Raw genomic sequence first — 72089 nt, 5'->3', positions numbered from 1 at the left:
AAAACTAAAAATTTGAAAATGCATAAGAAAAACAAGAAAAGACACAAAACAAGACAAACTAAAGATCAAACAAGAAAAATTGACGAACAATTTGAAGATCAAGGAAAAACAAAGAACATGCAATTCGAAAATTGAAAGACAAAGAAAAGCATGTAATTGACACCAAACTTAGAACATGACACTAAACTCACAGAAAAACTAAAAATCAATAAAGAAACATAATATTTTTGAAAATTTTTTGAAAAGAAAATAAAAGACTCTGACCCAAAAGACAAAAATTTCTTAATCTAAGCAACAAGATTCACCGTTAGTTGTTCAAACTCAAACATTCCCCGGCAACGGCGCCAAAAACTTGGTGCACGAAAATTACACTCACACTATGTAATTCCGCACAACTAACCAGCAAGTGCACCGGGTCATCCAAGTAATACCTTACGTGAGTAAGGGTCGATCCCACGGAGATTGTTGGCTTGAAGCAAGCTATGGTTATCTTATTATTCTTAGTCAGGATACCAATAGGGTTCTTTAGTTTCAATTGTAAACAGTAAAAGAGCATGAAATTAGTAATTGTTACGCAGTAATGGAGAATGTATTGGAGTTTTAGAGATGCTTTGTCTTCTGAATCTATGCTTTCCTACTGTCATCTTCTTCATGCACGCCAGGTTCCTTCTATGGCAAGCTGTGTGTTGGTGGATCACCGTTGTCAATGGCTACCATCCGTCCTCTCAGTAAAAATGGTCCAAATGCGCTGTCACCGCACGGCTAATCATCTGTCGGTTCTCGATCATGTCAGAATAGGATCCATTGATCCTTTTGCATCTGTCACTACGCCCAACACTCGCGAGTTTGAAGCTCATCACAGTCATCCAATCCTTAAATCCTACTCGGAATACCACAGACAAGGTTTAGACTTTCCGGATTCTCAAGGATGCTGCCAATGGATTCTAGCTTATACCACGAAGACTCTGATTAAGGAATCCAAGAGATATTCATTCAATCGAAGGTAGAACGGAGGTGGTTGTCAGGAACGCGTTCATAGATTGAGAAGGGTGATGAGTGTCATGGATCATCACCTTCATCATGGTTAAGAATGAATGAACATCTTAGAGAGAAACAAGCGTGTTTGAATAGAAAACAGAAATAATTGTATTAATTCATCGAGACGCTGCAGAGCTCCTCACCCCCAACAATGGAGTTTAGAGACTCATGCCGTCAGAAAATACAAAGTTCGGATCTAAAATGTCATGAGGTACAAAATAAGTCTCTAAAAGTTGTTTAAATACTAAACTAGTAACCTAGGTTTACAGAAAATGAGTAAACTAAGATAGATAGTGCAGAAATCCACTTCTGGGGCCCACCTGGTGTGTGCTGGGGCTGAGACTTAAGCTTCTCACGTGCCTGGGCTATTTCTGGAGTTAAACGTCAGGTTGTAACCTATTTCTGGCGTTTAACTCCAACTTGCAACCTGTTTCTGGCGTTCAACGCCAGAATGCAACATGGAACTGGCGTTGAACGCCAGTTTATGTCGTTTATCTTCGCGCAAAATATGGACTATTATATATTTCTGGAAAGTCCTGGATGTCTAATTTCCAACCCAATTGAGAGTGCGCCAATTGGACTCATATAGCTCCAAAAAAATTCATTCCGAATGCGGGGAGGTCAGAATCCAACAGCATCAGCAGTCCTTTTTCAGCCTGAATCAGATTTTTGCTTAGCTCCCTCAATTTCAGCCAGAAAATATCTGAAATCATAGAAAAACACACAAACTCATAGTAAAGTCCAGAAATATGAATTTTACCTAAAAACTAATAAAAATATACTAAAAACTAACTAAAACATACTAAAATCTATATGAAATTACCCCCAAAAAGCGTATAAAATATCTGCTTATCAATGATCTTTAATTTTTATTCCTTTAAAGAAAGAGTGAGAATGTTCCATTCCTGTGATACTAATCAGCTATAAATACTCAACTACTTTAAAGGCAAAAACATGTTCACACCACAAAACTATAAACCCATTGTATTTAGTTACTGAAACATGTAGCCACTTGCATTCGTTAATGGATCTCGTGGTTTATATCCTTCTAGAAGTTCATTGCCACCAGCCTTTAATAGATCCATTCTTATGCCAATCCTGAACTCCAAATACTACACCTACTATATTCAGTTAGTTGCACTTGCAAAAGACATAACTTTCACTCTCCACAATGCAAAGTGATCAGAAAGTTCATGACATTGATTAACAATGCCGAGTGTTTTATCTCACCGTAGACCCATTGTCGATACGACTTGATCAGCACCCTAACTTTATATTATTATTTATTTTAGCATTTTTTTTCTCTATTCATATAACATGGAGTTTAAAACTTTGTACACAGATTATGTATATTAGGATCTTTTTCCTGTTTTTGACTATTTTCTCATCTATTTTTAACAGATGATGCATGTTATACCAAGCCTATTCTATAGACAATACTATGGCATCCTAAATGATAAAATGCAAGTGGTTGATCCTAATCGAAACACCATTCAGCTGCAAATCATAAAGGGTTATAACACAGCTTATATTGTAGAAGGTTTGGATAAGTTGGTTTATGTGTATGGACTTTCACATGGAGGAACCATCAAGTTGAGATTTCTCTTTGATGACATAGAAACAAGGTGAAGAATGATAAGATGGAGAACGTACCGATCCATTACCATTATCTGAAAGAACCATTTTCTAAAAAGACTTCTACAAAGGGAAAAGAGGTTGTTCCACATGATCCTTTCTTTGATGAGGTTGAAAGATTTCACAATACAACTTACAAGCCAGACAAAAATAGGAAAATCAGTTCACAAACTAAAAGGAGTACTATGCCAAACCATGGCCGCTTTAATAAACCAAAGATCCTTCATGGGGTTCCAATAGCTGCACACCATCATCCTAGAGACTCTACAACTACTGCTGGTAACAACAACATTCACAACCATCTTTCAAAGCCTCTGGACATTGATCTTAATGTTGTTCCCCAGATTGAGGATTATGACATTCAAATAAAGGAAGATGTGGTCATGAATACCATCCAAAGTTGCAAGGGCACAACGGTTGCCAAAGTTAACAAGGAGACATATCCCATAATACCTTTCAAGGATGATGAGTTTCCATATGCATCCAATGAAGATCAGTTTGTGAACCTACCAAACCAGCCTTTTAATTGTGCGGAATGCAATGGACCATCCTTTGTCCACTTTATGCCCATGCATTGGCCACGAAACTCCCACTATTTCAAACATGTCTACTTGATTGCCATCCGTAATATTCAAGCTTCCTTTGTGGTACCTGTGTTTCCTTAATCTCTAATTTATTTTTGGAGAATAATTAACTTTAATCGGTTTACTAACTTTACGATGTCATTTCTTATCCTTCTAATTTACAGCTCCTATCTCCAAGGTTTGCTAGATCTGCATTTCCTTCTAGGTTGGACTATGTATGTGTTATTCAAGTTGGAGGCATTGAACAAACCATGAAAATTTGCTGGACATTTATCTCTACATTTGTTGAAGCTTTACTCACTAGAGGATGTAAAGCTTTTGTCAGAAACAATCTATTAAGGCCAGGAAGTATTCTGAGGTTCACCGTGATATCCTTAGATGAGACCGTCATGTACGTGGAGCTGTTGAAACTCTAATCACAATGCCCTCCACTCTTTGTTCCCACGTATTAATTTAGATGGGAGAAATCTTTTTGTGGAGTCACTCTAGGAACCATTGGTCCAAGTAATCCTCATATAGTAGAACTCATTCTTATGGTTATAAGAAGTGAATCGAAAGAGGCATATGATGGTTCATGGAGTTACTTTTCAAGGCACACTATAACAGTCCATTTTGTGTAAATGATGTGCATAGTATTTTAGTTTATGCCATGCAATGAATGAGTGGAGTTTATATTTACATGGAATCGAAGAAGTAGTTAATTAAATGAGATGCAAAGTAGTTTAGTAGTTTGTACAAAGTAATTTCACAGAAGATTTCCATTCAAAATTTGGTTTGATCATATTCAAATAGGATCTATATCCCCACTCATTGATGATGATGCATGCTATACCAAGCCTGTTATATAGACCATATACTGTGACATTTTAAATGATAAGATGTAAGTGGTTGATCCTAACCGAAACACTGTTTAACTGCAGATCATAAAGGGGTATAACACAGCTTATATTGTAGAAGGTTTGGATAAGTTGGTTTATGTGTATAGACTTTCAAATGGAGGAACCATTAAGTTCAGGTTTCTCTTCGATTACATATTTTAAGTGATCAAGGTGAAGCATGATAAGATGAAGAACGTACCCATCAATTACCATTATCTAAACGAAACATTTTCTAAAAAGACCTCCATAAAGGAAGAAAAGGTTGTTCCACATGATCCTTTCTTTCATGAAGCTGAAAAATTTCACAATGCAACTTCCAAGCCAGAGAAAAACAAGAAACGCAGTTCACGGTAATTCATTCTTTGTATATTAAATAATTCATTAGCCTTATTAATGCAGCCTTTCCATTCAATAATTTATTCTTTGTATAATCAAATCCTCACTAATTATGATATAAAAGATACACAAATATTCAACACAGCAAATCTTTTTCCATCGACTGATAGAGTCCAATTTTAATCGAAATAGTAGTCATGCTATAAATTAAGTTAGACGTCTATTATCATGTAAATCTGATGGAGTAATTTTTTCATACATACTTGCATGATGTTAATGCCAATGTTATGTTATACATCACTATCTTTCTGCCAGTTTCCCTGCTTGACCCTATTCTCTTATCTTATAAATTATTACACATCATAATTAATAAGAAAAAAAAGTATTTCTGATGTATTAAGTAAAATAATTTTATATGTATCTCAAATTATGTCAAGTTATTCAAAAGTAACTATCTTTTATATTGATAGTATAAATAGTTATCTAAAAATATAAATGTGATTTATTGATTGTATTAAAATAATTTATAATATTGATGCAACAAAATTAAACTTTAATATTAATAATAAATGGAACATATTTTTATAATTGTAGAAGACAATTACTGAAAATATGGTGTTATATATCATGTATATTTATTTATTTATGTCATAAAATTAATTCTCTTAAAAGTTTAAACCAATATAAATAGAAATGTTTCTAAAATTTTTCTCCGTTTAAGTTGCCATTTTACCTTATAAACGTATATAAAATAATAGATATAATAGTCATCAAAATAGTTTAAGATAAAATTAATTTGATTTTTTGTTTATCAAAATTATGCGGCAAAATCATAGAAAATGACACATTAAAATTTATCTATTATTTTTTCTATTTTACTATTTTAAGATTCTCCTAATTTTTGTCTTAACATATTTATTATAAGAATGTCAATGTTATTTTATACAAAATAATACAACAATTCATCACCACCGATATATTTACACATCATGCTCTTTTTGTCTTTACTGGAATGGAGTGATATTGGTGGAAGTATATCATTCAATTATGTAAAATCAAAGCAACCAAACTATGAACAATTTTGTCCTATTATATTAGTTACTCAAATATTAGTACTTCTCTTACCCGCTATAATATACATCCCTCTAATTTATATATATTCTTATTTGATTATGGCTTCGTTGAACATATAGAATATAATGGACCATAATATTTTATTTCAATTACGATACAAAGTAAGCAGCATTATGTAGCATTATATTTGAGCATAAAGATAATATTTATATATATTAATTCGTAATATTAGTTAATAGTTATTTTTATCAGTTCGTGATATTAGTTATGAGTTTATATGTTAGTTAATATTATGAACTTAGAATGGAGCATACAGTTTTCAAGATACAAACTTTTAATTTGTATTTTAATATAGTATTATATTTTCAATTATGATATTGGTTAGTAATTTGATGTCTATCACGAACTCCTCTTATCTCCACCTAATCTCCATGGCTTAAAAATTTTATATATAGATTTTATTACCAAATGAGGCTTTTATAACTCATTCAGCATCACATATGGTTTAACCCATCAATGTGCATCCACAGACTCTCCCAAACATTTAGACCTCTCATATCCCTTTGATCCAAGCCACCAAGACGACTCGACAACTCAATTATGTACACAGGTGAGTGTCCTTCAATAAATACCTCATCATCCGATTGCTACCATCCTCAGAATTCTTACTGGCCAGATTTTTACAATGCTCCAACACACCTTTGAACGAGCAGCTCGCCTGTATTTTCTTGCATGAAGCTTCTCCCATCAAACCAGGTGAACAATAGTATTGTGGTTAGCAAGAAAAGTAGCAATACATGTACAACTCATTCAGCATCAATTATATAGTGTTGTATCATCTGCCCATCTGCAATGGATTATAGTGATTACATACTGAGCCCAAAACTATCTAGATTGCAGAGAAGATTCATCTTAGCCGAGAAGAGAGCACACCAGCGAGGTGTTGCAGTTGAGAGAAAAATTTTACAAGGTAAACTTATTTAGTTCAAAATGAATACATACTTATTAGGATGTAACACTGCTAAATCTATCTATCATATGGTTAATGTAATGCATGCCATGCATTAATCAGGTTCCAATGTGAGTGCTGTACTACCTCTTAAGAGAAGTTCAGCCACTCTCACTCAATTAGCATCACCATCCATTGTTATAAACCCAACGACGAACTCAGAAGCAAACAGAAAAGACTCCTCTAGAAGCGATGATCCTCTATATTCAAATGCCGACAATGCTTCGAAGAAGGCTAAGTCTGCAAAGATAGTTCATCAACAAAGAAGTCCACTTTCAAATATTACGAATGGTATAATTATCTATCTTGCAAAGTTCACCACTCACCAGCTCTAACATACCAAATTGTTTTCATTTATGGTGACGCATTATAGCCTCTAACATGTTTTGTTCCTTTTAATGTACCAAAGTGACCAGGTTGCATCCAGCTCTAAAGATACAAACATTCCTAATAGTGATTGCAATCATCAAAACAAACATCACAGGGATAAAGATCCAGCAACTCAATGCAGTAGCAACAAAACAACAAAGCTCAGTAGCTTGCATTTGAGCTTTGAACAACAACGGTATTCACTAACATACCCTTCTAATTTCACCTATAACATATCAGCATGTAAACACCAAAAAATGCCTCCTGTATAGCTAGCTTCGACCTGACGTCGCATCCATTTAAAATGAAACATTTGCATCGCATCCAATAACAAGACCTTCAATCACACCCAAAAACAGACCCACATTTTATGAAACAGGAACTTCACAACTGAACTACCTACGAGTCAAAACTCATCGCATCCTCGTGGAGAAATAACAACATTAGATCAAGGCCATCATTAACAGAGAAATCATGATCCCAATACAGATTACAATGGTGAGTAGCCAAAGATAAAATCTTGATTAGTTTTATCCCACTAATCTAATAAGTTATAGCTAGAACCATGTAGTAATTGTGTTTCTCCTATAAAATAATGCAGTATTAGATGCCTTTGATGATATTGGAATAGACTCTGAATATGTACATCAACCCCACACAGCCGATTGGCAAGGTAAAAGACACTAACTCTAATGATTTCTATCTCTAACTAGGGGTGAAAATAGGTCGAGCTGAGCGACTTTTGCTTTTTCAAGCCTATCCCATGTTAAAAATAGATGCCTTGAGTCTAGGCATATTACCTTTTATCTGTGTTTTTCCTAGGCTCAATCTCTAACTGTTTAAATTCTGATAACCCGATGAGCTTATTTCAGGTGCCTATTTTGTGAATTATAGGTAAAAAAAAAATCTAAACTAACAGATCTTAAGATTTATAATTCATAGTTTTTTAGGAATAATCCATTTATATATCAATCCTTAGTTATGTATCATAACATTACTTACAGTTCTTAAACTTTTTTTGAACAAAAAAGGTACAATCTGAACTATCTTTACTATTTATTCTTTTTTACTTTTGTTTTTATTTAATAAAAGTGAATATTTCAACCTTTATACTAACAATACTTTTTATTTTAATAGATACATAATTTGACCAGTTGCCAACCAGCTTTGTAGGTTTTAAAATCTTAATTGTAATTAAACCTGCTTTGTATGCTCTTTTTCAAACCCATGGATTGACATTTTTAACTAATTAACTAATAGACTTTACAAAAAGCCAAAGCCTAAACTCTTTTATACAACAAGCCAAGCCACGAGGCTCCATTGGGTAGGCCGACCCTCTTCCACCCCTAAGTCTAACCCAACCCTCAACTAATTTTAAAATATGTTAAGATTCTTAACAGATCAAACAGAAATTTATTTGGATCTGTCCGTGGAATCCATTACAGAAGAAGATATGATAAAAATATTAGTACTCAATGATGGTTAATTGTTACTTTCATAATTCGAGTATCTGTCAAGCATACTAATATTTTAATTCCTAAATGATGAAACTGCAGATACGTGGGATGCTGGAGATTCAGTCCACCGTTGCTTACATTGCAATGCATGCATGTGGGGAAAGGAGAGGCTGTGTAAAAGTAAAAGGAGTGAAATTCCTAAATTTGGACTGTGTTGTATGAATGGAAAAGTTGTCTTACCATTGCTGAAAAGAGTCCCTCGAGTTCTTGAAGATCTTCATTATGGTGACTACGACCAAAGACGACATTTCAGGAAGAATATACGAAAATATAATTCAATGTTTGCATTCACGTCAATGTTTGCAATCACACTTTTGCAACTCCGCACAACTAACCAGCAAGTGCACTGGGTCGTCCAAGTAATACCTTGCGTGAGCAAGGGTCGATCCCACGGAGATTGTCGGCTTGAAGCAAGCTATGGTTATCTTGTAAATCTTAGTCAGGATATCAGAAATTATCAGGATTGATTGTAAAAAGCAAAAGAACATGAAATGGTTACTTGTATTGCAGTAATGGAGAATAGGTTGAGGTTTTGGAGATGCTCCATCTTCTGAATCTCTGCTTTCCTACTGTCTTCTTCATCAAACACGCAAGGCTCCTTCCATGGCAAGCTGTATGTAGGGTTTCACCGTTGTCAATGGCTACCTCCCATCCTCTCAGTGAAAATGTTCCTATGCTCTGTCACAACATGGCTAATCATCTGTCGGTTCTCGGTCAGGCCGGAATAGAATCCAGTGATTCTTTTGCGTCTGTCACTAACGCCCCGCCTGCTAGGAGTTTGAAGCACGTCACAGTCATTCAGTCATTGAATCCTACTCAGAATACCACAGACAAGGTTTAGACCTTCCGGATTCTCTTGAATGCCGCCATCAGTTCTAGCTTATACCACGAAGATTCCGATTAAAGAATCCAAGAGATAACTACTCAATCTAAGGTAGAACGGAGGTGGTTGTCAGGCACACGTTCATAGTTGAGAATGATGATGATTGTCACGGATCATCACATTCATCCGGATTAAGAACAAGTATTATCTTAGAATGGAAGCAAGCATGATTGAATAAGAAACAGTAGTAATTGCATTAATCCATCAAGACACAGCAGAGCTCCTCACCCCCAACCATGGGGTTTAGAGACTCATGCCATGGAAAGTATACAATGAAACGTGTAAAAGTGTCATGAGGTCCAGATACAATGTCAAAAGATCCTATTAATAGTAAACTAGTAACCTAAGGTTTACAGAAATGAGTAAATGACAGAAAAATCCACTTCCGGGCCCACTTGGTGTGTGCTTGGGCTGAGCATTGAAGCTTTCATGTGTAGAGACCTTTTCTGGAGTTAAACGCCAGCTTTCATGCCAGTTTGGGCGTTTAACTCCAAGTTTTATGCCAGTTCCAGCGTTAAACGCTGGAATTTCTGAGGCCGAATTGCTACGCCGGTTTGGGCCATCAAAACTTGGGCAAAGCATGGACTATCATATATTGCTGGAAAGCCCAGGATGTCTACTTTCCAATGCCGTTGAGAGCGCGCCAATTGGGCTTCTGTAGCTCCAGAAAATCCACTTCGAGTGCAGGGAGGTCAGAATCCAACAGCATCTGCAGTCCTTTTCAGTCTCTGAATCAGATTTTTGCTCAGGACCCTCAATTTCAGCCAGAAAATACCTAAAATCATAGAAAAACACACAAACTCATAGTAAAGTTCAGAAAAGTGAATTTTAGCTAAAAACTAATAAAAATATACTAAAAACTAACTAAATCATACTAAAAACATACTAAAAACAATGCCAAAAAGTGTATAAATTATCCGCTCATCACAACACCAAACTTAAATTGTTGCTTGTCCCCAAGCAACTGAAAATCAAAATAGGATAAAAAGAAGAGAATATACTATAGACTCCAAAATATCAAGGAAACATAGCTCCAATTAGATGAGCGGGACTAGTAGCTTCTTGCCTCCGAACAGTTTTGGTATCTCACTCTATTCCTTGAAGTTCAGAATGATTGGCATCTATAAGAACTCAGAACTCAGATAGTGTTATTGATTCTCTTAGTTGAGCATAATGATTCTTGAACATAGCTAGTATATGAGTCTTGGCTGTGGCCCAAAGCACTCTGTCTTCCAGTATTACCACCGGATACATACATGCCACAGACACATAATTGGGTGAACCTTTTTAGATTGTGACTCAGCTTTGCTAGAGTCCCCAATTAGAGGTGTCCAAGGTTCTTAAGCACACTCTTTTTGCCTTGGTTCACAACTTTATTTCTTTCTTTTTCTTTCTTTTCTTTTTTTTTCGAAAAATATTTTTTTTCTGCTTTTTCTTGCTTCAAGAATCAATTTGATGATTTTTCATATCCTCAATAACAGTTCTCTTTCTCCTCATTCTTTCAAGAGCCAACAATTTTAACATTCTCAAAACAACAAATTCAAGAGATACATGCACTGTTCAAGCATTCATTCAGAAAGCAAAAAGTATTGTCACCACATCAAACTAATTCAACTAGTTTCAATGATAAATTTCGAAATCCTGTACTTCTTGTTCTTTTGTGATTAAAGCATTTTTCATTTAAGAGAGGTGATGGATTCATAGGACATTCATAACTTTAAGGCATAAATTTTATTAATTATGAATTAAGAACAAGACTCAAATATAGATATAAGATGAGACTAAAAAAAATAAAAATAGGAATAGAAAACAAAAGAAAAAAAATGCAAAAATAGGCTCCTAATGATAGAGGTTTTCACAGAGTTAGGACTCAACAACCTTGATTTTGAGAAGTGGATGCTCCCTCAGCTTGAGAGGAGAGCTTTTGGCGTTTCATCTCTTGGAGTTCACGCCCCTGCTTCTCTTGTTCCTTCAGCAATTTGCAGAGCATGCAGTTCTGATTCTGCTGTTCTTCCTTCAGTTGCTCCATAGTTTCTTGCAACTTGGTGATAGATGCTTCTAGGCTGGCCCAGTAGCCAATTTCAGGGAATTCAGGGAGGAATTCCTGCGCCCTCCTCTTGATAGAGTTGTCTTGTATTTGTCCTTCCATTGACTTCTTGGTAATTGAGTGTTCAATGGGTATGAACTCATCTACTCCCATCTTCACCCCAGCCTCTTTACAGAGCAAGGAGATCAAGCTTGGGTAAGCCAGTTTGGCTTCAGTGGAATTCTTATTTGCAATTGTGTAGATCTCACAAGCAATCACATGATGGACCTCCACTTCTTTTCCAAGCATAATGCAATGAATCATCACTGCTCTCTTGATGGTGACTTCAGAACGGTTGCTAGTGGGCAATATGGAACGCCCAATAAAGTCTAGCCAACCTCTTGCAATTGGCTTGAGGTCTCCCCTCTTGAGTTGGTTTGGGACACCCTTTGAATTGGTTATCCACTTAGTCCCAGGGAGGCATATGTCCTCTAGGACTTGATCCAACCCTTTATCTGCTCTCACCATCCTCCTATTGAAGGAATCAGGATCATCTTGCAGTTGAGGTAGTTTGAAGATTTCTCTTATTTTGTCCAGATGGAAGTACATAACTTTCCCTCTGACCATGGTTCTGTAGGTATGGTAAGCGATTCCAGTCATTCTCTGCTTATCTGTTAGCCACAGATTTGAGTAGAATTCCTGAACCATGTTCCTTCCAACCTTTATCTCAGGATTGGTTAGAACTTCCCATCCTCTGTTTCAAATTTGCTCTTGGATCCCCGGATATTCATCTTCTTTCAGATCAAACTTCACTTCCGGGATCACTGACCTCAGACCCATTATCTTGTGATAATGGTCTTCATGTTCTTTGGTTAAGAACTTCTCTTGGTTCCAAAGATTCTTTGGATTATTCTCTTTCTTTCCTCTTAAATTGGTTTGTTTTCCTTTAGGAGCCATGATCTTGATGAATCTTGGCTTAGTGATCACGGAAAAGCACACCAAACTTAGAGGTTTGCTTGTCCTCAAGCAAAAGAAAGGAGAGAAGAGAGAGAGAGGAAGAAAAAAATTCGAATGGTGTGGTGGAATGAGGGGGACAAACGTGTATTTATAAGGTGGGGGGGAAGATTTCAAAAAGAAAAGAAAAATTTGAAAGGAGATTTGAGAAGATATGGAAAGAAATTGAAAAAAAAATGAGTTTTTTGAACAAAATTTGGGAATTGATTTGAAATAGATTTGAAGAATAGTTTTGATTTTTGAAGATTTGAAAGTGAATGATGAATGGTTGAAGTGTGATTTTGTAGAAAAATATGGGCAAGAAAAGGAAAGTTTGAAAAAAATTTGGTTTGAAAACAAAATTGTGGTCCCCCCACCTTTCTGGCGTTAAACGCCCAGAATGGCACCCATTCTGGCGTTTAACGCCCATTTGATGCCCCTTTTGGGCGTTTAACGCCCAGCCAGGTGCCCTGGCTGGCGTTAAACGCCAGAATTCCTTTGTCACTGGGCGTTTTTCCAAAACGCCCAGGATGCTGCACACCTGGCGTTAAACGCCCAGAATGGTGCCCATTCTGGCGTTTAACGCCCAAAATGGCACCATTCCTGGCGTTAAATGCCCAGAATGGTACCCATTCTGACGTTTAACGCCCAAAATGCCCCTTATTGGCGTTTTTTCGCCAGTAAGCTCATTTTCTCTGCTTTTTGAGCTGAATCCTTCTGTAACTCTTGTGAATTCCTTCATTTTTGATACTAGCCTCTGTAAGAACAATTCATATAACCTCCTAATGACTGGGTTGCCTCCCAGCAAGCGCTTCTTTACTGTCTTTAGCTGGACCTACACTGGGAATCACTCAAGTCTCAGTTTTGAGCATTCCTGCTCAAAATTTCCTTCAAGATAGTGCTTGATTCTCTGTCCATTAACAATGAACTTTTTGTCAGAATCAATATCCTGAAGCTCAACATATCCATATGGTGACACTCCTGTAATCACATACGGACCCCTCCACCGGGATTTGAGTTTTCCTGGAAACAGTCTGAGCCTAGAGTTGAAGAGCAGAACTTTTTGTCCTGGCTCAAAGACTCTGGTTGACAACTTCTTGTCATGCCGTTTCTTTGCCTTTTCCTTATAAATTTTTGCATTTTCAAAGGCATTGAGTCTGAACTCCTCTAGCTCATTTAGCTGGAGCAATCTTTTTTCACCAGCTGACTGTGCATCCATGTTTAGGAACCTGGTTGCCCAGTAGGCTTTATGTTCCAGTTCCACGGGCAGATGACAGGCCTTCCCATACACCAATTGGTATGGAGAGGTTCCTATAGGAGTCTTGAATGCTGTTCTGTATGCCCACAGAGCATCATCCAAGCTCTTTGCCCAATCCTTTCTTCGGGCTATCACAGTCCGTTCTAGGATTCTTTTTAGCTCTCTGTTAGAGACTTCAGCTTGCCTATTTGTCTGTGGATGATACGGAGTTGCCACTTTATGGCTGATTCCATATCTAACCATAGCAGAGTATAGCTGTCTATTGCAGAAATGAGTGTCCCCATCACTGATTAGTACTCTGGGAACACCAAACCTGCTGAAGATGTGTTTCTGGAGGAATTTTAGCACGGTCTTGGTATCATTAGTGGGTGTAGCAATTGCTTCTACCCACTTAGATACGTAGTCCACTGCCACCAGAATGTAAGTGTTTGAGTATGATGGTGGGAATGGACCCATGAAGTCAATTCCCCATACATCAAACAATTCTATCTCTAATATCCCTTGTTGAGGCATGGCATATCCATGAGGCAGGTTACCAGCTCTTTGGCAACTGTCACAGTTACGCACAAACTCTCGGGAATCTTTATAGAGAGTAGGCCAGTAGAAGCCACATTGGAGGACTTTAGTGGCTGTTCGCTCACTTCCAAAATGTCCTCCATACTGTGATCCATGGCAGTGCCATAGGATCCTTTGTGCTTCTTCTCTGGGTACACATCTGCGGATCACTCCGTCAGCACATCTCTTAAAGAGATATGGTTCATCCCAGAGGTAGTACTTGGCATCTGAAATTAATTTCTTTCTCTGCACGTAGCTGTACTCTTTGGGTATGAACCTCACAGCTTTATAATTTGCAATATCTGCAAACCATGGAGCTTCCTGAATGGCAAAGAGTTGCTCATCTGGGAAAGTCTCAGAAATCTCAGTAGAAGGGAGGGACGCCCCAGCTACTGGTTCTATTCGGGACAGATGATCAGCTACTTGGTTCTCTGTCCCTTTTCTGTCTCTTATTTCTATATCAAACTCTTGCAGAAGCAACACCCATCTTATAAGCCTGGGTTTTGAATCCTGCTTTGTGAGTAAGTATTTAAGAGCAGCATGGTCAGTGTACACAACTACTTTGGATCCCACTAGATAGGATCTAAACTTGTCAATGGCATAGACCACTGCAAGTAACTCTTTTTCTGTGGTTGTGTAGTTCTTCTGTGCGTCATTTAGAACACGGCTGGCATAGTAAATGACGTGCAGAAGCTTGTTATGCCTCTGTCCCAATACTGCACCAATGGCATGGTCACTGGCATCACACATTAGTTCAAATGGCAATGTCCAATCTGGTGCAGAGATAACTGGTGCTGTGACCAACTTAGCTTTCAGGGTCTCAAATGCCTGCAGACACTGTGTGTCAAACACAAATGGTGTGTCAGCAGCTAACAGGTTACTCAAAGGTTTTGCAATTTTCGAAAAATCCTTTATAAACCTTCTGTAGAATCCTGCATGCCCCAGAAAGCTTCTGATTGCCTTAACGTTGGCAGGTGGTGGTAATTTTTCAATTACCTCTACCTTTGCCTTATCCACCTCTATTCCCTTGCTTGAAATTTTGTGCCCAAGGACAATTCCTTCAGTCACCATAAAGTGACATTTCTCCCAGTTTAAAACCAGGTTAGTCTCTTGGCACCTTTTCAAGACAAGTGCTAGGTGATTAAGACAGGAGCTAAATGAGTCTCCATATACTGAAAAGTCATCCATGAAGACTTCCAGAAATTTCTCTACCATATCTGAGAAGATAGAGAGCATGCACCTTTGAAAGGTTGCAGGTGCATTGCACAGACCAAAAGGCATCCTCCTGTAGGCAAACACGCCAGAAGGGCAAGTGAATGCTGTTTTCTCTTGGTCCTGAGGATCTACTGCAATTTGGTTGTAGCCTGAATAGCCATCCAAAAAGCAGTAATAGTCATGCCCAGCCAGTCTTTCTAGCATTTGGTCTATGAATGGTAAAGGAAAATGATCCTTTCTGGTGGCTGTATTGAGTCTTCTGTAGTCAATACACATACGCCACCCTGTGACTGTTCTTGTAGGAACCAGTTCATTTTTTTCATTATGAACCACTGTCATGCCTCCCTTTTTAGGAACAACTTGGACAGGGCTCACCCAGGGGCTATCAGAAATAGGATAAATAATCCCAGCCTCTAGTAATTTAGTGACCTCTTTCTGCACCACCTCCTTCATGGCTGGATTTAGCCTCCTCTGTGGTTGGACCACTGGTTTGGCATTATCCTCCAACAGGATCTTGTGCATGCATCTAGCTGGGCTAATGCCCTTAAGATCACTTATGGACCACCCAAGAGCTGTCTTGTGTGTCCTTAGCACTTGAATCAGTGCTTCCTCTTCCTGTGAATTTAAAGCAGAGCTTATAATCACTGGAAAAGTGTCACCCTCTCCCAGAAATGCATATTTCAGGGATGGTAGTAGTGGTTTGAGTTCAGGCTTAGGAGGCTTATCCTCCTCCTGAGGAATTTTCGAAAATTTCTTTGCCTCCTCTGGTTCTTCTTGATCAGGTTGAGCATCTTTGAAGATGTCCTCAAGCTCTGATTCTAGGCTTTCAGCCATATTGATCTCTTCTACCAGAGAGTCAATAATGTCAGCGCCCATGCAGTCATTTGGTGTGTCTGGATGCTGCATAGCTTTTACAGCATTCAACTTGAAGTCATCCTCATTGACTCTCAAGGTTACTTCCCCTTTTTGTACATCAATAAGAGTTCGCCCAGTTGCTAGGAAAGGTCTTCCTAGAATGAGAGTTGCACTCTTGTGCTCCTCCATTTCCAGCACTACAAAGTCAGTGGGAAAGGCAAATGGCCCAACCTTGATAATCATGTCCTCAATTATGCCTGATGGGTATTTAATGGAGCCATCAGCAAGTTGGAGGCATATCCGGGTTGGTTTGACTTCTCCAGTCAACCCAAGCCTTCTGATAGTGGATGCAGGTATTAGATTGATGCTTGCTCCAAGATCACATAGGGCTGTCTTGGTGCAGGCACCTTCTAATGTGCATGGTATCATAAAGCTCCCTGGATCTTGAAGCTTTTCTGGTAGGCTTTTCAAAATGACTGCACTGCATTCTTCAGTAAGAACCACTTTTTCAGTTTCTCTCCAATCCTTCTTATGACTTAAGATCTCTTTCATAAACTTAGCATAAGAAGGTATTTGCTCAAGTGCCTCTGCAAACGGAATCTTTATTTCAAGAGTCCTTAGATAGTCTGCAAAGCGGGCAAATTGCTTATCCTGTTCCGCTTTGCGGAGTTTCTGAGGATAAGGCATCTTGGCTTGATATTCTTCAACCTTAGATGCTGCAGGTTTATTCCTTACAGAAGTGGTTGAAGAAGCCTTTTTAGAGGGATTACTGTCAGCACTCTCAGGTGTCTGATCTTCCCTTGGCGTTTGAACGCCAGGAATGGGTGAAGTTTGGGCGTTAAACGCCAACTTCTCTCCCTTTTCTGGCGTTTGAACGCCAGAACTGGGCAAGGAATGGGCGTTTAACGCCAACTTTCCTTCCCTTTCTGGCGTTTGAACGCCAATAGCATTCCTCTCTGGGCTCTTACTGTCCTCAGAGGGATTTTGAACAGTGGTTTGGTTATCCTCTGTCAATTGTTCCCTGTTTGGCTTTTTGTTCTTTTGAGCAGTGGTATTCAGTGTCTTCCCATTCCTTAGTTGAACTGCTTGACACTCCTCTGTTATCTGTTTAGATATTTGCTGTTTTGCCTGATTCAACTGTAGTTCTATGCTCTTGTTAGCAACTTTAGTTTCATAGAGCATCTCTTTAAATTCTGCTAACTGTTCTGTCATCAGGAGCAATTGTTGATTAAGCTCAATTATCTGTTCTTGAGGATTAGAGTCAGTGACTACTGTCATGACTTTCTCTTCTGGAGAGAACTCATTGCTAGAATACAAATATTGGTTTCTAGCAACAGTGTCTATAAGCTCTTGAGCTTCTTCAATTGTCTTCCTCATGTGTATAGATCCACCAGCTGAGTGGTCTAAAGACATCTGAGCTTTTTCTGTAAGCCCATAGTAGAAAATGTCTAACTGTACCCACTCTGAAAACATTTCAGAGGGACATTTCCTTAGCATACCTCTATACCTCTCCCATGCATTATAAAGGGATTCATTATCCTCTTGTTTAAAGCCTTGGATGTCCAGCCTTAACTGTGTCATCCTTTTTGGAGGGTAAAAATGATTCAGGAATTTGTCTGACAACTGTTTCCATGTCTTTATGCTTGCTGTAGGTTGGTTATTCAACCACCTTTTAGCTTGATCTTTTACAGCAAATGGAAACAGTAATAGTCTGTAGACATCCTGATCTACCTCTTTATCATGTACTGTGTCAGCAATTTGTAAAAACTGTGCCAGAAACTCAGTAGGTTCTTCCTGTGGAAGACCGGAATACTGGCAATTTTGCTGCACTATGATAATGAGTTGAGGATTTAGCTCAAAGCTGCTTGCTTTGATGGGAGGTGTGCAGATGCTACTCCCATATGCAGCTGTAATGGGGTTAGCATATGACCCCAGAGTCCTTTTGGACTGATCAATCCCTCTTAGGTCCATAATGGACAAAAGGGAAATGATAATGATTGCAAATAGATAAATTTTGTTTTTTTTTTTTTGAATTAACGAAAAAAATAAAATAAAACAAAGGAAAATTAAGATAAAAATTCGAAAATCAAAAAGAAAATAAGATCAAAGTAAATTGAGAACTGAATCAATTAGTCAATTAAAAAGATTTTGAAAATAGCAATTAAAAAGATATGATTGAAAAATGTTTATGAAAAAGATTTGATTTTTGAAAAGAGGAAAGAGAAAAACACAAAGAGACACCAAACTTAAAATTTTTAGAAATCAAACACTAATTTTTTTCGAAAATTTTTAAGGGAAAAACACAAAGAGGACACCAAACTTAGAATTTTTATGAATCAAAAAGGGACTAAGAACATGCAAAAATCGAAAATTAAAAGAAAAACAAAAGCATGCAATTGACACCAAACTTAAAATATGAAGCTAGACTCAACTAAAAGACTCTAAACCAATAAAAACAAAACGGTCCTAATCTAAGCAACAAGATAAGCCGTCAGTTGTCCAAACTCGAACAATCCCCGGCAACGGCGCCAAAAACTTGGTGCAAGAAATTGCAATCACACTTTTGCAACTCCGCACAACTAACCAGCAAGTGCACTGGGTCGTCCAAGTAATACCTTGCGTGAGCAAGGGTCGATCCCACGGAGATTGTCGGCTTGAAGCAAGCTATGGTTATCTTGTAAATCTTAGTCAGGATATCAGAAATTATCAGAATTGATTGTAAAAAGCAAAAGAACATGAAATGATTACTTGTATTGCAGTAATGGAGAATAGGTTGGGGTTTTGGAGATGCTCCATCTTCTGAATCTCTGCTTTCCTACTGTCTTCTTCATCAAACACGCAAGGCTTCTTCCATGGCAAGCTGTATGTAGGGTTTCACCGTTGTCAATGGCTACCTCCCATCCTCTCAGTGAAAATGTTCCTATGCTCTGTCACAGCATGGCTAATCATCTGTCGGTTCTCGGTCAGGCCGGAATAGAATCCAGTGATTCTTTTGCGTCTGTCACTAACGCCCCGCCTGCTAGGAGTTTGAAGCACGTCACAGTCATTCAGTCATTGAATCCTACTCAGAATACCACAGACAAGGTTTAGACCTTCCGGATTCTCTTGAATGCCGCCATCAGTTCTAGCTTATACCACGAAGATTCCGATTAAAGAATCCAAGAGATAACTACTCAATCTAAGGTAGAACGGAGGTGGTTGTCAGGCACACGTTCATAGCTGAGAATGATGATGATTGTCACGGATCATCACATTCATCCGGATTAAGAACAAGTATTATCTTAGAATGGAAGCAAGCATGATTGAATAAGAAACAGTAGTAATTGCATTAATCCATCAAGACACAGCAGAGCTCCTCACCCCCAACCATGGGGTTTAGAGACTCATGCCGTGGAAAGTATACAATGAAACGTGTAAAAGTGTCATGAGGTCCAGATACAATGTCAAAAGATCCTATTAATAGTAAACTAGTAACCTAAGGTTTACAGAAATGAGTAAATGACAGAAAAATCCACTTCCGGGCCCACTTGGTGTGTGCTTGGGCTGAGCATTAAAGCTTTCATGTGTAGAGACCTTTTCTGGAGTTAAACGCCAGCTTTCATGCCAGTTTGGGCGTTTAACTCCAAGTTTTATGCCAGTTCCAGCGTTAAACGCTGGAATTTCTGAGGCCGAATTGCTACGCCGGTTTGGGCCATCAAAACTTGGGCAAAGCATGGACTATCATATATTGCTGGAAAGCCCAGGATGTCTACTTTCCAATGCCGTTGAGAGCGCGCCAATTGGGCTTCTGTAGCTCCAGAAAATCCACTTCGAGTGCAGGGAGGTCAGAATCCAACAGCATCTGCAGTCCTTTTCAGTCTCTGAATCAGATTTTTGCTCAGGACCCTCAATTTCAACCAGAAAATACCTGAAATCACAGAAAAATACACAAACTCATAGTAAAGTTCAGAAAAGTGAATTTTAGCTAAAAACTAATAAAAATATACTAAAAACTAACTAAATCATACTAAAAAAATACTAAAAACAATGCCAAAAAGTGTATAAATTATCCGCTCATCAGACGCTCATCATCATTCTCACTTATGAACAAGTGACTGACAACCACTTCTGTTCTACAAGCAAACAAGGCTCTAATGTTTATCTCTTGGGAACCGGAATCTTCGTGGTATAAGCTAGAATTGATGGCGGCATTCAAGAGAATCCGGAAGGTGTAGACCTTGTCTGTGGTATTCTGAGTAGGATTCAATGATTGAATGACGGTGACGAGCTTCAAACTCGCGATTGTGGGGCGTTAGTGACAGACGCAAAAGAATCACTGGATTCTATTCCGACATGATCGAGAACCGACAGCTGGATAGCCGTGCCGTGACAGGGTGCGTTGAACATTTCCACTGAGAGGACGGGACTGTAGCCATTGACAACGGTGATGCCCAACATACAGCTTGCCATGGAAAGGAGTAAGAAGGATTGGATGAAGACAGTAGGAAAGCAGAGAGACAGAAGGGACAAAGCATCTCCATTCGCTTATCTGAAGTTCTTACCAATGAATTACATAAGTATCTCTATCTTTGACTTTATGTTTTATTCATACATCATCCATAACTATTTGAGTCTGCCTGACTAAGATTTACAAGGTGACCATAGCTTGCTTCATACCAACAATCTCCGTGGGATCGACCCTTACTTGCGTAAGGTTTATTACTTGGACGACCCAGTGCACTTGCTGGTTAGTTGTGCGAAGTTGTGTTTATGCCATGGTATTGAACACCAAGTCTTTGGGGCCATTACTAGGGATTATTTGAGTTGTGAAAAGTAGTGATCACAATTTCGTGCACCAAATAACATGCAATCCTAAGTGGGATGAGATCAAATATTTTTTAAGAGGAACAAGATTTAAGGCAGAAGACTGTCTAGACATTTTAGCATGGATTTTTAGCATCAAGCTTGGTGAGTTGATCACAGACTTTAAGCAGGGTAGATTCTTTGGGAAGATAACCGCATGTAAGTACAGTTTAATTCCCTTTTGTATCAACTGTTAACTTTGAGTGTATAACAAAGATTTCTTATTTATAGATGTTTACACCGTAGAATTTCAAAAGAGGGGGCTTCTACATGCCCACATCCTATTGTTCATGCACCCGTTATACAAGCCTAAGTCACCCGAGGATATTGACAGGCTTATTTCAGCTGAGATTCCAGATAAACTTACAAGGCTGAAATTATATGCAGCTGTTGAGAAGTTCATGGTCCATGGCCCGTATGGTAGGTATAACAATAACAGCCCTTGCATGTCAAATGGACGGTGCTCAAAGTATTACCCCAAGCCCTTTAGAGTAAGGACAATAGTTGATGAAGCTGGATTTCCGAAGTATAGAAGGTCAGACAACGGGATGACAATCGTGAAGAAGAATGTAGTGCTTGATAATTCATACGTTGTTTCGTACAACCCATCCCTCTTGCTAAAGTACGGATGCCACATCAATGTCGAGCACATATGTCAGACGTCTACAATAAAGTATCTGTTCAAGTACGTTAACAAGGGTAATGATTGGGTAACTACTTCTTTCTACCAAACAAATACATAAGGAGAAATTAAACAAGTTGTTGATGAGATATGCAATTACTACGACTACCGATACATCTCATCATGCGAAGTAGCTTGGCAGATATTTGGGTATGATATCCAACAAAAAGAACCTTCCGTTATTCGACTACCGTTCTACCTGCCCAGGACAATGAACACCTTGTTGTGTTTAGAGACTATGAGAACATAGTTGATGTAATTGAAAGGGTTGATAGGAAATGTAACGAAATTCTTGGCGTGGATGCTTGCTAATAAATTATATCATTTTGGTCGTACTCTTACTTATAGCCAATTTCCAAATAAATTTGTGTGGAAGGATGACGTAGGTATGTGGATGCCAAGGAAACATGGATGTTCTATTAGCCGACTAACACATGTTCCACGTGGAAATGGTGAGGATTATTACCTAAGATTTTTGCTAAACATACAAAAGGGATGTCTCAGCTTCGTCGAATTGCGTACAGTGGAGGGTGTTGTGTATGGTACATTCAAGGAAGCATGTTATGCCTTAGGATTGTTGCAGGAAGATAAAGAATTTATTGACGCTATCTTCAAAGCAGGCACATGGGCTTCTGCAAATTACATTCGTGATCTATTTGTGGTGTAACAACCCTGATTTTCGAGTACGTGAGATCTTTTTGAAAGTACGGATTTTTCTGGAAGATCAGTAAAGGAAACACCTCTGATATATCATCAAGTATCTCAATCCTCATTGTCATTATGTCATCTTTAACCTAGAACTTTTTCTAAGGCAAGCTAGATAATGCAGTCACGAAGAACTTAGTTTTTGAACCGTATCGGTTAGGAGTTTTGATTCTAGTTTTCGTAAATAGTCTCTGTTTGACGAACCGGACTCGATTCATGAGAAAAGAGAGATAATAGGATAATATTATCATTATATTAGTATTAGAAGCTTCTTGAATGATATTATAAGGTTACCTGGTCAGTTTTAGTTAAAAATATAAAATTGGTTTAATTGGGTTCACAGTTTACTAGTGCAGCTTAGCACCAACACTCTCTAATGACTCTAGTAATACTAAGGCCTCATTATACATGTTTTATTCTCATAATAAATATGTTACTAGTGTCATTTATACTAGTAGCTCAAAAAATAATTTTTAGAGATGTTTTTACAAGTGTTCCGATACATCTAGTTTTAGTAGTTATACACCTGAAATATTTTAATATTATTTTAATCCACCTCCAAGCCAACCAATCACGACTCACCTTACACCACCAAAACCTCCAAGGCTGTCTCATTTCTTAATTTTGGCTGAAAATAACAAGAGAGAAAATAAAATATCAAGGCTGAAAATAAGGTGAGATGGTTGTCTCCCTCCCTTTTCAATTCGGTTTTCAAGGAAAACCATGCAAAACATGTGTTTTCTTGATGTTCTTCCTTAGGAATCATGCTTAACTTGACTTGAGGGCCAAGAAACGTTAATTTTTAGCAAGTCTAAGGTGAGATATCCCTTCTTAACATGCTAAAAGAGATTTGGTCAGTTGAGGGTTTTTGGATTTAAAGTTGTTCTTGATGTGATTTAGGAGGAAAAAGTGCTTAAGGACCACCTAAAAGTATAACAGAATTTGGAGTAGCAAAACCAGGTAGGGTTTGACAAAATTAATCTTGATTGATTGTGTTTGAGTTGTGTGATTATGATATGCTTTGGCTATGCTTGAAATTGATGGTTTATATTAGTGATTCTTGTTGAAATTTTGGTGAAAATTTGATGAAATTTGATGATATTCAACTTTGAATTTATGTTCTTCATGGCTGCTGGAAACTGAAACCCTAGACCCTAAATTGGGGTTCAATTTGTGTTAAAATCATGTAAAAAAAATGGGGTTTTAGTGGCTGCTAATTTATTTTGAATTATGATAAAAATCGGTTGCTGAAAAGATTAAAAAACGGGTAAAAACAGAGAAAGAATCTGAAGAATTTACGAAGAACACAAAGAGCACTTTAAGTGTGATGAAGAACATTGAAGAACACCTTTTAGATCTTAAAAAGGGCAAGGTTGTAATTATTTTGGTGTTTGAGGGGTTATTTGGTAATTTCTGAAAGTTAGGATGGTTAAAGTAGAAATATTAAAAGTTACCGGGGTAAAAAGTTAATTTTAAAGGTTAAAAGATAAAGGCAAGGTAAATTTCGAAAATTTAATGATAAAATAATAACTAATAATAAAATATTAAATAATAATATTTAATTAAAAATAATATTTTAATAAAAATAATAAAATAATGCAGAAAAGGCAGTTTTCTGTAAAATCTTTAGAAAGACAACTTTAAGCTCAGAATTTCATAATTACCTTCATAAAACACTTAGGGAGTAGTAATAATATGTTAGTGAGGCAAAGATAAAGGAAAGATAAGAAGTTAAAGAAAAGATAAAAACCAAAGAAAATTCTGTAAAGTTTTAATGACAGAATCAAACAGAGATTAGCGAACAAACTAGGGCAACATATTTAGTACTTGAGTTGCGCCTAAGGTTAGGTATTATATGAAAAGTTAAACTGTTTTAGTATAGACTTAATGAACCTATACTTGGGACAGGCTAACTATTCATACCGAAATTTACATAAGCTTTAAATACATACGTTAAGCAGAGAAAAGAGTAACCAGAGTAGAGTAAAGAGATCAAGAGATAGTTTATTTGTTGCGTTACGGTAACTCCAGATATACTTGTATGATCATCTGCTGCATTGAGGCAGTCAGATAGATAGTGGTGGGACTACTGAGAATGCTTTCCTATGGTATAGATCCATATTTTAATTCTGTAAGGCAGAGGGGTTATTTCCTGCTACAGAAGTACCGTGACCACCTGTTCCATTTCTGTAGTGGCAGAGGGGTTATTTTCTGTATACAGAAGGTGTGTCGGCATACATCCCTACAGTAGCAGATGTGTTATTTCCTGCGTGCAGTGGACCCTGTGGTGGCAGAGGGGTTATTTCCTGTACACAGGGGTATAGCCAACTGGAAAGCCATACCCGTTTCAGCTGCTTCGGGTTACGTCGAGAGCGGGTAGAAACCGACAGATGAGCTCATTACCTACACTAGGGCTAGACATGCATCATACTTGGTTGCGTATTTCCTCTGTTATGATTGTTGTTTGAATGTATGCTTTATTTGTTTTCATTCTATTCTGTGTCTGTATTTTGTTTTCTTGTATTCTTTTGTTTGTGCTTTACTTTCTGTTTTCTCTATTTATTTGTTTTTTCTGTTTACTGCTTCTCGGTATTCTGCTATTTATCTGCTAAACAACACGGAATTAATGAACTTAACTAATAACTCCGGTCCTACTAAGAACTCCCCAGTTCTTAGCCCTTCTCTCTCCCTTCCCCTTCAGATGGAAGTAAGAGTACCCTTCTGTAGTTCGCTGATGATCGTTCTGCAAAAAGGTTCTGCTCTGGATAGTCTTCTGAGTCTAGAGTGAACTCCGATATCTGTTTATATGTATATACCATGGGACCAGCCGACATCTATGCCTCGTTTATTTACGAATTTTAACCTAAGTCCTTCGTACGATGTTGCTATTATGCGGCCACTCAATAAAGTACCAGTGATATGCTCTAAGACGATGTATGATCATGCAGGGGAGTAGTAAAAGATGTTTCACCTTTGGATGACGATCCACCTGACTTGAGTTTTAAAGACCTAGAATGTATTTTCCTCTGCTTTAGTAGTTTAGAGAGACTAGGTAAGTATAGAGTCTAGGCTAGCCTGGGTGCCAGCGTAGGGACTTCTTGAACAGGTTAGGGCCTGGGATGTTGTAATATATATATATATATATATATATATATATATATATATATATATATATATATATGTATAAAGTTATTACCTAGCTATATCTAGGGGTGTTCTAACTAAAAGTCTATACTCTAATAAAGGTCGAATCACCGAATGTTGTCAACTACTTGTGATGTATTTATGTGTGGTTGTTTATAACTGTTTTATCTATTATTATTTGTGAATTGATTATAAATGATTCTGTTTATTAATCCAAACATTTTCAAAAAAAAGTACCTCGCAAACTAACTACGCTTTTAACAACGAATCAGGCTCATATAATAAATAATAGATAATAATTAGGATGACAAATTGGTAGCGCTCAGTTTCCGGTATGTCCTAGGCATAGTGAAAATTGGGTCGTTACATGTGGTGCTGTTATTGTCCAATAACATGGGAAGGCCAGAAATTGTTTAGGAGCAGTGTTATAGTGTATTGTCCAAAGACATATTGTTCACTCACTGAAGAATTTTGCAATGTCTAGGTATCGCAATGACCACTTTTCCTGACAATGTTAACCCCTGAAACATATTCTGGTTTATATTAACCCAAGTTACTAATATTGTTGCCTAATAATTTTGTAGAGCTACATCTTTCTGATGAAGAAATCATGAACATCACACTTTCAAAGATTGAGGACAAACTTCAAGCAAATGGTAGGTCTCTAAAAGAATTTAAAGGCATGCTATACCCAATACTGGTGTTCTTGACGACATACAAGACCGCATTATAATGAATGAATTGAATTTTGACCTTCAAGCTCTCAAAATTTACTTAACCGACAACCTAACTAAGATGAACAGAGATCAAAAGATAGCATTTGAAACCATTCATGCAGTTGATAACAATGCTGGAGGCTTTTTCTTTGTGTATGGTTACGGTGGTACTGGGAAAACATATCTATATAATTGGTGCACGAAATTGTGATCCATTCTTTTCACAACTCAAACAATCCCCGGTAATGGCTCCAAAAACTTGGTGCTCAATACCATGGTCTAAACATAATTTCACAACTTCGCACAACTAACCAGCAAGTGCACTGGGTCGTCCAAGTAATAAACCTTACGCGAGTAAGGGTCGATCCCACGGAGATTGTTGGTATGAAGCAAGCTATGGTCACCTTGTAAATCTCAGTCAGGCAGATTCAAATGGTTATAGATGATATATGAATAAAGCATAAAACAAGGATAGAGATACTTATGTAATTCATTGGTGAGAATTTCATATAAGCGTATGGAGATGCTTTGTCCCTTCCGTCTCTCTACTTTCCTACTGTCTTCATCCAATCATTCTTACTCCTTTCCATGGCAAGCTGTATGTTGGGCATCACCGTTGTCAGTGGCTACAGTCCCGTCCTCTCAGTGAAAATGTTCAACGAACCCTGTCACGGCACGGCTAATCATCTGTCGGTTCTCAATCAGGTTGGAATAGAATCCATCGATTCTTTTGCGTCTATCACTAACGCCCAGCCTTCAGGAGTTTGAAGCTCGTCACAGTCATTCAATCATTGAATCCTACTCAGAATACCACAGACAAGGTTTAGACTTTCCGGATTCTCTTGAATGCCGCCATCAATTCTAGCTTATACCACGAAGATTCCGATTAAGGAATCCAAGAGATAAACATTCAAGCCTTGTTTGCTTGTAGAACGGGAGTGGTTGTCAAGCACGCGTTCATAAGTGAGAATGATGATGAGTGTCACATAATCATCACATTCATCATGTTCTTGGGTACGAATGGATATCTTAGAATAAGAACAAGCTGAATTGAATAGAAGAACAATAGTAATTGCATTAATACTCGAGGTACAGCAGAGCTCCACACCTTAATCTATGGTGTGTAGAAACTCCACTGTTGAAAATACATAAGAACAAGGTCTAGGCATGGCCGAATGGCCAGCCTCCCAATGATCTAAGAACTAGGCGTCCAAAGATGATCCTAAGATCGAAAATGATCCAAAGATCCAAAGATCCAAAGATTAAAAGATGAAAATACAATAGCAAAAGGTCCTATTTGTAGAGAACTAGTAGCCTAGGGTTTACAAAGATGAGTAAATGACATAAAAATCCACTTCCGGGCCCACTTGGTGTGTGCTTGGGCTGAGCATTGAAGCTTTCATGTGTAGAGACTTTTCTTGGAGTTAAACGCCAGCTTTTGTGCCAGTTTGGGCGTTTAACTCCCATTCTTGTGCCAGTTCCGGCGTTTAACGCCGGGCAGTTTTGAGCTGATTTGGAACGCCACTTTGGGCCATCAAATCTCGGGCAAAGTATGGACTATTATACATTGCTGGAAAGCCCAGGATGTCTACTTTCCAACGCCATTGAGAGCGCGCCAATTGGGCTTCTGTAGCTCCAGAAAATCCACTTTGAGTGCAGGGAGGTCAGAATCCAATAGCATCTGCAGTCCTTTTCAGCCTCTGAATCAGATTTTTTCTCAGGTCCCTCAATTTCAGCCAGAAAATACCTGAAATCACAAAAAAACACACAAACTCATAGTAAAGTCCAGAAAAGTGAATTTTAACTAAAAACTAATAAAAATATAATAAAAACTAACTAAAACATACTAAAAACATACTAAAAACAATGCCAAAAAGCGTATAAATTATCCGCTCATCAATAATACCCTATCAGCTGCAATAAGAAGCAACCATGGCATCATTCTTAATGTTGCATCCAGTGGAATTGCCTCGCTGTTGCTTCCAAATGGTCGAACAGCTCATTCAAGGTTCAAGATCCCGCTTGATTTGAACGAGAATTATGTATGTTGTATTAAGCAAGGTACTTCCCTTGCCAAGCTAGTCTGCAAATCAAAGCTTATTATATGAGATGAGGCACCTATGTTGAACAAACTATATTACGAAGCACTCGATAGATGCTTGCGTGACATTCTTAGGGGTGAAGCATACTACAATGCGGAAATGCCATTTGGAGGTAAAGTTATAGTTTTAGGGAGTGACTTTGGGCAAATCCTTCCTGTGATTCCAATGGGATCCCGCCAAGATATTGTTCAAGCATCAGTCAATTCTTCTTACTTGTGGCAACACTGTACTGTGTTAAGGCTGGCAATGAACATGCAACTTACTGTTGGAGTAAGTAACGAAGAACTTGAAGAAATTAGTAAATTTTCAGAACGACTATTAAGTATTGGGGATGGCTTGGCCGGGGATTCCACCGATGGAGAGTCGGAGGTACAAATTGACGAACAGATTTTGATTATTGATGCAGACAATCCATTTGACAACATGGTTGATTTTGTGTACCCAAACCTGTTGTCTAATCTAAACAACATGACATTCTTCAAAGATCGATCAATACTAGGTCCTACATTGGAAGTTATCAACAAGGCAAATGCTACAATAATGGATCGATTAGAAGGAGAAGAAAAGTTGTACCTGAGCTCGGATACTTTGTGTGTGGAGGAAGAAAACATGGAGTCAGATCTTGAGACACTTATACCAGATATTCTTAACGCTATTAATTGCTCAGGATTGCCTCCGCACAAGTTGACTTTGAAAGTAGGTGTACCAGTCATGTTATTACGTAACATTGACCAATCCAACGGGTTATATAACGATACAAGACTACAGGTGAGGAGATTAGGCAGCCACATCATCGAATGTGTTACATTAACAGGGGACAATGTAGGTCAAGTCGTGATAATCCCGCGCATGAACATGATCCCGAATAACCAAGCTTTACCATTTAGATTTCAGCGAAGACAATTCCCAATCATTATTTTATTTGTAATGACGATTAATAAATCTCAAGGGTAAACACTAAGCACAGTTGGTTTGTACCTTCCAAGGCCAATGTTTACCCATGGTCAACTCTATGTCGCGCTATCAAGAATAAAGTCCAAGATTGGACTAAGAGTCTTAATTTAGAATAGTGGTTGCAATTCAGCAAATAAAACTTTAAATGTTGTATAGAGATAAGTCTTCCAAAACATAACATGACTAAAATTCGTATTGACTGGTTCTTTTTTTGCCACATCTTAATCGAGAAATTGCATAGCTACAATAGTTTTGACAAACAAAATGTGTTTTCCTCCTCTTTTCGTGTAAGAACAAATTTTTCATACCCTTTATGTGTGTGTAGGGGGATCAACTTTTACTCAGATTGCAATATTTTTATAAATTTTATCATGTCAGATTGTGTCTTATTTTTAAGTCCAAATTTTTAAATTTAACACTCTTTATTATCCTTATGCAAATATTTTTCTATCATTTACTATTTTTGCATTTACATGTGCAATACTTGATGGATGTGTCACATAAAATTGTATATTTGCTTGTGGATTATTGGCCATCTTAATTTTTTTTTCTTTTTTTTTTCTTAGACTTTCCAACTATGGTCTTTGAAATAGTTTCCTCGCTTATCATTTTTTATTCTTCTAATTCATTCTTTATCTGCGTTTTTTTTTAAGTACTCTTATAAATGGTTGGCAATGTTGTCTCTTCATTTTTAAAAAATTATATGTTTGTCAAAATTCATGTAATTATAAAAATATTTTTCAGTTTTTATTTTAATAATCTCTATTCCTAAAGCATTAAAGTATATCTTTCTTCTACTATCTTATTGATGACATTCTATTTTTAACGGTGAGATACCTTCAAAGAACAGACATCACTAAATTGGATCGAGTATAACTAGATTATATTATTAGAGAGATACATTAAGTTTAGATGAAAACTATTGCCTTCATTTTCTTCATCAAGGAATTTTAACAGTCAAATTTTGCCGTTAAGTAACAGATTGAGAGTGACCTTTTTCTTTGTTACGTGGGTCACATTTTCCCCCAAAAGCATTTTTATTTTTCAAGGTGGTTATTAATTATGTACGTTTTATCTATTTAGTTCTTTTCTGAATTGTCTTTAACTTTTGGTTTCAGAATTTATGATTTTCTCCTAGAATAATTCATGGCTTCATTGATAAATCTGCTATTTGGGTGAGTTTTAATTATTTCTTATTTTTAGTGTTTTATTTTTGGAAACATTGCACTAGGTCTAGGAAAAATTAATGCGTTTGCATTGGATTTGAACTGGATTCTGCATTGATTTTTTGCTTTTCTCATTGTGGAAGATGGAGGATATTTGCTTAACTCTTCTACATTTTTAATTGTGGGTTTGAATTCTTTTAAATGGGACCGCTTCTCTTTATCTATTATCTATGACGACGTACTTAATATTATGAAATAGGTTCCATACTCATGCTCTAAAGGTATCTAATCATTTCAGAATATTTTGTATCAGAATTAGTTAGTTTCAAATCATTGCACTTTACTTAATGCATCCTTCTTCTTTTATTTTCTTCAATTTATTTTTCTAAACCATAGTTGTGTTGTTTCTCTTGGTTGATCAAATTCAAAGGTTTTACTATTTCTCTTTTAACATATACTGACCATGAAATTGAAGATGTCAAACGGTACTGAATATCAATGATACAATGAATAGAGGCATTATTAAAGAACGAGCCGCAGATGCACAAGTGGACAACAGATAAGAGAGCAACAGTGGAAAACTCTTAATATTACTCTGTGTGGCAGATTCTTAATGAAATAAATAAGTACGATAGTATATGTGCTAACATAATTTGTGTGATCTAATCATATTAAGCGATAGATGTGACTTGATTTATTATTCCCATGCATTGCACGAGCTATGCACTAGTTCTATCTGAAATATTGTGATGATTTTTTTTTTTGGACAGGACAGGTAATATTGTGATGATTAAGAGAGAAAAAAGAAGAAGATGAAATAAAATGTGTTTTGGATCTAAAAATGCTAAGGAAAAAACGGTTGGGCATGTTGGGCTGGTCTGAAAAGCCCAAAATAGCCCAGGTTCACCCTAATTCCCACACCTTCCCTCACTCAATGCCACCTTGTTTGTTTCCGTTCAGCCTTCAAACCCCAAAAGCCTCGATAAAGATGCATGGTTCTGAAAATCGGACCCTACTGGTCGGTCAAATCAGTTCAACTAAAATTCGATAATACAAGCGGTTCGATCCTCCATTTATAACCGCTCGAAAAAAAAAAAATCGCTAAAAAACTATCGAACCGACCAAGAATTGGCCGGTTGGACCGGACTGGTATCCGGCCGGTTCGGATAAAACGAATCCAGTGATCCACACGTGATCCAAACCCAACACCCCCCTCCCCTTCCTTCCCCCAATCATTCATTCATTCATGTCCTGGAGAACTCTGAATCGAAGAAGCCCTAGCCGGCTAGCCCTCCATCGTCGCTGCCTAACCTAGGTCCTCAGCGCCGCCGCTGCCTCCTCTTTCCCGTGTCGTTTTCATCTTCGCTGGCACGTCGTTTTCATCTTCGCTGGCTTCTCGGCACGGAACCCAGGTTAGTGGCCCTGCTTTCAATTCTTCGCCTCCGCTTCTTCCTTTTAATTTCTGAATGTTCGGTCTTTTTCTTTGTTTGAAGTTCTGAAATTGTTGTTCAATTTTTGTTCCATTTTTTTTGTAATGTTTTGTAAATTGTAATTGTCAACTGCTGATGGATCTGTCTTGTATTTGTTGGTTGCTGATGGCTGTAAATTTTTTTTTCAAATTTACTGATGGCTCGATGGCTCTGTTAGTCTGTTGCTTTCAATTCTTTGCTCTGTTACTGATGGCTCGATGGCTCTATTAGTTGCTGATGGCTCTTAAGTTTTTTGTTCAAATTTACTGATGGCTTTGTTTGTAGTTGCTGGTTTTGCTGGGTGAAGGTTTAGTGTTTTGGAATGTTTTATAATGTGCTAATGTTTGTAATTGCTGGCTTTGTTTGTAATTGCTGGGTGAAGGTTTAGTGTTTTGTGATTATTGGTTAATGTTTTCGTTTAGTGTTCTCTCTTTTCCAGATTTCACTTCTCTCTGTATTTCTGCATGTTGCTGAATTGGTAATCAATAAATTTGCCTTTTTGCTGTAAATCGGAACTTTACTAGGATTTGTTAAATTTGTTGCTGTAACTTAAATTTGTTGCTTCTCAGTGACAAAATCAGAACAGATTGCTCAGTCAGTGCTTGATTGATTGGCTTTGCTCACTGATTATATTTGATGATAAATTTTAAATTGATAACTTTTAAATTTTAAAGTTGCACTGCCTATGTTACTGATTCACTGTTCTTTCCGTGCTTTTTGTTGTTGTTAATCATTGTGATGAGCTTTTTTAAAATTTGCACTGCCTATATTACTAAGTGTTCCTGTAGTGCTTTTTGTTGTTGTTAATCATTGTGATGAACTTTGTTAAAATTTGCACTGCCTATGTTACTGATTCACGGATTCATCCCTCTCGTCATTATCATTGGCATGAACTCCGAACCAAAACCCCAACTCTCTGGATGAAATTGTAACGAAAGCTGATTGGAACTTTTTCTTCTACTTAAGGTATGAATCAGAATGATGAGGCCAAGTTGTGAATACACAAGTGTCAACGGACTATAATATATATTGAGTTTGTGACATTAGAAGGGTGTAATAATAACAATAATGGAGTCATGTTATTTGAATATTGAGGTTTAACATTTAAACTCTCAGCTTCTCAGCCCTGTTTGATTCTTCATCTCAGGCAATTGAATCGAATCAACCAGGCCTTCCTTTTTTTTTTTTTAGTTGATTCTTAATTTTTCTAATATATGTAGCTTTCTGAATCAAGTGGATCAGATTATGTAGTTTTCTTGATTTGGGATATTTTCGGAGACGCATTAGAAGAGCTATTTTATTATTATGTTTGCTATAATAATATTCACATGTTCTGGATGCTTGTGATTGTTTTGGTGTTTACATTTTCTTTTCAAGTTACTTGCTGTGGTTGTTCTTTGAGTTAAGACTTTGTATGTGTGTGTGAGAATATGTGATCATGTTGAATGCTGTTGTATCTAATAGGAGTTCTTGGAGTACCAGTGAACCGGTTGGACTAATGAACCAGTAAACCAATGACTAAAACGGTTTGGGGCTTTCACCGATTTGGGGCTTAAGGAAGCGAAGGATTTGGTCGAGAAGGTTCCTTGCGTCTTGAAGAAGGGTCTCACTAAGGACGAAGCTGATCCCATTCTCCTGAAGCTCAAAGATTTGGGTGCCACTGTTGTATTGGATTGATTCCCAATTCTTTTTTTTTCTTTTTGGTTGTAGAATCATTCATCACTTGCCTCCATAGCTCCATTTTCATTGAAATGTGATGATAATGTGTTTTTTAGTTCTCAAATACAAAAGTTATATGAACATAATAAGGACTTAGAACGATAATGAATAATTTTCACTATAACAGTAAAAAGAAACATGAACCAACCATGGTCTAAGTTTAAGAGAGTTTATTAGTTTATAACTTATTGTTATTATTTTCTGAAACATATCAGAAATTGTTTTTCAATATTAAATCTGTGGTGAATTCAGATACGGCCTAACAAAGCAAGAAGAAAATTCTTGTAATCTCCATCTGCTGATATGTTGTTAGTTACAAAATCTTCAAGGGTGACATTGTTCCTCTTAAAATAGAGATCCTTGATTTCTTTTAGATCCTCCTCTGCACGGGTGATTATAACTCGGCTAACACCATCATCATCAACTCCCAACTCATTCTTGGCATTGCGTAACACCTAAATAAAAGTCATTGTATCACATCTTAAGTTAAATAAAGGTTATTGAGCCAAAAGTAATTAATTAATGAGTTTAGTAATTACCCTGGCAAAGTATCTTTGGGGGTACTTAATGCAACGAATAGTTGTTCTCAGTGCATCTAAGTATTCATCACTTGGACTGGCTACTAATCCCTACAATTACCAAATGACACACCATTGTATTAACTTCATAATACAAATTCAAATAATAAGGTTATCCAATCACTCATATATAATAATTTATACTGAACCTCAGCATAGTATTTCGATTTGTTAATGATGTTGATTAATGAAATTGCATTTCCATTATATCCTCATTCTATTCTCATTTGAAGCTTTGTCTATTATAACTAAACTAGATATAATTGATTAATTGTGTGGACTGAAAAATTTAGATATGGAAGAGCCATAGTGTATATAGTATATACCATAAAATAGTTCTCACAGTGTGATTTACACATATATGAAAACATGCAATTCAATGAGGATGAAAGTTTTTTTGGGAGAGGGGTAAAAAGTCTTTTCAGTAGGAGTGAAAATCCCTGTGAATTGCAAGGAAATTTTAATGAATTTAAACATTATAACACATAGAGTAACACTTTTGTGAAAAAGAGTTTATCAAAAATTTCTTCACTTTTTATTCCCATCAAAAAGTTTTTTTCACCTCACGGAAATGCCCTAATCTATAATATTAATATTTCACCTTTCTAGTTCACATTTGTACAATACACCAATATAAGATCCATTTTAAAAAATAATGTAATTTTGTGTTGTTGTCCCCATTATTTTTGTGTCAAACCCTACATAATCTAAATTATTTTCCTTGTGCTATATTTGAAGAACAGAGTAACAACTAAAGCTAACATTACCTTGGTGATTGTTGAGCCATAAATGTTCCTAAAGGAATTGAAAGTGACACACAGCTGCTTCTTACTTCTTGTGCTTAAGATTCTAATGATTTCATCATTGCTAAAATCCTTCTTTTCAATTATTTGATGAATAATATTTGCTTCTGAAATAGCCACACTCTCATCAATTACATGTCCCTCATACCTGTAAGTGCTTACTATTGCAACCAACAACTGCATGAAAAAATCATAATTGTTAGTGTAAAAAAAGAACACAAAAAGGTGAATGACTTTAAATATTCATATTCATATTCAAGATAAAGAATAGTAGTCCACATACTCTCCTAATGTCACTAAATGTGTGAGAGGCCACATCTTCTTCAAGAGAGTGTTTGTATAGAAACTGGTATGAACGCTTTATAGCCAAAAGCTCTTCTGAAGTTCTAGTGCAACCAATTTCAATAATTATTTTATAATAATTTGGTGTTGCTTTCTCCAATGCTTCTTTAGCATATGCAGCATCTCTTTCAGCTGGTTCCATTGTCCAATAGCATAAACTTCTCTGCTTACAAACTTTGAACTCAGCTCAAATGACCATATGATAAATTCTTTTAGTGTGTGTTTGGATTAAAGATTGCAAATGAGAGTTTGTATAACGGGTGTTAACGTAATTTATGTTTAATAATTTTGTATCAAAGTAGATTATAGTAAAATGAATATTGTTTGGATTACATTATTCAAAATTACCTTTAGATAAAAATTATTAAAAATAGACATGAATTTATATCATTTAAAATCATATTATTTTAACATTGTTTCACTATATTTTTTTTGTTTGAAAACAACTTAAATTTATATGTTGAAATTTACTACTTTTTAAGTCATAATTTTTTTAGTACTCTTCTTTAATACTCTTTTTTTATTTAATTAATTTTTCTACCGAAATCAATAACTTATATTATAAAAAATAATAATAGTAAATAAAATATATATTAATTTAAGAATGCATAGTAAAAATTGTATAAAGTTCTATAAAAAAATATATATCAATAAAAATGATTAAAAAATTTATATGAACAATAAATACTAAAAATTTTATTAAAAATACAATAACATAAATTGATGTTTGCTTTAGAGAAAAAAAAGTTTGCCAAACAAAAAATCCTGATGTTTTAAAAGATTGAATATGCTTCTTGTGTTTTTAATACTAAACCAAACACACCCTTATTTATTATCTGATATAGTTTATTTTTATAATATAACCAAATTATCATAAAAAAAATTGGGTTAGTAATCATTGAAGAATGAGTTAACATTAAGATTATACTAATTTATTTTAGAATTTATATATAGGACACTTAATACCTTTATAAATATTAGTGTATCAATGTCACCAAAAAATATTAGTGTATCAATAAGCACGTTTTTTTATGGATCCTCTCTTTTATTTATTAAATGTGCGTATAAGTAATAAAAGTGGAATTAGTTGAGATGGAAAGTAATAATTTAACAAAAAAATTTTGGGTTTAAATCTTGAAAATAGTAAAAAAAAAAAAAAACCTATAGATTAAAAATAATAAAAGATATTTTAGATCCTTTACTATCATTATATAGAATATAGATATAGAAGTATAGACATTACCTTTAATTTTGGCAAGAAAATTTAAGGATGATTCCTAGTACAAAGTGTAAGATTGTATTACCTCAAATTTTCCTGAAACTTCACACTTAAGTTGTTGGATAAGATCTTGGTGATAAAGATCTAAATAAGCCTGCCTAAGAAGTTTTCTTTGTGCTTCATTTCGATGTGCTAATATGGATATTAGGGCTCTCTCATCAGTCCCTAATCCTATATATATTATACAAAATAAAATAAGAATTGTAATAATTATTAGATTTATATGTATTTTGCAACAATTGATATTTTGAAAGAATAGAATTGCAAAATGATGAAACCTTTGCATGCCCTCTTGATAGTTTCAGCATCTTCAATTGGAGAAGAATCTTTGGGAGCAACAAGAGTAGCCATTTGATTTGTTTCTTATCTTTTCCAATGCCAAGATTTGTGTGAAATGGTTAAGTTCCCATTTCTTCATTTTATAGGAGAGAAAGCTATAAAGCTGTTTCAGAATATTAAAGTAACATTCTTAATAACCGGACATGTTAAGGTTTTATCCTCTCATTCAATTAAGAAATTAACCGAAGCAAATGTTACTCCAAAAGGAAGTTTTTTTTAATAAATAATGATAACGGAATTAGCATTAAACAATGTTAATGTAGTGAAACAATGAACCAAGTGCATTATACTATTGTGAAACAAGAAGAGTGTTATTGATATTCACCAAAAGCATATGTTCAGGAATAATCAATGAATCAATGAATTCAACACTAGTCACTGATATCATTATTACATCTTATACTTAAATAAATCTTTAAAAAAAAAATTGATATGGGTTACCAAGGAATTTCTTGGCCATCCCAAGCAAAGAACTTGCCATTGTCATTACTCTTGACATTGTCAATGATGCTTAGCAGCTTTTGCACTGAGAACTCTTTGCTGAAGAGCTTCTCTTTCGGAACATTCTTCTGAAATGGCTTCGAGAGATCGGTGTCAACTGTGCCGGGATGCAGTAAAATGCAGACAATTGGATCCTTTTTTCTTGCAAATTCAACCGCAGCCGTCTTTGACACTGCCAACAGAAATATAAAGTTCATCAAGGTTGCCATTCAAACAGTTTTGGAAATTTCAAATTCAACTTTAAGGCCACTGAAAAACAAGAACTACAACTAGCAACTCATCTGCTACATCTGTGTAGAATCTTAACATACATGCATGATGAGACTAAGAGAGTTATCATATTGAAAATCCCATGACAATGATCATTTAAGAATTTAAAAAATAAAAAATAAAAAGTATAAGTCTTACATTGATTGAGTGCAGTCTTTGAAGATCGATACGAGTGCCAACCACCAAGATGATTGTCCCCAATAGATCCAACCCTTGCACTCAAACTGGCCACCACTGCAGTACTTCTTTCAGTGCCGAAGCCACCTCCAACTTTTAGAAGAGGCCACATGTGCTGATTTTTTAAATTCAAAGAATAATAGCATATTTCAGAATATATGTTCATAAAACTGAATAATGGAAAGAAATAAATAGAATACAGGACTAGACAGAAATAATGATGGTTGTCATTGGATAAAATAGTTCAAATCCTTATTTCTTAAATGGCCTTGATGAATCTATTAAAAGAAATCCTCCCATGATAAACAGAACACTATGGTGTTGCTTGATCCATGTCAATTTGGATTACATTGAACAAGAATGAGTTTTAAACTTTTAATCGTCTATTAAGGCCTTGGACAGAACTCTCCAACATAATAGCTAGCTTTTGTGGTGTGGTTCTCCAAAGGTCCTTATCAATCTTGAACTTCTGTTAATAGCAATGATCTTGAACAAAGATGCTCTCTCAAAGCCACTAGTAATGTAATTGCATGCAGATAAATGTAACTATGTCTTTGTTACCTTGATAACTAAGATAGGACCGACGGCGTTAATCTCATACGTAAGCATCAAGGCTGATTTTTCCAATTTGTTGAGTGATGTCTCTGTATTATAAAATCAGCTTTTGCCTGAGATTACAAAAGGAAGCTTCCATTTCAAGTCCAATACCAAAGAATGAAACAAAAACCATTACCTGGTTGTAATACTTGAGGTATGGAAAGAATGCCAGACGCATTAATGAGAAGGTTTAGATGGCCGTATGTCTCTCTAACTGACGATGCAGATGCCTGAAATCTTATGAATGAAACACAGCTTAGCAACTTATTCTGTTTTGGAATTAGTTAGATCTAGAAGTGAGCCACCATAGTGCCTAAAAGATTATATGAATTCGATAATTTCGTCAGCAAGTAGGCTTACAGGGGAACTGAAAATTCCATCACATACCAGATGCCAGCCTAATCCATTAAGGTTGGACTAAGTGGAAAGGTAAGTAGATTTAATGATTTTGCATTGATAATAGATTAGGATGGATATGTGGAATGTTCCATATGCATGCGTATGACCTGAATTGAAGTTTCAACAGTCAAATCCAAGGGCAAAAGTTTTAGACGATCAGCAAATTTATCTTTGAGCTGGGCAAGACCTGTTGAAGCATCAGGATTTCGGCAAGTAGCAACAACATGCCCTTTATCATTTTTCTCTAGCAGCTGTTTTACCTGTACAAGACAGAAACTGAAAGCAGTGTTACTATGCACCCAAGATTATTCACCTGAAAAAGCTGAGAATTGTGGAAGGACTTGTCTATTCCAAAGAAATAGGGCAATTCTCTCGTGCTGAAATTGCCAAATTGGTCCAAAAGCAAAGAACAAATCAAAGGGAGCAATTGATGGAAAACAACACTGATGAGTTATAATTTTTTATACAAAAACAATTTCTAAACCCAGAACTCTTATACATATGGTAAAAGTAAAACAACTCCAATTCTCACAAGTAATACTAAAACTATGATTTAAATAGCAACACAATATTATAAGAACAGAATTATCAATAACATAAAGGGAGCAAAATAGTAAGATAATAAAAAGATAAAATTTTGAGAATATGGGGAATGTAGAAAGAGTAAAGAACTCACAAATTCAAGGCCAATTCCTCTGGAAGCTCCCTGAACCATGGAAACCCCAGCATCAAATTTGAGAGAAGAAGAAGAAGAAAAGGGCCTTCGGGTGAGTGATAAGACTCGCGTGGCGCGTGACGATGCCATGAAATAGTTCTGGGTTGACAACTGCATCAAATCAAAGCTTGAACTGAAAAATGTTGAAGAAGCGTGGCTTGTTAATAACCATGAAAATTGTTGTTCACTTTGTCATGGAACATGGCAACGTCGTTACTCGTTAAAATCAGTAATGCATGTGCTGTTGTAATGGGTCTCTAATACTTTAGAATATTAAATAAATTAAGTTTTAGTAAAATAGAAAAATAAATTAATCTCTTATTTTTACAATCTAATTTATCATTATAATTTAGTATCAAATAATTTGATAATATCCAAATTAATTTGAGATATCGTCCTTTTTTTCTTTTTCTACTTTTAACTAAATGTCTAAAATATGTACTTTTGTGTTTTGGACACATTTATAGAGATCAAGGTTCTGAGAACTAGACCGGTCATCAAACTGTTCTAGTCACTGATTTATTGGTTTACTGGTCCAACCGGTGGTCCAATTGAAAAAACCGTTTTAGAATAGAATAATAAATTATAAAAATGCAAGTATTAAGTTGAGGGTATAGGATAGTATGAAATTTTTCTAATGAAGTACAATTCCTCGTCAGTACACAAAATGTTAAAAGAAATATCTGACAAGAATAGGAAGAATATCAAATGAATTATCATAAATCCAACTAAAAATAAACATAGTACTTGGATAAATAAATTTGATAACATTATTAATAACAAAGTTGGTAGTGGACTAGTGCTAGAAAGGCTTTCACCAAATGAAAGTGCATACAGGCTTTAAGAGACAATAGACTTGGGTTTGTGCAGCAGCATTTTGGATGAGTTGCTTTGAAGACCATTTGGTGAAACTAAACTTTGAATAGGTACAATACAGGCTTCAACGAATGCTCATAACACACAAAGACAGTTTCTCAAAGATACATAAATAAGTGCTCATCCTCTGAAAATAATCATCTGAATTGGTATAAGGCAGGAAAAAATGACCATAAATCTCTTTACCCAAGTCAAAATAAACAACCATATCTGAACTCAACAATCAGCATTCAGCACGAAACATTACAAAACATTAACCAATAATCACACTAAACCTGCAACCAGCAATTACAAAACAGCAACAAACATTAGTACATTATAAAACATTCCAAAACAGTGATGACATTAAACCTGCATAGTAAATAATCTCAAAGACAATGATTACCAATATCCAGCAAATAAACAATAAATACACAACAACAATTTAGCAAATAAACAAGAACATGACCTAAATAGAAAATCCAACAAATTAAGTCGCAGCAACCTAACAATATGGAAAATTAAAACAACAGCAGCCCAACAATTTAGCAAATTATCAACTTAACAAGTTCAAGAACATAAAATCACAACAAAAACAAAAAAAATTAAAAGTAACAGAAGGAGACAAGAACAATTAGCAAATTAACAAGTTCACAATAACAATTAAAATCTACCAGAAGAACACTAATGCAAGTGGAATCATCATGCTAATATGTTTTCTGCAAAGATGTTATTGGTGCAGCTAAAATTTCTTAATTACTATGATCCAATTATTCTAATTTCACATGCAATCAACTTACTAAGTTTCTAAAAGCTAGAAATTATAAAACCAACCAGAAATATGGTTAAAGCATTTCATCAAACATGTTGAGTGGGGTAAAATTAAAACGAAATAAGAGAATTCAAAGCTTAATTTCAATGTGACAGAGAAGAGAACATAACTATTGTAACTTTAATTCAGTCTACGAAAAAATCCAAACCACTTCCAAATCAAATAATTACTTATTGTAATAGAAATCAGAAGATGCAGAGTTTGAAGAAGAGTATTGGTGTTGTGTGAGTGTATTGTCTGGTAGCGGGTTTAGGGAACTCACGGCGACAAAAGAGAGCAGTTCGACGGCTGGGTGGAGCGCGCGGGTTGGTCGCAGAGTTTGAAGCGGAGCAACGTGGCTTCCAGACGAACGCGAACTCGAACGGTGAACAGCGAGTGAACGCGAACGGTGAATGCCGAGCGAACCTGAACGGCGAAGAACGCGAACGAAGACGACAGCTGAACGAAGACGTGAACGTAAACGGCAAACAAACGACGACGGAAGGACTGCTGAGCAGACAAAGACGACGGACGCCGAGCTCGAGGAAGCAGCCGCGAACGGTGACAGCGAACAGGGGTTGAAGACTTGGAGCACGAGGGAAGCTAGATGACGGATGGCGAACTTTGAGTGCGACGGACGGCGGCAGTATTCCACTCCTTTGCGGCGGTGGTGTAGGCTTACAGTGCCAGGGTACGTGTGATTTCTTTCTAAATGAAAGAAAGGGAGAAAAGGAGAAAGAAACGAAGGACCTTCCCTTTTTTGTGTAAACCGGCCGGGTTTTGGTTCGATTCGACCGACCGGTTCTTGTCCGATTCAATAGTTTTTTACCAGTTTTTTGATTACCAATTTTACATGCCTGACCGAACCGTTAATATTGCCAGTTCGTGATTAAATCGGTCTGACCGATCAATCCGGTCCGATTTTCAGAACATTGCATCCAGGTGCTCTTTACCTTTTGACGGGCAGCTATAGCATTTAGATCTCTTCTTCTTAAAGGTCAGCTTGCCTGCTTGTGTTCCTTTCCTTATTTTGTTGTATTATATTGTTGGGTGTTTCCGTTTTTTTCATCTCCCATCCCAATCATTTGGTTATCAGTATGCCTTGCTTACCACGTTCTTTTTATAGTTAAAAATCGAGCAATTTTAAAAGTAAGTTTCTCTATTGCGCATGATTACCAAAAGCAAAAGAGATGCTCTAAACATAAAGTAGATTGAATTTGATATGGTGGCTTGCTTATGCTTTTTTATCACGTAGTTTTTCACTATGATACTAATAAAATATTCTGCCTCAGGTGTTAAGGTTTCAGAAACAATAACAAAATTCAGTGCGAAGAGAGGATCTGCTACTCGAAAAGCTGGGAAATGGAAAGAAAGTCTTGCAATTGATCCGGTAAAAATGGCACGAGAAAAGTTACAAACAGCGGCAAAGGCGGGATGTGATCTTGGATTCAAATGGCTTGCTAGGTTAGAGGAGGAAGAGAGACTATTAATTACTAAAGGGTATTCGGATTCAAATAATGTGTCCAGTTAGTTTTTTACAACTGAGCTGATCCAATATGATTTATTATCGAAATTGAGTATTCTCAAAGAAAGAAATGAAAAATAATTGGATGTACTTGTGTTTTCTTTTTGTATATATTCATAATCTTATTTTAAGACTAAGACTAACCGAACAATTTTGGAGTTCACTTATATTTTTTAAAAATATTTCTTGTAAATTGTAATGATGGAAATAAAACACGATGAGTCTCTTAAGATATTTTATAGTACACTTTGTATTTTGTTTGATAATTTTGCATATATTTGAAACACTAAATATGTATGAGCTAAATTGTGAATAACTTCCATTTTTTCTATGTAAGCAGTCAAATTTGTATGAGTTAAATTGTGAAACCAAAATTTTTTATTCTTCCGCAATTATTATCATGTACTCATAAATTAAAAATAAAAGAAATAAAAGCATGAAAATCTCTTTAATTTTCGACCTTTCTTTTAAATCTATCCAACCTTCTATGGCTATATGTATTCTCACATTTTTGTTTTCCTGTTTTCAATATTCCAACCTTGACTACTAAGGCTTGTGTGTTTGTTTGTTTTCTTTTTAATTTCTTTCAATGGATTATATTTGATAACATAGAGTGCTCTTAATTATTAATTATCCTCTCCTTTATATCATCACACAAAACATTATCCACTTCGCATATTATATATCAAATTTCTCAATATATGAAATAAGATTAGTAGTACCTTTAATCATAAAAGGTACCAAACAAATAGCATATTCATTCCCATGTGTTATTATATGCAGACATAATATCAGAGTTTTTATAATTTAAAACTTTAGAATTTGATCTAAAAAAAATATCTATGTAAAAAAATTCATGCAAACCTAAAAAGATGTTGTTACGTAAAAGTACGTATTAAAGTAGATATGGTCATTTATATACCTCCTATCATCTTAAATTTTGAGAGAAGCGATTTCATGACTCTAACCAATACCTATAGCGTTTAGGTAACTATTAAAATAATAATGAATATAAAAAATAGTAAGTTTTATGCAACTATATACAAAATCTTCTTTCAGTTAAATCATCAGTGTCATCCGTGTATTCATATGTTGCTTTGGTCCCTCTGGTTCACCTTTTTAGGATCAACCGCTTTGGTATGGGCTTTACGTGGTCATAAGTCATCATGAAAAAAATGTGTTTACATGGATAGCCTCTTCGTTCCCAAAAACCACAACGACATTCAAACTTTATTAGTATGTGGTCGACCAGTGTAACAAAATACTCTCTGGGGTTATCATACTCCTCCATAGTATACACCATTGTGATCGATATCCGTTATCTACTAACAAAGTTTACCACACCAATAGCGTTAATCTCTTTTTTAACTTCTATAAAAATAACTCGTGTATACACATTGGCAACATATCTCTCAAGTGGATCTAAGCAAGTCATCATGACTGACATGCTATATATGAATTAAATTGGGTTAGAAGCTCGTTGTTGTTGTATTTCTGGACAAGCAACTCAAGGTTTTGATTTCTGAATAAGTTTAGGAATACTATGCCTAGAACTTAGGAGTTTTTTCACGTTTGCATTGATACCTGCACAACTCAAAATTGTCCTGAAACATGCACAAAACTTGTGTCACAAGTAAACATTGGCCTACATCTCCCTCTTTTTGTACCTATGTGTTGTCCATAGTTTTTCAACCAATCCGTACTCATCTGCCGCTTGTGTCCAATTCCTTTCAAAATTATCAATTCCCATATTAGCATATAGTTATTTAGAGAACACCTAAAATATTTCATCATTTGAGTTTAATGTATGCCTTGCTCTTGGAAATATTCCTTGAACAGATGCAATCATAGCGTCATTCCCGTCCGTGAGAACAGCGGAAGGAACCTTGTTGCACATCACTTGTAACAAGTTTTGTAGCATCCACGTGTAGGAAGGAATACTCTCGTCCAAAACAAGCCCAAACCCAAAGATTATGGTCTGCTTGTGATTATTCGACCTGGAGAATAAAACCAGCGGTCTTTTAGAATAGCCACGTAATATAACTGTTGATTATCCGTCATGGCTTCCTTCGGTACACTTCTTCATCAGAATATATCTCGTGAGTTACTGTTATTAAGAAAAAACTTGGGGCAATTATAAATTGAGAGATTGAGACTCGATGCAAGTTGGAATATCACTTTAAAATTTAACTAAAAAACGAGATTAGAAATAAAAAAATTAAAATTTAAGTATTTTTAAATTATAAAATTTAAAAGTATGAGCATAGTTGTAAGAATTGGACCAGACCGACTGATTGGATTAGAAAACTGATGAACTGAATTATAGGTCAGTTCGGTTGAGTCATCTGATCAAACAAGATAAAGAGCCGAATCGAATTGATTCAAACCATCCATTTATGGTAAAAACTGGCGAATCGGCGTTTTGCAAAAACCTAGCCGGTTTAAAAATTTTATTTTTTTTCCTTCCTCACACGAAACAACATCGTTTCATTAAGAGAGAGAGAGAATAGTCCTAACCTTAAACGACTGCTTGAAGGCTTCTCTTCCTCACTATTTCACCAGTTTCTAAGTCACTCTCAATAGCATTCCAACTCTAGAACTCGCGATCGCCGACCGGCTCCTCTGCTTCGTCTCGTCGGCTCCGGTGCGTCTCTGACATTGCGCCGTAGCGTTTGTGGCTACCAAGCAACCTTGTTGTCGCGTCTCCGTGCTCCGCGTCCTCGTCTTTCGCTGCTGCCTCCCCCTCCCTCGCTAGAGTCTACCTTGTGCTTGGACAGGTTGGTCTTTTCTCTTCTCTACCTTCGTGTCTTCGTGAAATTCACTCTCAGTTTTTATTTTTTTTATTTTTTGTTTAGTTATTCAATTGGGTTATACTTTGATGAGTGAGTAATTGATTAATTATGTTGATTATGAATCTGTATAATGTTGATTTGAGTTTGTCAATTTTTTATTCTTGTGGTGGAAGAAAAGATAAACCAAAGTTCTAAAAATTAGACCGAATTATCCGATTCAATCGGATTAACATAGAACCGATCTTCTAACCGGTCTAATTGACCTCTAAAACCGTCTTTTAAAAATTGGTTATAAACTAGTTGAACCGGAAATTAACCGATGAACCGACAAAACCGGGCAGGTTTTTTGAAGGCCCGGTTCTCCCCTTCAACATCAAAACGGCGACCCCCTCTCTCTTCTCTCTGACTCTCACATTCTCAGAATCTCAGTTTCTCACCAAAATTCCTAATTTCCTAACCCTATCAGAGTAAACACCGCTGCCACCGTCAGCCCGCAGCCGCCTGCTCGTCGTGAATCCCCACCAGCCACCGTCTGCCCCCCAGCCGCCGCCACTCTTCTCTTCCTCACCGTCTCTGTGCTCAACGCGAAGCCCCACCTGCCACTGTCACCCTCCAGCCGCCGCCATTCTTCTCCTCCTCACCGTCTCTGTGCTCGTCGTGAAGCCCACCTCCGTCATCGTAGTCGTCGGCAGTGACAGACGGTGCCGTCGTCGTCGTCCTTGATCCTCTTCTCCTCCATTTCATGCGAACGGTTGCTCGATCCTTTTCAAGCGCGTCCTCTCCTCCGTTAATCTTTGCCCGGAGCCTCGCCGTGGAATCTCTGCTCGGGGCCTCGCCATCGCAAACTGATCCTCTTCCGAGCTCACTCTGTCACCGCCGTTCCTCCCTCGGCGTGTCTCCGGTAAGCCACTGCTTCTTCAGTTTCAATTTCTAAGATTCTGGCTTCTGAGTTTTGTTTTTGTACTAGATTCTGAGTTGGGATTGGGTTTTGAATTGGGTTGTTGCTTATGTGATTCTGAAACTTCTTGGGTGTTAAGTTTGGATTGTTTTGGTTAGTTTTTCTGTTTATGGATTTTGGATGTTGAGTTTTCTGTATTCTGAGATTTTGTTGTTAAATACTTGATTGAAAGATTTTTGTTGAAATTTGCTGTGATTCTAAATTTTTTTGTTGCTTATGGTTTGAAATTTTGTGCAAGTGTAAGTATGTGATTCTAAATTTTTATTGCAATGAGAATTCTTGCTGATTATTTTGTTATAATTTATAAGTTAATTAATAGTTTTTTATTTTATAGAATTTTTAATGATAAAATATGGACAAATGATTATGTCAAATTATAAAAATTTTGAATTTTGTTAGTTTAAAAATTATTAAATTTGTATATTTAAAATTGTATATTGAGTTTTTAATAATTTTATTATTATTTAATCCCTATCGGTTCAATGACCGTACCTTGAGATAAACACCGAGTTCTTTTGTGTGAAATAGTGATTCTTGATATGCAATTGCAACTTTAAATACCACTTTAAAATTTAACTAAAAAAAATAAAAAATTTAAAAAAATTAAAATTTGAGTATTTTTAAAATTATAAAAATTAAAAATATGAGTAACTTTTATAATTATAAATAATTGTTAACTGATACATCAACGTTTAATCTTAACGTTAGATAACTCAATTGATAATTTTTCATTTTTATCAAAATTAATCATCTTAATTTTTTTTTGTCGATAACATTTTTATCAGGGTCTAAATCTTTTCATTACTAAATTACTACTGAATCTGTTAGTCTGTCTATAGGAAGGACATAACCGTAATTTAAGTTTGCTCCAAAAAACTTCACGATTCTTTTTGGTTCAGCTTCAAGCGCAAAACCCTAACCACGGAGTTTTCGAACGAATTGGGAATCTCAGCTTGATTTCAACCCCGGACATAATCACACTACACCAATGACTGCTTCGAAGAAGAATTACAAAGAGAAACCTATACGTCGCAAGTAAGTCATATCCAATTCATGTTTATCGTAAAAAAGGTCTTTTTTTTTTTGGTGTACCATTGTTTTTACTAGCTCTTCCGTGTTTCTGGGCAACATTTTTGCCAATTCTACATTTGTCTTCATTGATTGGTTAATATTCAGGTATTAGAATATAAGCTTGAAGAAGGTAACTATGCCTTTCCACCGTTTTGATATTTAGGATGATTAGCCCTTGTATGAATGGATTTCCGACATCAATGAAGCTTATTCAGGAACTTATTTACATTTGTTTATTGCAATGATTGCCAAAGATAAAAGGGGAGAATTTTCACTCGATGAATACCTTTATATTTGTAGTTTGACTTATCTTTATTGAGTAGAGTGAACAAAAAATGGAGGGTTGCTTAAAAGTTTGCGTCGTGTATATGATGTGCATACTTACTCTGATACTGGAAGTTGCACAGGGAAGAGAAACCAGAAGAACCAGAAACACCAAAATATAGAGATCGTGCTAAAGAGCGTAGAGAAGATCAAAATCCTGATTATGAGCCTACAGAGCTGGCATTTCACGCTGTTGCTCCTCCTGGTACTGTAGATTTAAGGTGAGTTTTCTACTGTTTATGTTATATTTGTTATCTAATATCACATCATTCATCTTTTAGTTAACTCGGCCAAAATAAGATGAAAAGAAAAAAAAATTATGCTACCTGCCATTGCTTAGTCTACTAACAATCTGGTAATGTTTTGAAGGTCAGCTGATGCACACAAATTATCCATTGAAAAGAGCAAGTACCTTGGAGGTTCGCATTCATACTCTTAAATATGATTGAGTTTTGCCATATTTTTCACAAAGAAATTAGTATGATAGTATGTTTTTGATTGTTTTCTCTAAAGCTTTTGATATCTGGATTGTTACAAGGTTCTTTGGAAGTTGAAATGTAGGATTCCAGTGCCATGTGCATCCATGACCTTTCCCTTTCTGTTGTGTTATTTTTGTTTTTTATTATATCGCCCTAGAATAGAGTTTTTGCCTCTACTATTGCAGACATGACTGTAAAGTCAATATATATGTGAACAATATTTAATGTAACTTTTATTGAATATTGACTTACTTATGCTAAAAACAGAACATGTTGCGTTTATTGCTTTTGGGCAGGTGATGTGGAGCACACACATTTGGTCAAAGGTTTGGATTATGCATTGCTGAACAAAGTTAGAAGTGAGATTGACAAGAAGCCAGATTCTGTGGATGATGTTGAGGGGAAACCTAGGTAACTTTAGTCCAGAAGTGTCAGTGATAGTGATCATTTTATTGTAAATCTGTCAATTAAAACATTATTAATTATTATTTGGTTTTATTTTTTAATGAATCTAAGTTTTACTACCTGCTTTTGATTTGCCAACAGAGCATCTAAGGAAGACCAACAAGTCTCAATTCGCACATCAACTGCAAAGGTTCTTTACTTTTGTTGAATATTTACTGACAATATGAACTAAGCTTTTCCCCCTCCTATTTTTATCAGTTTGAATGTGAAGTTTGTGCTCCAATTCATGAATTATTGTTGCTTGCTTCTATTAATATGTTTCAATTCTTTAATTTTTTTTCCTCCTTTCAGTCAGTTTATCAGTGGATAGTGAAGCCTCAGACCATCATAAAGACAAATGAAATGTTCCTTCCAGGTCGAATGACATTTATTTTTAACATGGTGAGAATTTCCATGTACTTGATAATTGACGTGGTTTTGTTCTTTATGATATGAGACTCATGGTTATTGTAATTCATGCTTTGTTTGTGCAATTATTTGTTTATCATGCTTGGTGTGGCTATTAGCATGTTTGATTGCAAGTACATGCATATTGGGCAATATACAGCTTTCATCTTGTGTATCCTTGCGGTAGTTGCTTATCTCCTAGTGAATAGGTTCTTTAACCTAGTTTAAGTCAGTATACCATGTGGGGACATTCATTAGACTAAGCATCTTGGCTGTGGATATTATATGTCTCTCTCTGCCTCTTTCTGTTTCTACTCATGTCTCTACGACTGTAGGTTGTCCAATGTAGCATCATATGCATGGACAATCAGATATGGAATGTTTGAGACCTTTAGCTAGCTGTTGCATCCTGATTCACTTTAATTACATATGTTGATAATTATAAACAATAATGGGCGAAAGGTTAAATGGGGTAGCTATATTGACACTTTTAGGTTTACAACTCAAATCGATGGAACGGTTAATATGATCCTTTTCCAGCTTATTTGTTACTCTCTAGAATAGAAGCACTTTTCTGACAGATTTCAGCTTTTGTATGTCAGGAGAGTGGATATGCTCATGATATTCCAACGACCTTGCACCGTAGTAAGGCTGATTGTCCAGTACCGGAGGTTTTTTATCTTGCCGATTCCTCTGTGGCACTTTTTCTCTGCATTTTATAGCTTGCCTAGCATGTGTCGCCTCATGTACATGCCCTTATTTTTCACAGGAAATGGTTACAGTTAGCGTTGATGGATCTGTTCTAGATCGGATTGCTAAAATAATGTCATATCTTCGTCTTGGCTCTTCTGGGAAGGTTTTGAAGAAGAAAAAGAAGGAAAAAGATGCAAAAGGTAATAACTGCAATGAGCAGTTCATCTGGAATTTTTGGATGTTATTGTGTAGAGTATATGCTTTATTGTATCAGGTAATGCAATTTCATAAAATCTTCTCTTGCAGTATGGTTTACTGAAATTTATCTGACTTTGTTCTAATTATGTTACAAACATCATATTATGATGCTGTTCTTAAGGTCCTTTTTTTATCTTTGTATTTGCGAACATTTTTGTTTGTTCAATTGATCGTGCTTATACTTGAGTCGATTATATAAGTTGTATTTAACATACATCAATGGTAAGCAGTTTTATATTTTTTACTTTCCTCCTTGTTCATTTTTAATGTCAGAGAAACTTTCAGGGAGATGTTGGAGAGGGAGGCTGCTACCCTATCTTTTATATAGTCATATATTTCTGATAATTTATTGGAAATTTTAATAGTTAATGTACTCTTGGCACCATCCATTTTGAACACAGGAAAGAATTTGGCTGTTGGTAATGGATATGATGAAGAGAATTCATCAAAGGTTGAAGGTGGGAGGGCAAAGAATCAAACTGAAAGAGAGTTCATCCCACCACCACCACCTCCATCGAAGAAAAGTCATGCTAATTCAGGAGAGAAACAAGGCCCAGCTGTTGCTAGAGCAGAAGATGATGACATCTTTGTTGGTGAGGGTGTGGAGTATGACGTACCTGGCAAAGACTTGAGCCAAAGTCCTCTCTCTGAGGACATGGAAGAGTCTCCTAGGAACAAGGACAAACCTTCATATTTTGCTGAACCTACTTATGGTCCTGTGCCACCTGCTGCACTCCCTCAAGCATGGCAAGAATCGGTAAGTTGGTGAATATAACTGGAAATTTCATGTTTAGTACCTTGTCTTCACCCTAATTTTTAGAGAAATATTAGAGTGTGGCTTTTGAGTTGAGTTTCTGCCCTCATTGATCTGACTCTTGTCTCAGAATGAATATGATGTTATGCAAACACAAGCCTTGGCTGGTGGCTACCAAGGAGAGTGGCAGGAGTACCAGTATGCTGAACAGCTGGCTTACCCTGATCAATACCTTCAGCAAGATATGCAGACTTATGATTTGCAAGCGGGTTTAGATATGCCACAAGATCCGCGTTTTATGACACAAGAAGAGAAAGATCGAGGTTTGGGATCAGTATTTAAGCGAGATGATCAGAGACTTCAACAACTGAGGGAGAAAGATGCCCGAGAAAAAGACCCCAATTTCATTTCTGAGAGTTATTCTGAATGTTACCCCGGGTATCAAGAATATAACCGTGAAATAGTGGATAGTGATGATGAAGATGACTTGTCCAAAATGGATATGGGTGGGAGGGTAAGTAATTGCATTGACAGTTACCTTATTTTCTTCTTATTAAACTGGCTGCAATGTTTTTCATTTATTTTCAAGTATATTATATGTTTTCCTAATTTCAGAAAACTATAAATATGAAAACATATAAATAATGATTATACTAATTTTTTATTCTCAAGATGACCCTTTGAGAAGAATCATCATGTTGATAACCTGTTTGTATTAAAAGTGATAATAATGAAAATGTGCATTGAACAGGCAAAGGGTCGACTTCATCGTTGGGACTTTGAGACCGAAGAGGAATGGGCCACTTACAATGAGCAGAAGGAAGCAATGCCAAAGGCTGCATTCCAGTTTGGTGTGAAGATGCAAGATGGCCGGAAGACGCGGAAGCAGAACAAGGACCAGAAGCTCAATAACGAACTGCACAAGATCAATAAGATACTTGCCAGAAAGAAGATGGAAAAGGATATGGACGGTGATGGTGGGGGCCCCCACTATGATGATGAGGTACAACCTGGAAAGAAGCTTCGAATATGAACGAGCCTTCCATTTGTAACCAAAGATGATGAGAATAGAGTCATTTCTGGTTTCCTGCTATAGAAATCTTAGTAGTTAATACTTAGTTTGTGTGAGTTTGAGGTTTTGTTATTCTTGTTTGTCGTCTTTTTTTTTCCCCCTCTCTCCAAAGAGCCAAGATAAGTGCCATCTAATGGGACAATAATCTACAGAGCTGTAAATTGAAACTAGTTCTAGTATTTACGCCTACAAGTTTCTTCGAAGGAGGATGGAAATGAAGAGTACTGATATATGTGGCTGTCCATTCTGTCATCTGAGAAACCATAATCTTTTATTTTTGGTTATTATACACTATGCACACACCCTTCACTCACACACACTATGGGTTCTTAAACTACATACAGATATGCCATCTATGCTAGGTTTCTGCTGTGAGAAACCATAATCTAATCATCAAACTCTGTTGTTATATTCTATACCCCTAATAATATCCTTGATAAAATTGCTCTGTCCAAACTTTATCTAAGGTCATTTGTAGGCAATTTCCCCTAAGGAGCTAACAAATATGGTCAGCGAAAAACAAAGTTGAGCAAAATATGTCAACCAAAATGTATGTTTGGGAAATATCTAAAAAGCCCAGAGAAGCTGCTTCTGTAGAAAACAAACACGTTTCCTTAGTTAAAAGACTAAAGATAGATTAGAATGAAAATAATAATTTTAAGCTAAAAATAATAGCCTAATAGCAAGAATAATATTGTAAATGTTATCATTATAAGTTAAAGTTGATTATTCTAAAAGTGTAATGATTTTAGTAATGTTACAGAAAATAATGTTAAATAATATGAACAATTGTTTCATATTTATTTTTGTAATTATAGCATTTTTTTAAAAAATTCTTTAATATATTTTGAAAAAATTAATTTTGATATAATGACAATATAAAGAATTTTGTACGAGCAATTAATTAGATTCATACATTTAGGATGATATTAAGTTTGAAAATTAGTTATTTTTTTGTAATACAATTGGTTGTATATATAAAATTCTTTTATAATGAGAAAGAATAAAAATTAAATTATATTTTAAATACAATAAATGATCTTGAAACCGTTTTTCCAACTAAGGTATCCACACATAAATTGATTATTATATAATAGATTATTTTAAAAAACAATTATAAAAATAAATAATTATTGAAATAAGTTTGATTTCTTACCATTTCTAAACATATCCTAGATTTATTTTAGCTGAAAGGACTAATTCAGAGTTGAGGAAAAAGCAGAAAAATTGCTGTGACTCATCTAAGGCCATAGATTTATTTAAGGAAAAAACCGATAAAAGTGGTTTAGTGATGAAAAATTTTATTAATATGTATGAGATTTTAAATTTCACTTTTATTATTACTAATGTATCTAAAAAAACATTATTTAAATTTATTTGCAACCAACATATTTTTAATTATTTCTGTAGTCTATGACTCTCCGTATGTAATTTAATTATATGTATATTTATCTATAATAATATATATCTATAACAATATATCTATAATCTATAACAATATATAAAGAGAATAGAGAAGTTTAGTGCCCAAATTCTTCTTTCTCATCTTAACCCTGTTAATAAAAAGTAACTGATATATTCTTTTATTTTAAAAAGGTCAAAAAAGTAAATTATCAATTAACTCTTTTTTTTCATTCATATTGCGGTTACTCTTTCATTTTATGCATAACTTCTAATCACTTTGTTTTCTTTTTTATTATATTCAATTTTTTCAGGTATTTGTCTATTTTTATTAATTTTTTATCTCTTTGTATCTTTTTTCATTAATTAAATTAATTATATATTACTTTTATTGTTTTTGTCTCTAAAAAATTGCAAAAAGAAAAAATTCATAATTAACCATGCCAAACATTTTTTCATTTTTATGATAACTATAAAAAAATAGTTATTATCTTTTAATAATTTGTGATAATATGAAAGATGTTTATTTACACTGGATTAAAGCATAATAAAAAAAATTAAGAGTAGATACAGTATATATTTTTTTATTCAAATGATTTACATAAAAAATTAAAAATAAAACAATTTTTAAGAAAAAAAAATATACTTTAAAAAGGATAAAAAAAAATTTAATAGTTTAGTACTTATTATGTGTGATAAACTGTATTCTCGTAACTAGAATTAGAAGTAGGAAGGTGAGTTCGCTTAATACGATCATATTCAATTTTTCAAGAATGGTAAGAAGCCTGTCTTGAAAACTTCTGAAAAAACTTGCAAACTGCGAACATTTCCAGAAAGGAGAATTAGGTTAAAAGTTTTGGTTTTTCTAGAGTGGATTTTCTTCATTCACGATTTATTTTTATTTTAAAGAGCTAAAAAAAATAAATTATCAATTAACTCATTTTTTATTTATATTGCGGTTATTTTTCTTCACGTATAACTTCTAATTATTTCGTCTTCTTTCTTATTCTATTCTCTTCTTTTAGCTATTTGTCTATTTTTATTAATTTTTTTAATCTCTTTGTATCTTTTTTCATTAATTAAATTAATTATGTATTACTTTTTTATCTCTAAAAAACTGTAAAATAAAAAACCCATAATTAACCACGTTAAACATTTTTTCATTTTTATGATAACTATAAAAAAAGTGGTTATAACTTTTAACAATTTGTTCGGTACTAAAAATGTTTATTTACACTGGGTTAAAGCATAATGAAAAAAATATTAAGAATGGATGTAGTATATATTTTTTGCATTCATGTGGTTTATATAAAAAATAAAAAATGAAGCGATTTTTAAGAAAAAAAAAAGTATACTTTAAAAGGAAGACAAAAAAAATAGTCTTAATGGTTTAGTATTCATTACGTACTCTGTGATATACTATATTCTAACTTACAATTCGGTTTCAACTTTTAACAAATATAAATAGAGAATTCATTATATGCATATAAGCATTTTTTTTAAATGATATCATAAAATAATAAATTAAATTTTTTATTTATAATATTATTTAATTGATATATATCTAAGCTTTTTTTTTCTCATTTTTTTACTATTTCAACTCTTAGAATTTACAATTATTTTTTATTCTTCCGTAATTACTTATTTTATACTTATCTTCACATAATATTTTATGTACATGTTGATTCACATAAGATTTTTGAATTTTTTGTTGTTAATTTTAAAGTGTTATTCACTTTTTAGTGTAACTAAAATTAATAATTTAATATAAATTGATAAATTATTTTATTTTATTAATTAAAATTATGATATGATTGTTATTATTTTTTCATTCAACTAATTATAATAATACAAAATTTTTTTATTTTTTTAAAAATTTAGAAAATATGAATGCAATGATCTTTGAATTATATGGTTTAGGATTTAAAAATAATTTTTTAAATACATATTGATTGGAACTAAAAAGAAATATTATAAAAATATTGTATAAATAATAGAAAATATATTGATCATATTTATTCTAATTTAAATAGCCAAAATAAAATAAAATAAGTAACAAAAAAAATATAAAATTTCATCTTTTGTTTTGTGGTACAAAAATAATATATAATAATATAATAAACCGTAAAGCTTTGGTATAAAAGAAACATAAAATTTTCAAGATAAATATTTTTTCATTCAACTAATTATAATAATACAAAAAGTTTTTATTTTTTTGAAATTTTAAAAAATATTAATGCAATGATCTTTTAATTATATGGTTTAGGATTTAAAAATAATTTTTAAATACATATTGATTGAAACTAAAAAGAAATATTGTAAAAATATTGTATAAATAATAGAAAATATATTGATCATATTTATTCTAATTTAAATAGCCAAAATAAAATAAAGTAAGTAACAAAAAAAATATAAAATTTCATCTTTTGTTTTGTGGTATAAAAATAATATATAATAATATAATAAACCGTAAAGCTTTGCTATAAAAGAAACATAAAATTTTTAAGATAAAATACAAAGATGTGATATTTTATGTATTAGCTAATTTAAAAAATATTTATTATAAAAGAAGTTAAAAATATTCTGACCTAAAAATACTATTTAATAAAATTAAGAGAGAGAAAGAGAGGGAGGGTATTAAAATTTTTTAATTAGTGAAAGAATCACCACCATTAATCTATTAAATTTGAATAATATCAAGTAAAAATTAAGAAACAAACCAAAATGATAAATTCAAAAAATTTTTATCTTTCTTTATATAATATTTTACTTTAAGTAATTATTTTTTTTGGATAGTATTTAAATGACACATCAAATAGTAAAAAGATTTGCATTAGTTATAAAAACTAATGTCATCCTTATAATATGATCACATTATTTCAAAACATACAAAATGAAATAATAAACTATAGTTTAATTAATGTGCACAATAAAGCAAATGTAAAACTTATATAATAGCAGTCAAAAATAAAAATTAATAATAACCTTTTGTTCTAAAGTATTATATTAAATTGTAACTTAAATTTATAATTATTAGTTAAAAACTTATAATAATATACTATTTTTATTATATTAGTTAAAATTAATATATTTTGATATTATTTTTTAGAATTAGTAACATTAATTTTTGATAATATGAACAAAATTTTTTAATGCTTTATGTCTTAAATTTTTTATTAATAGAACAATAAAATTATTTATATGCATGTCAATAAAAAATTATTATTTTTATACATTTAGATATTCAAAAGAGACAAAAACGAATTCTGTTAATAACACTTTATAAGGGTAGTAAAACGGATCGAACTCATCGGACCGACCCTCTAAACCTACTAAAAAAGACGGGCCAGGTTAGGATTTAGAGTTCGTCAAATTAAAAATCCGTCAAATCTGCACCGCCAAATTGGCGGGTTTTGGCAGGATCAGAGATTTTATTTTTTATTTTTTTATTAAATAAAAGAGTGATTACTATTATAAAATTAATAATTATAAAAATTTCAAACACTTTTTTTTATTTTTTTTGGTTTTATTCTTCTTTTAATTATTAACTTTATTTATTTTATTTTACAATTTCGTATATATGCTCAAATTATGTGACTTATTTTTTAAAATAAAGATGATTTTATTGACAAATATTATTTTGAACAATTTAATTGAAGTTAAAAATTAAAAAAAGGATAGTGAAAAAATTATATTATAATTTGACTAATTTTTATTTGTATTTAATTTTTTAATTATTATTTTTAGTTAATTTTAATATATTTTATTTACAAAAAAGAGTCAAAGCGGGTTAGCCTGCCAACCCGCCATAAAACGGGGCGGGCTAGCATTTTGAATCCATCTTAATTGGTGGGGTGGATCTGCCCACCTTGTTTATGGGGCGGACCTAGGCGGGGCGGGACGGGACAGTCTGCTTTACCACCCCTAACACTTTAACAACTCATAAAAGTTAATGGATGGCTATAGATCAAAGTGATAGATCAGATTAAAAATTGTGATAATATTACTTCATGATAATTAATTACAGTCGGGTGAAGAAAACGTGGGAGGAGAAAAAAAAAGAAAGGAGAACAAGGCAATATAACAGTTGCGCTGAGACAATGACAGATATGTGTATATAAAATAATAGTAAGAGAAATAATAGTGTGTGATACAATAAAGGAATATAATAAAAGTATAAATTAATAATTTGATAAAAGTAATAAAATTAAAGATAATTTAATAAATTGAATATAAAATTTAGAATTATTCATGAAGATAAAGAATGCTTTGAATATAATGTTTTATCTTTATTTCATAACTCAAATGACATAGTCTTTCCATTCTCACTTAGAGGTTTTAGATTCGAGTCTTCATCCTAGCTGTTGAAAAAAAACTTTTATAATGTTTATAAATAATTACTTTATAAATGTTTATCTTGATTTTGTTACACATAATAATGATATAATAAAATTTTTTAATATTTTATTTAATTTAAATTTATAAATTTTATATATTTTAAAATTTAAATAATTTATAAATTTTTATATTTATTTTTAAATATTATTTATTTTAAATTTTTAAATTATTTTATCAAATTTATAATTTTAAAATAAAATTATAAAAATTAATCTCTTAAAAGTAATAGAAAAGCGGCTGGACTGTTGAGCTGCTAGTATTTATTATATGAATTTTGCTATCTTATCTCCTAAGGACAATTGGTTAAGCATATTAAAAAAGAAAATATTTTAATATTTTTGATATATTTAATGCGTTAAAAATATTAAAAAATATTTTTAAAATATATATTTTTTATGATATGCTTAATCAATTTTGAATTGGAGAGAATATGTTTTTTAAACATAATAAAGTGCATAATTAAACAACAGTAAAAATTCACGTGTAATTATCTTTATATGAAGTTGTTAATTAAGAACTATTAGATAATTTGACATATTTAACTAAATTATTATCTAACAATCTCAATTAATAACTTTATACTGTACGTAAATTTCTATCTTAAATAATACAAAGAGTTTCTAGTATGCCAATATTTTGTTGAAAGTTCAAAATTTCACGTACCACATGTAATAGGTCATTTATCGTTTTTAACGCTATACAAAATGACAATAAAATAGCATTTGTTTTGAGATAATGAAATAAAAATTAAAAAATTGAGATTTAATATTATATTTGTTGGTCCAAAGACTGATATTAAAATTTCAGTCTCTAATTTCAAAATTTTAGTATTTTAGTATAGTGAAGATATAAGGAATTAAAATTTTTTAAGATAAAAACTAAAAGTTTAATAATATTTTATACCTAAAATATTCTTATTTTAATTAATTAATTCTAATTTATTTTTTATATAAATTAAATTAAAAATTTATTCTTATTTTAATTACTGTCTCAAATTTTTTTTTGATAATAACTCTATCTCTTACTTTATACACACAATACTAAGACGGCTAATGGGGCTCGTTTCTCGGTTGGACTAACTGTGAGCCACGATGATTAAATCATGCATTTGCTTTCCGGCTTAATGGGCAGCTCATTAAGCAACAATTAATGGGCCGTGTACCATGTATGAAACGGGTCTAGTAAGTGATTTATTTGTTTGGTTCAATAAAAAAAGTTACGGTAGTACCGGCGAGAGTTTGTGTGGGCTGGGAAGAGAAACTATATGTTGCCAGTTGCCACAACTCACTTCTCAAAATCTTCCCTCATAACATTGCGATGCACGTGCATACCTATCCACATTTTTAACTTAAACAGCCTTTCATTCATCCTCCAAATACATTTTTTTCCCCCGGAGAGAATTATCAATTTCTTAGCCCATGCTCCAAACAACGTCACTTCCTATTTCCAGGCGAAAAAAAAAAGTCACTTCCTATTAAAATTTTACAACACTGCCGCACAATTTTCTTTCTGCATTGTCATGCAAATTATATTAGAAACAAGAGAGTAATCTAAAAAAAATATATTTATGTATTTTTAATTTGTCTAAAAGTACAATATACAAAGGGTATATATAGCTGCTAAAAGAATCAAAATAATAAAAGCACATAATCATATAATTAATATACAGATACGTTATATAAATATAAATGATACTAATTGATCTAATTTAATTCTAATTATTCTCTTAACATCCCCCTCAAACTCAAGTGGGAGTTAAGAATACCATTTTGAATTTGGATAACAGAATTCGAAAACGAGTCGGATGATGAGCCTTCGTGAAGATATCAGCAGTCTGATCCAGTGTTCTAATAGCTATGAGACGAACAACATCAATAAGGATACATTGCCGAACAAAGTGACAATCAATCTCAATGTGTTTGGTGCGTTCATGAAACACATCATTATGAGCGATCTGAATAGCACTACGGTTGTCACAAAAAATATTAGTTAGGGATGACTGAGGAGCACCCAAGTCTTAGAAAAGCCAACGAATCGAGATAACTTCAGTAGCGGTATCAGCGAGAGCACGATATTCAGCTTCTGTGCTTGAGCGAGCAGTGAATGTTTACTTCTTAGCTCTCTAGAAAATGAGAGAGTCGCCAAGAAATAAACAATAACCAGTAGTGGAACGACGATCAGTGGGATCACCAGCCCTATCAGCATCTAAGTATGTTTGAAGCGATAAAGATGAATGGGCTGAAAAATAAAGGCCATGGAATAGGGTGCCTTTAATGTAACGAAGAATGCGAAGAGTTGCCGCAGAGTGAGTAGTACGAGGAGCTATCAAGAACTAAGTAAGAACATGAACCGGATAGGTGATGTCTGGTCGGGTGACAGTTAAGTAGACGAGTCCTCCAACTAGCTGTCGATAAAGAGTAGGATTATCCAAAACAGTGCCATCCATAGGAGTAAATCGAACATTAGGCTCAAGAGGAGTAGCTCAGTGTGACTATCTGTAATTCCAGCTCGAGCAAGAAGATCTGAAGCATATTTAGCTTGAGAGAGATAGATGCCATCATCGATGGATATGAGTTCTAGACCAAGAAAATAGCTGAGAGAACCAAGATCTTTCATCTCAAAAGTACGGTGAAGGGACGCCTTGAGATCAGATATACCATCAACATCATCTCCAGTAATGATCATGTCATCAACATACAAAAGTAGAAGAACAATTCCACACTCGCTTTTATGAATGAAAAGGGCATTCTCATAAGGACTATAAGTGAAACCAAGATTGCATATGGTAGTGCTGAACTTGTCAAACCATTCACGAGGAGCTTGCTTAAGTCCATAAAGTGCCTTGCGAAGGAGACAAATCTTACTAGAAGGACAAGGATATCCTGGAGGTGGTTTCATATAGACTTTATTTTTCAAATTCCTGTTAAGAAATGCATTCTTCACATCCATCTGATTGAGAGACCATTTTTTAACCGCAGCAATGGCAAGGAGAGCACGAACAGACGTAAAACGAGCGACAGGAGCAAAAGTCTCTTCATAATCAATACCATACTCCTGTGTACAATTTTGAGCAACCAATTGTGCCTTATAACGATCAATAGAACCATTAGAGCGAGTCTTGATCTTGTATACCCATCTAATACCCACAACTTCTTAATCAGAAAGAGGATCAACCAAATCTCAAGTGTGTGCTTTTTCAAGTGCTTGAATTTTTTCCTGCATTGCTTGCTACCAATGTGGATTGGTAGAGGCTTCTCGGAATGACCGAGGTTCATGATGATGAAGAATAGTAAAAAAATAGTGATAATCAAGAAGACGAGGAGATGAATTTATTACCCTAGAAGAACGAGTGGAGGAAGGAGGCATGACAGTAGGAGCAGGAGCATCGTCCAGTCTGGAATCATTGGGAGATGGTGAAGATGGAAGAGGAGGGGCCTCGAGAGATGGACTTGAGGTAGACTCTGTAGTATCATCACTAGGAAAGAGATCAACATTTGAGTTAGTAAAAAACGGTGACAGGGTAGAAGGAATGGACTCAAAAGAGGAAAAACTAGAGAACATGTGATGCTCCCAGAAGACAACAGGACGAGATATACGAATGCGTCGAGAGATAGGATCCCAACAACGATAACCATTATGTTTAGAACCATAACCAAGAAAACAACACATGCAAGCCCGAGGTTCAAGTTTATTGTGTTCATGAGACTGAAGAAGGACAAAACAGACACAACCAAAAACACGGAGAGAACTGTAATCGGGAGAAGTATGATAAAGACGCTCAAAGGGAGTAGTGTTACCAAGAACAGAAGAAGGGAGTCTATTGATATCATGAACAGCAATGAGAACAGCTTCACCCCAAGCACGCTCAGGACAGAAAGAGGAATTAAGCATCGCACGTACAGAGTCAATAATATGATGGTGTTTACGCTCAGGTCTATCATTTTATTGAGAGGTACCAGGACAAGAAAACTCAGATAAAGTACCCTGTTCAGTGAGAAAATTTAAAAGTTTGGAGTCACGATATTCCATAGCATTATCATGTCTGAAGATTTTAATGACCTTTGAAAACTGAGTTCGAATCAGAGTGGCAAAGTTAATATAAATCTGAGACAACTCATGACGATTAGTCATTAAATAAACCCAAGTAAAACATGAATAATCATCAATAAAGATTACAAAGTATCGAGCCCCTCCCATAAAAGTGGTGGGAGCGGGGCCCCAAACATCAGAATGAATAAAATCAAATGGAGACCAAGCAGTAGAGGAATTATTATTAAAGAATAAGGCATGTTGTTTTGCAGTGTGACAAGAAATGCTATCAAAACACTCATTTTGAACTTGACCTAAAATACCGATAGATATAAGAGGACGCAATTTTTCTAAGGAGCTATGGGCAAGACGATGGTGCCACAAGTGAAGAGTAGATGGAGAGGAAATAGCACAAAGATTTGACGTAGAGGGAACATGAAGGTTCTCGAATTCAAACAAACGTCCGACCTTACAACCAGTCCCGATGATCTTTCTCATCCGACGATCCTACACACGACAACCAGAAATAGAAAAAGTGACATCAAAATCGAGTTCAACAAGCTGACTGATAGAGATAAGATTAAAAGTCAATTTTGGAATAAAATAAGTATAAAAAAGATGAATATTGGACTGTGAAATAATCCCTTGATATGTTGCATGCAAGAGGGAATCATTAGCAGTGTTGACAGAAGGTGCATTTGTAGTGGGAGACAACGACGAGAAAAGATGATGCAAAGAAGACATATGATTAAAACAACCATAAACAAATACCATTTAAAATTACCTGGAGGGGTGGAAAGAGCAGCAGTGGTATTACTAGAAAAAGAGAGAAGTTGCTTAAGAAGAGATTCAATATCTGACGGAGAGACAGAAAGTGTGTTGAGAGATGTGAAAGGGGTGAACTCAGTAGCAACAGCAGCAGTAGAAGCAGGCACATGTGGAGAGTTGTTGGGACGAGGTTGATACTTGTTCTGATCTGAATGTGGTGGTCTAGTAGGATAGGTAGCAATCAAGTGACCCGAGAGCTTACAATAATGGCAGAACTGTTTCAGGCAATTGAAGCCAATGTGACCCTTTTGTTTGTACTTACGACATTCAATAGAGGGACAGTCAGAGAAGGAATGCCCAGGCCGGTTACAATTTCGACAGATTTTGCCCTTTTTATCAGTGGCAGCAAAAACAGTTTCACTCTTAGAACGAGGCAATCTCAAGTGCATTTCTTCAGACTTAAGACGAGGAAGAGCATCTTCAAGACTAGGCAAGGGATTTTGATGAAGAAGAGAAGACCTGACCGGCTCATAGTCATCAGTAAGTGCCATCAGAAATTGGATGAGACGTGTCCGGTTCCGATAATCCCCATATGCCTTAGCATCAGTGGGATCTTTAAGAACATGCTTACAAGAGGTCAATTGATCCTAAATAATTTCTATCTGAGCAAGAAAATAAAAAACTGCTTGGCCACGTTCTTGCTTAAGGTTATGAAGCTCCTTTAGCAGTTGGTACTGATGAGACAAATTAGAAATAGTGTAACACATTGCCAAATGATCCCATACCTTTTTAGCAGTTTTAAAATGCCCAAACTGTAAATGAATTCCAGGAGTAGAAGTGTTGCAGAACCAAGTGATAATCTGATGATTTTTACTATCCCAATCTTCTAATTTCTCTGCAAAGTTCTTCTCAGCATCCTCCTTGGATTTGGAGGTCCCATCTTTGCATTTGTCAATCACATTTGGCTTAACAGGACAAACAATATCACCAGTCACATATCGCCATAATTTTTGCCCTTTAAGAAATCCTCGCATAGCTTCAACCCAATGAGCATAGTTGGAGCCATTAAGGATAACAGGAATAGACTAAAAGAGATCCGATTTTTCCATAGCAACAGAAACAAAGGAAAAAAGGAGAAGAAACCGCAAATTGAGAACAGAAAACGAGAAAATGGAGGACAAAATCAGAAAGATCTCACCAAAAAATCTTAAAGAGGGTCCCGCTTGTTTTCCATGTCAGTGCCTCGATGACACGTGGCGGCATCTGAGAGGAGAGAGAAGACACACTGGCGATGAGGTGGAACACTGGTCAATCAGCGGGGCGGGTCGGGTCGGGTCGTGCGTAGGTTGCGCGACACGTGGAAGCACCAGGATCGTGCGATCGGCACCCAGATCCAACGGTTGCTGAAGCTTTTGGAGAGGAGAAACAATGGAGGTGGGCAGCGAGCTTTCTACGGCGCGTGAGGGCGCATCCGAAGGCTTCAGGCAGCGTTGGAAACCTGACGAAGAAACAAACACTATGATGGCAGCGGTGACGAACCAAAGCATCGGAAACAGATAAAAAAATGAGTATAAAGAAGCACCGTCGGAAGAGAAAAATAAGGACGCTATGAGCAAATCTTCATGAAAAAAAAAACTAAGCTCTTGATACCATGTTAGAAACAAGAGAGTAATCTGAAGAAAATGTATTTGTGTATTTTCAGTCTGTCTAAAAGTATAATGTATAAGGGATATAGCTGCTAGAAGAATCAAAGTAATAAAGACACATAATCCTATAATTAATATACAGATACGCTATATAAATACAAATGATACTAATTGATCTAATTTAATTCTAATTATTCTCTTAACATTATGTATCTAACAATAGAGAAGCAAATTATGCTTATATAGAATTATTAACTTTATTTGAATTATTACATCTCTAAAATATACGTTTAATATCCTTTTATTAATTATATTAACTAATGAATATACAAATTAGATATTGTACATAGAATATTCATCTACAATTAAAAATATCTTGAATTTAGAGTGTACAATCTTATTATTTTGTAGGAGAAGCAATGCTATTCTACTGGAAGTCACATTAAGCACTATTTTACTTTTTGACCTAACTTTTGATGACATCAAGTTGTAAAGGAATGTTTTACCACGATCACTGTGACCATAAAGAGGAGAAAAGAAATCCTCCCTCAGATTCATTCATAGACCTCATAACTCTGTTATAAGATTCTTTCTGCTTTATAGTCACCGTGCACAAGGTCGATGATGTTAAGGTCTCTAAGGTTTCTATAGTTACTACCAACAAGGATTGATATTAGAGGATATTCTTACAAACTCATTCCATAAGAATGCATAATATCTTCTTTGTCTGATAATGTAAAATTTTTTGTATTCTCATAAGACAAAATTAAATCTATCACAGTTTAAAAAAGTTAGTTCAATAAATTATCTCTAGCCACAAAATATTCTTTGAAGTTATGAAATACATAAATAAGATAATAAGGTTATACCATTAATGTCAAATGCTTTCGACATCTATGTAGAATATCATCTGAAAGTTGCGGCCAACAATTCTCCCAAACAAAGTTAGGTTTTGAAAGAGTATTTGGTACCAGTAAAATTACAAATAGCCTCCTCATAAATGATGCAGATGTCTAAGTACCTACTTTATTTAAGACATCTATGAATTTTTTTTATCATCTTGCAACAACCCAAAAGCAAAGTAGGCATCTTTGAAAGTGTCATAAGTTATACAATTTAGGTAGTGTTTGTTTTGAGGTACTGAGATTGAGATTGGGAGACTGAGATTCAGTATCATGTTTGTTGGCTGGAGACTGGAACTAAAATTTTAGTCTCGAGACAAAATTTTAGTCCCTTTAATACCTCCAAAAAGTGGGGATACAGGGGACTAAAATTTTTAGAAAGGGGGACCGAAATTTAAATAACAATTTTTTCTAAAATACTCTCATTCCAAATTGTTAGTTTCAAGTTTACCCTTTTGCAAAATCAAATTAGGGCTCATCTTCTCAGACCAAACACAAGCATTGAAGATACCCAGCTGGAGTTGCTGCTTCATCGCCGCTGCCAAAACTACCACCTTCTCGTCCTTGTGGTAGCCACCGTGAGCCAAGTGAGTTGCCGAAGAGAGAGAGAGAGAGAGAGAGAGAGAGAGAGAGAGAGAGAGAGAGAGAGAGAGAGAGAGAGAGAGAGAGGTTGTTTCTGCATTGACAAGCTTCCATCGTTGCTGCTGGTGCTGACTGGGGTTGACATCATCGCTGGGTTTGCTCAGGGAGAGCTTAAGAGAGAGAGAGAGAGCTCGACGAGCGTGACAGAGGAGGAAGGAGAAGCTGTTGTTGTCACCGAAAAACGTTAGTGTTCGCGTCCCCTTGCTCAACCACCATGTCCTCGCTCTTGTCCCTGAACCTACTTTGTCTATGTTCTATTTAGTTGTTTCTACCTTTGCCATACTTTTGCACACTGGAATCTCTGTTGGTGCTGTTGTGCTGCCGCCCTCAACCCTGTTCTAGTGCGGTTCTCAAGGTATTCAAGTAATTTATCACATTTTAGGCTCTACTTTTATCTCAAACTTGAGACATAACTCAGTTATGTACACTTTTTCACCAAACACAATATTGGAATTTATTTCAGTCTCTGTTTCCCAATCTCTTTCTTTCAATCCCTGTCTTTCAGTCTTATTCTCGCTTCCAAATACTACATTAGTGTCCTTATGTCTTCAAAGCCAATGCAACTTCTTATATCTTCTATTTTCAAAACAAATTATAATTATAATTATGCATGATTGGTTTGTAAAATTAAAAAACTTATGATAATTTTTTAAATGATAGTTTCATTTTCACATCATTATTTGTTACTTGATCTACTTTAAAGTAAAAAATAGTATTATTGAATTACTATATTTAGTCTTGTTCTTGACGAGTTTAGCCGGTGTATAGCTCGTCCATCGATGAATGTCTTTAAGCTTCTCGTCGAGATGAGTTATACGTCGGTAAGGAGATAACAAGGGGGTGGATACCTGCAAAAGGCACTCCGACGCTCAAGTTAGTAAGTGTTTAAGAGGTATAAGAATAATTCTATGAATATAGAATGTAAGACATGAAATAGAAGTTATCATGTGTTGTATAATTCTATGAATATAGAATGTATATAGAATATATCTAGAATCTCTCTAGAATGTCCGATGTAGATAGAAAATTGGTGCCTTTTATAGGCACAGAGTTGACGAATAGAGTTGATGGTATGATCGTTGATCATTAAGTCAGAATAATGGTCATTAAGTCGGTAATGAAGGTGTCGGTTACAGAATAAATGATAATTAAGGCCGAGTTATAACTTATAATGCACAATAAGACCGAGTTATAAGGTGACATATCATAGCCCCCAAACTTTGTCTGCCGATCATATGATCCAGGCTAAACTTAGAAAATAAAATGATTTATAACTCGGTTAAAAGACAAGTAAATAATGATATGGTGAGCCCCCAAGCTTAGTCGGGTTATTATGTCGGCACTTATTCAAAAAATAATTGAGTGATAAGAGTCATTCAATCAAGATAGTTGTGTGGGGGATACTTTTTCGCTTAAGAACAATTTTAGCATTTGATTGTATATGAACTGAAAAATTCAGAAATAGATATCCATTGATGGAATCGATTGTATGATCCGAGGATATAATGGTTAATTGTCTTGGAAATTTTTTTGGTCCACAACAACTTATTGATAAATTTTTCGTTCAAAGCAATTAGTTAGTGAATATTTACAATTTATAGTGAAGGTCTAACATGAATAAGATAAATTGAGAAAATAAATAGGTATAAAGTCGCAACATATATTGAATAATATATATTGTAAAAGTAAAATAGTCCAAAGCAAAATATATACATATATATATATACCTTGAAAGTTGATAATTGTAAAGAAGAAGACAATATATATGAATGTCATACATGCCAAATGTGAATATCTGAATTTTATTTTGTAGAACATGCTTTAATTTGATAATAAAGCAATAAGATAACAATTATTGAATTATACATTTAGTATAATATTTCTAGTAGTTATAGTATGACGAAGGATATTTCTCGTACAATAATAGTAAATTTTGAATGTTTGCATATATTTTTGTTTAACTTTTTGTATTAAACAAATAGTAACATAAAAGTTAATAGTATAAAGTGAATAGTGTAATAGTTATATACAATTAATTTTTGATTGAATCCAATTTTAAGATTTGAACTCATCATTACCGTCATTTAATTGTATAAATGAAATCATTAAGCAATAAGAATATAATACATAATGAAATAAAAATGTAATTGACATGGTTGTTATATGTCATTATTGTATAGAACATATATTGAGGTTTGAATATAACTAATAAATCAGTAAATATTAGTTATATAAAATATAAATGCAAAAGTATGTTGAATAAAATATATAATTTTACTTGTGTAAATAGAGAACTTTAAAAAAGTAAGCAAAATTGATAAGTGAGTTTGTGCTCGGATTGATTGAAAACCGAGTTTGTTCTCAGATTGATTGAAAGCCGAGTTTGTTTTCGGATTGGTTCATTGATCGATTATGAGATGTGAAATATTATGATACGTAAAAATGAAGCAATTTGAATATATAAAGTACATACTTTTTAAAAAATTACGATAGATTAAAATTTGATAAGAGGTATTAAATAAAATCTTAAACAATATTATTGAGATTGGTTCAAAAATTTGAATATAAATTAAGTTTTATGAACCTAAGGGGAGTGGGAATTATTTTACTCGTCCTAACAGATAGCGCCAATTGTTCTTGCTGAGTTTGGCCGGTGTATAGCTCGTCCGTTGATGAATATTTTCAAGCTTTTCGTTGGGATGAGTTATACGCCGGCAAGGAGAGAACAAGGGGGTGGATACTTGCAAAAGACACTCTGACGCTCAAGTCAGAAAGTATTTAAGAGATATAAGAATAATTCTATGAATATAGAATGTATATAGAATATATCTAGAATCTCAGGTGTATATTGAAATTGGTGCCTTTTATAGACATAGAGTTGATGAATAGAGTTGATGGTATGACCGTTGATCATTAAGTTAGAATAATGGTCATTAAGTTGATAATAAAGATGTCGATTACAGAATAAATGATAATTAAGGCCGAATTATAAGGTGACGGATCAAGTCCTAATAATTATTTCCTTATACATTAGAATATATTTAATTCACATATATTCTTGTATTATTCTAATTAAGCAGCTATGATTATTTCTTCATATATTACTATATGCCAACGTTATAATAGTCGTGTTGATTATGATTATATATATATATATATATATAAAATTAACATTATTGAAGTGTTATTATTTCACTCCTTAAATATAATAACTCTTGTATTACTATATTTAATCCATGATATGTTCTTATATATCAGCATGGTACGCTAATTGATTGTTTAATAAAAAAATTAGACTAATTAATTATCACTTTAAAAATGTATAGTAAAACAAATAGTTTTGATTATGCGTGACCATTGAATAATCTAATTAATATATGATAATTTCCTTTTAAATAATAATGCATTCATACAAATAATAATATAATAATAAAAATAATAATAATGATTGGATGCTCCCTTTCAATTATTGACTTTGATTTTAGTATATCAGATTGGAAAGTAGTCACTTAGGCGCATAAGAATAATGTTGCACATCTAAATCTTTTTGTTATCTAAATCTAATCAAATTGATTTAACATAACAATAGTTAGTGTGTTAACCAAATCTAATCAAATTGATTTAACATAACAAAAATTAATTATAACTAGCATTATTTTAAGTCCTATTATTTAATTTGATTAGACTTTGTTCATAAAAGACTTGAATATATAACATTATATAGACCATAATTGAAATGACTATTACTATTAATCGTAATTCACTCACCATAATTTGAAAAAGTGCTGCTCAAGCCTCAAATTCAATAAATTAATTGTACCAAAGCAACCCAATAGTTCCCATACTGGGACTTAATACACCATATTATGCCACATATAAGACTTAAATGATACAGTAATCCAAGTAAATAAAAGACACATGCAGAAGTACATAATCAAAACACGTGGAAGAAATGGAAAATATAAAATGAAACACATAAACTACTTTCCTAAACTTTATTAAAATGTATAAAACTTAAAAGCCAATGAAGTCTTCCACTCTCCAAAGTTCAGATCCTCATTAGTATTTCATATTCATGCCTTGATTGTTACACTGCACAAGAACACACCAGATGGTTTTATATCAGAAATTTGCCACTCTGACCCTTTAGCTGCATTTGGATCATACAATAAAGTTTGATAAGAGGGTCCTGCTTCCAGTGAGAATAGCAACAGCTTTTCATCAAATATCCCAAATCTAAAATCAAAACTGGAGCTACGAGTGAGTGGAAGTGGTACCATTTTCCACGAATTGTCTTCAGAACAGAATATTGCTAGCTTCCTCTGGTTCTTCCACTCCATACAGAACAATTTCTTTCCCAATACTGCGTGCGCTGTGACCATAACAGAGCCGTTCTTGAACTCACCCCAGCTGTGGACTTCAGGGTCATAAACATCAACAAACTGGAGTTTCCAATTGTAAAGCTCGACCTTCCACCCATGACATAGAGCTTACATCCAATGAACAGGCAAAGCAACCCCATCTCGGGCGCCGGACACTCTCTATCAGTGTCCATTTGTCGGTTTCAGGGTCGTACACCTCAGCACTAGAGAGAATTTCACCGTCCAATCCATAGCCTCCTACAACATAAACCAAGCCATTGACTTCGGCACATGCAAAGTCATAACGAGCCACATTCATTTTTTATAGTCTGCTCCAACTGCATTTGATATCCAAATTGGAACACACACATGAAAAATTTACAAAATTATTACAGGAGAAAATTCACAAGCTTAACAGACAATTAAGTTCTCCAAATTATGAACAGGAAAAGAGGCTATCCTGAACTAGATTTCGTACCAGAATTAATCTATGCAATATATTCCCCAGATTTCTAACTAAATTAACAAAAAACACGAAAGTCTTATGTACCAGGTAGGGTCAGATACATAATGAAAGTAACAATGTCATTGCATCCTATTATAAACCATCTCTATTGACAAATGTTAAAATTTAAGTACTCTCATTTATAGATTTCTAGATAAAGCACAAAAGAAAATCGTACTTGTTGAGGAGCGAGTCATATTGGTAAACCTCTGCTGAGGCAAAGGTACTTCTATCTGTAGTTGAATATCCAGCAATAACTAGAAGCTTTCCATTAAGAACCACCACTCCAAATCCAGCCTTTACCAAACCAGGCATCGGTGGAAGAGCTTGGCATTTATGACTGGGACGATCCATAACCTTCCAATGAGTTCCCTCTCCTTCAGTATCCATTGTTAAGAAATAGAGCCATTCCTCAACCATCCCTACCAATTTTCGCACAGTAATGAACTCTTTGCTTTGAATAAATGACCTCCATCTCTTACAGACACCACCAATAGTTGGGACGTTAGAACGAGGCACAAGTGCAAGGCAATGTTTTGCCACATCATCAGGCAGACCAGGTAGAATGGGGCTATCATCCTCAGAGGCAAAGAAATGATTGGTTTGCAAACAACTTAACTTGTCTTGATTGGCCACATTGGTGAAACACATGTTTCGGCCTGTAGATCTCTTCTTTCAAGCAACAAAACCAGGCATCTTTTCCAAATCAGCAAATACACTTACCATATATCTCCAAAATGTAGACAATTTTTCCGTGACCAATCAACTGAACAATGAACAAAGGTCTTAATGTGAATTATATAATTAAAGGAATTCATGATACCCTTCACCTTGGGACTCTACAAGACCAAGGCAAGATAGATGTTGCAGAACGAATCACGTGAGCGGTGTAAGCGGATGATTTTCTGTGCTTTGTCCAGTCTAATTCAAATTCCATAACACAAGTTCTGCTACTACTGTGATTGCTCTGATTTATCTTCGTCAGCGAATTGTTTCTTAGGCTGCTAAACTTGTATCCTCCCTTCCACATTGCCCAAAGATCTATAAATTACAACAAGAAATTGTTACATTCTAAAGTTAAAAAGATAAAGTAATCAATGATAATCAACAAAATTATTATAGGTACAAACACAGTCATACCAGTGTAGGCCATAGAACTTGGCAACATTCAGCCACCTATAACTTCCATTTTCTTCAAGTTTATATTGCTGAAATGTTAAACAAGGAGAAAGATAAGTCAATTTTCTACACAAGTAGCAATATTTGAGA

General features: G+C 34.7%; 4 protein-coding genes, 1 long non-coding RNA gene and 1 pseudogene across 12 annotated transcripts; 3 read left to right on the top strand and 3 right to left on the bottom strand.

The window, feature by feature from the left end:
* The first annotated feature begins 28434 nt into the window (after positions 1-28434).
* On the top strand, positions 28435-29370 carry LOC130965936 (uncharacterized). The gene has a single exon (XM_057890693.1). It carries the CDS (start codon positions 28435-28437, stop codon positions 29368-29370), a length of 936 nt encoding a protein of 311 aa, XP_057746676.1.
* Positions 29371-31696: 2326 nt separating this feature from the next.
* Positions 31697-33933, top strand: LOC130969732 (uncharacterized). The gene is made up of 2 exons (XR_009081907.1): positions 31697-31948; positions 33470-33933. It is a non-coding gene; the product is annotated as an uncharacterized LOC130969732 (long non-coding RNA).
* Positions 33829-37077, bottom strand: LOC130969731 (annexin D8-like). The gene is made up of 6 exons (XM_057895594.1): positions 37005-37077; positions 36752-36897; positions 35389-35610; positions 35070-35282; positions 34264-34353; positions 33829-34179 (listed from the first exon to the last, which is right to left on the bottom strand). Exons 1-6 carry the CDS (start codon positions 37075-37077, stop codon positions 33973-33975), a joined length of 951 nt encoding a protein of 316 aa, XP_057751577.1. The 3' UTR covers positions 33829-33972.
* A 248-nt stretch (positions 37078-37325) lies between these two features.
* On the bottom strand, positions 37326-42107 carry LOC130967461 (uncharacterized). 7 transcript variants are annotated; one of them, XM_057892321.1, is made up of 8 exons: positions 41674-42107; positions 40787-40875; positions 39686-39857; positions 39117-39269; positions 38747-38840; positions 38575-38657; positions 37975-38128; positions 37326-37738 (listed from the first exon to the last, which is right to left on the bottom strand). In XM_057892321.1, exons 3-8 carry the CDS (start codon positions 39839-39841, stop codon positions 37503-37505), a joined length of 876 nt encoding a protein of 291 aa, XP_057748304.1. In that variant the 5' UTR covers positions 39842-39857; positions 40787-40875; positions 41674-42107; the 3' UTR covers positions 37326-37502. The 7 variants fall into 7 exon arrangements, with proteins under 7 accessions (XP_057748304.1, XP_057748307.1, XP_057748303.1 ...); XM_057892324.1 differs by lacking the exon at positions 40787-40875 and having other exon boundaries at positions 39117-39285; XM_057892320.1 differs by lacking the exon at positions 40787-40875.
* A 4018-nt stretch (positions 42108-46125) lies between these two features.
* Positions 46126-52412, top strand: LOC130968772 (suppressor of mec-8 and unc-52 protein homolog 2-like). Of its 2 annotated transcripts, XM_057894224.1 has the most exons (12): positions 46126-46608; positions 47565-47700; positions 48144-48281; positions 48430-48479; positions 48836-48950; positions 49086-49134; positions 49296-49385; positions 49994-50062; positions 50161-50284; positions 50744-51099; positions 51227-51610; positions 51848-52412. In XM_057894224.1, exons 2-12 carry the CDS (start codon positions 47654-47656, stop codon positions 52127-52129), a joined length of 1704 nt encoding a protein of 567 aa, XP_057750207.1. In that variant the 5' UTR covers positions 46126-46608; positions 47565-47653; the 3' UTR covers positions 52130-52412. The 2 variants fall into 2 exon arrangements, with proteins under 2 accessions (XP_057750207.1, XP_057750208.1); XM_057894225.1 differs by lacking the exon at positions 46126-46608 and having other exon boundaries at positions 47480-47700.
* Positions 52413-70027: 17615 nt separating this feature from the next.
* On the bottom strand, positions 70028-71516 carry LOC130966582 (F-box/kelch-repeat protein At1g67480-like; annotated as a pseudogene).
* Between the last annotated feature and the right edge of the window lie 573 nt (positions 71517-72089).

Source organism: Arachis stenosperma, chromosome 3, assembly GCF_014773155.1.
Source record: "Arachis stenosperma cultivar V10309 chromosome 3, arast.V10309.gnm1.PFL2, whole genome shotgun sequence".
Taxonomy (NCBI): domain Eukaryota; kingdom Viridiplantae; phylum Streptophyta; class Magnoliopsida; order Fabales; family Fabaceae; genus Arachis; species Arachis stenosperma.
This window is presented reverse-complemented; position numbering and strand designations above follow the sequence as displayed.

What these genes read in the sequence shown, in the direction of transcription:
- LOC130965936 (XM_057890693.1), top strand. Translation starts at nt 28,435, where the DNA reads ATGTTGAACAAACTATATTACGAAGCACTCGATAGATGCTTGCGTGAC.
- LOC130969731 (XM_057895594.1), bottom strand. Translation starts at nt 37,077, where the DNA reads ATGGCTACTCTTGTTGCTCCCAAAGATTCTTCTCCAATTGAAGATGCT. An exon ending in CATTTAGTGACATTAGGAGA is followed by an intron (nt 35,283 to 35,388) that starts GTATGTGGACTA and finishes TTTTTCATGCAG; the next exon opens with TTGTTGGTTGCAATAGTAAG. An exon ending in CCCAAAGATACTTTGCCAGG is followed by an intron (nt 34,180 to 34,263) that starts GTAATTACTAAA and finishes ACTTTTATTTAG; the next exon opens with GTGTTACGCAATGCCAAGAA.
- LOC130968772 (XM_057894224.1), top strand. Translation starts at nt 47,654, where the DNA reads ATGACTGCTTCGAAGAAGAATTACAAAGAGAAACCTATACGTCGCAA. An exon ending in CCTGGTACTGTAGATTTAAG is followed by an intron (nt 48,282 to 48,429) that starts GTGAGTTTTCTA and finishes AATGTTTTGAAG; the next exon opens with GTCAGCTGATGCACACAAAT. An exon ending in AAAGAGCAAGTACCTTGGAG is followed by an intron (nt 48,480 to 48,835) that starts GTTCGCATTCAT and finishes GCTTTTGGGCAG; the next exon opens with GTGATGTGGAGCACACACAT.
- LOC130967461 (XM_057892321.1), bottom strand. Translation starts at nt 39,841, where the DNA reads ATGCAGTTGTCAACCCAGAACTATTTCATGGCATCGTCACGCGCCACG. An exon ending in ACCTCAAGTATTACAACCAG is followed by an intron (nt 38,658 to 38,746) that starts GTAATGGTTTTT and finishes TTTATAATACAG; the next exon opens with AGACATCACTCAACAAATTG. An exon ending in GTCCTATCTTAGTTATCAAG is followed by an intron (nt 38,129 to 38,574) that starts GTAACAAAGACA and finishes TTAAAAAATCAG; the next exon opens with CACATGTGGCCTCTTCTAAA.